This window comes from Saccostrea echinata, unplaced genomic scaffold (genome assembly GCF_033153115.1).
Source record: "Saccostrea echinata isolate AGI-Se365-2 ecotype Australia unplaced genomic scaffold, CSIRO_AGI_Sech_v1 ptg000008l, whole genome shotgun sequence".
NCBI lineage: Eukaryota > Metazoa > Mollusca > Bivalvia > Ostreida > Ostreidae > Saccostrea > Saccostrea echinata.
In genome coordinates, this window is record NW_026889757.1 from 11,821,310 (window position 1) to 11,893,398 (window position 72,089).

General features: G+C 33.6%; 4 protein-coding genes across 4 annotated transcripts; 2 read left to right on the forward strand and 2 right to left on the reverse strand.

Moving 5' to 3' along the window:
• The first annotated feature begins 18,210 nt into the window (after window positions 1-18,210).
• Window positions 18,211-19,565, forward strand: LOC133181439 (ankyrin repeat and SOCS box protein 8-like). Its single transcript, XM_061315948.1, has one exon. The coding sequence runs from the start codon at window positions 18,430-18,432 to the stop codon at window positions 19,192-19,194; it is 765 nt and encodes a 254-aa protein (XP_061171932.1). The 5' UTR covers window positions 18,211-18,429; the 3' UTR covers window positions 19,195-19,565.
• Window positions 19,566-20,526: 961 nt separating this feature from the next.
• LOC133181113 (protein FAM204A-like) lies at window positions 20,527-30,935 on the reverse strand. The gene is made up of 7 exons (XM_061315655.1): window positions 30,774-30,935; window positions 30,507-30,600; window positions 30,200-30,323; window positions 22,045-22,240; window positions 21,575-21,631; window positions 21,311-21,445; window positions 20,527-20,535 (listed from the first exon to the last, which is right to left on the reverse strand). Exons 1-7 carry the CDS (start codon window positions 30,933-30,935, stop codon window positions 20,527-20,529), a joined length of 777 nt encoding a protein of 258 aa, XP_061171639.1.
• A 533-nt stretch (window positions 30,936-31,468) lies between these two features.
• LOC133181114 (tRNA (34-2'-O)-methyltransferase regulator WDR6-like) lies at window positions 31,469-46,498 on the forward strand. Its single transcript, XM_061315656.1, has 23 exons — window positions 31,469-31,556; window positions 32,473-32,568; window positions 33,546-33,748; window positions 34,396-34,505; window positions 34,822-34,969; window positions 35,064-35,303; window positions 35,571-35,633; window positions 35,742-35,789; window positions 36,011-36,124; window positions 36,445-36,512; window positions 36,762-36,919; window positions 37,038-37,156; window positions 37,342-37,509; window positions 38,102-38,338; window positions 38,505-38,684; window positions 38,983-39,037; window positions 39,218-39,277; window positions 39,478-39,868; window positions 40,383-40,948; window positions 41,513-41,644; window positions 41,875-41,969; window positions 42,983-43,053; window positions 46,234-46,498. Exons 1-23 carry the CDS (start codon window positions 31,469-31,471, stop codon window positions 46,295-46,297), a joined length of 3,474 nt encoding a protein of 1,157 aa, XP_061171640.1. The 3' UTR covers window positions 46,298-46,498.
• A 664-nt stretch (window positions 46,499-47,162) lies between these two features.
• LOC133181440 (neuronal acetylcholine receptor subunit alpha-10-like) lies at window positions 47,163-57,138 on the reverse strand. The gene is made up of 7 exons (XM_061315949.1): window positions 56,995-57,138; window positions 53,450-53,494; window positions 51,623-51,732; window positions 50,794-51,260; window positions 50,441-50,527; window positions 48,514-48,632; window positions 47,163-47,914 (listed from the first exon to the last, which is right to left on the reverse strand). The coding sequence occupies exons 1-7, from the start codon at window positions 57,088-57,090 to the stop codon at window positions 47,564-47,566; spliced, it is 1,275 nt and encodes a 424-aa protein (XP_061171933.1). The 5' UTR covers window positions 57,091-57,138; the 3' UTR covers window positions 47,163-47,563.
• Between the last annotated feature and the right edge of the window lie 14,951 nt (window positions 57,139-72,089).

Sequence of the window (72,089 nt, forward strand, 5' to 3'; positions counted from 1 at the left end):
TACTGGTTTCATTATTGAAGACTTCAGCAGGTATGTGATACTAAATATTTCAAAAGTATTTAATAGAGTAAATAAAAATGTTTATTCAAACTTTTAACACATTCAAAGATAAATCCATATTTAATTCAATTCATATTTTTTTAAATTTAAACCTTTAATTAAATTCGGCGTCGTTTGGATCCATCATTTCTGGGAAAAATATATTGTGAACAGAAACTGTCTGTTGTCTGTTTTTTAGTTCCATTAGGTTTAAAAACAAATTAAGTATTTTCTGCAAAGTATTATTAATTCTGGGAAAGGGTGGTGCTGAAAATTCTAGTGAGGCAGTTGCCTCATTGTCACAATGGAGGCTACGCCCATGCTATTTGCCTACTTAATTGTATATTTCACGATTTTTCGCATATCATATTTTGTATATGAATAGGTATTATCGTATACATATGAAATAATTATTCTTCTAATTCTTTATGATCAAAACACATTGCCACTTTTTCAAGTTGTGTACAGACTAAGAATTTACGCCTACTCATGAGTAGGCGTAGATTTAAACTAAATTCTAAAATTCTTTTTCAGCAAAACACTTACCACTTTTTAAAGTTGTGAACAGACTAAGAACTTACGCCTACTCATGAGCAGGCGTAGATTTAAGCTGAGGTTTAGTCTAGACCTAAATATCCGCCTTTTTGTGAAACGAAACTTAGTCCGATTTCCGGGTTTATTCTCTGATTTAGTCCGGACTAAGCTTACGCCTAGACATAGGCCTTTTTGAGAAACGGGACCCTGATATTTTTAGAGGTCCGTGCTTGCTCTGCTCCCAATTTGTATTGTTCCAATTAATGGACTTCTGTGTTTGATTACTGTTTATTATCTTCATATTTCATCCCTTTGAATTCGCAAAAATGATACCGCAGACTCTGAGGCGTCTGTGTCAATTTTGAATATTTAACAAGAGAAAGACATTAATGGCAAGCTAACAACTAAACTTTGTGATAAACGTTAACTTCGTCAACTTCCCTTATTTATGTAACAATATACCATTATCACCTGCATATGGACTTTAGTCTCTCAATTGAATCGATATAAAAGAGCGTGTTCTACGCACAAACATACTAAAACGAGGCAAGCTTTTGACAAATAAGTTGATGATACAAGGATATCAACAGTCGTTTAAAGCCAACATTTCGCCTATTCTACGGTCGATACAATGACTTTCATTTCAAATACAATTATTGTTAAGACGGATGTTGACTGACGTTTTTCATACAAATTGTTAAGCCATTATTTTCACACTGTATTGATTTACGTTTGCCCGATCATGACAAGGAACACACGGGGGAAGTGACCGGTCGACAGGGGATGCTTATTCCTCTATGGCAACTGTTTTTAGAGGTCCGTTTTTGCTTTACTCACAATCTATTGTTTAATGGACTTTTGAGCTTTATTACTATTTATAATCTTTATATTTAATTTCTGAATACAACGTGATAAACTGTAAAAGTTTAACTAACTGCCAATTCTTCAAATAACAATAATGAACTAAAGGCTGTCATAAGACAGTAATGCCTGCACAAGGTGTTTGCCTCTAAATGCACACTTCTTCATATAAAGCACAAAGAATTCACTTTTTGCTTACATGAACAGAGTTCTGGGAAGGGGGCAAATGGGAAGGAGTTATCTCTGCATGTCTTAATTTTGAAAATTCCTAAAATTTGTGAATATTAACCCAATATCTGACTTAATTGTCATCATTATTTACTCTTCTTACCTACATGTACATGTTTATTGGTCAATAGATATAGACTTTTGGTCATATTCCTAGTTCTCCCTTGAATCAGGAATGATGATATAAATATTTTAAGAATGATTAAGAGTTGAACAGGTCTTGCTTCTTAGAAGTGATTAAACTCTGTGGTTAAATTAGCTAAACCTGTATAGCTTGATTTTGCTATTCAGAACACCTTGATAAGCTATTTATAATCATACTGTTTTCTAAAATGTGCAGATTTTTCATCATGGATAAAAGTCCTACTATGGTGACATGGTATACATTTTCAGCTTTAACTAATCTGGAAACAATGCATAAAAAAAATTAATTTTCAAATATTATAGCTCGATCTTTCCGAGCGCTTAAGATCACAAGTTTTGTTTTGCAAAAAGCTATAAACCTGGCGTATTTTCTTTCTCTCTTTCTACTTGGGCCAAATTTTAAATGGATTAATACAAGAAAAGTATTCTTTAATTGATCAACTTTTTTTTTAGGAATGTACTATGTAATTCATAGTGCAGCTAGAATGATATCCCTCCCAGATATGTATAAAAAAAAAAAAAAAAAAAAAAAAAAAAAAAAAAAAATAAGTATACTCACAATCTTGTCTTCGATCTACATCTAAATACAAAAGGACACAGCCACAGGTCTTTTTCATGGTTTGTTACAAATGTCACATGGAACTCCAATTACTCAAGAACATGTAAGTTCTTCACATAAATCCCTTAGAAAAGACATGACTATCTTCGGAGCGTGCAAAAATGAAAAAAAAAATATGTTTAATAATTTCAAAACAACTCACTGAGCCCTCACCTCTACAAGAGCCTCTACAAAAAGTTTTAACTTATGTGAAACTTCATCACATAGTGTTAATTCTAGTTTGTCCAAAGCATGACCTTCATGGGTAGGGTGGGGCCACAATAAGGGATCAAAGTTTTACATGGCAATGTACAGGAAAAACTCTTCTCAAGAACCACTTGGCAAGAAAAATTTAACTTGTGTGGAAACTTCATAACAGTGTAGAATGAATCAAATTTGTTCTTTAAAACCTCTATTCCTCCTATAGCATAGCTTTGACCCTGGATTTCATTAATACTTGTAGCACAAGTAGACTATACCAAGAATCTGTTTATCATTTTTTGACTTCCTTGAATACTATTGTCATGGTTAGTAAAATAAAAAGATATTTTTGTGAAATTAATTTCAATGACTTTGTATACAATCAGCTTTCAATAATGAATATAATTCAGTGCATGTTTATCAGTTTTTTTGATTTCCATGAATGATGTTGCATTGGTTACTGAAAGTAGAGTCGCCTGCGTGGCGCAGTGTTTAGAGCGTCTGCTCTAGAGTCGCGAAGTAAGGAGTTGATCCTTATGTCGCGGGTTCGAATCCCACTGTGGGACGTGGAGACCGGTTCTTCGGATGAGACCGTATAAACCGAGGTCCCGTGTCGCAGTAGGTGCTGGCACGATAAAGATCCCTCACTGCTCAATGGCCGTAAGTGCCGAGCATAGGACAAAATTTGCAGCTCTCCACCGGCAAGTGGTGGCGGTCTCCATATGAGTGAAAAATTCTCTTGAGGGACGTTAAACAACATACAAACAAACAAACAAACAAAAAGTAGATTAAAAATGCAGGAAAAAAATGTCATTTCTCGACCCCCATTTGACCCTTAGGGTGAAAATGAAAATTCCGAAACTTTATTGCACATCTACAGGACACAGCCAATCGTCTTTCAAAAGATGATTAGGCTGCTGTGTAAAATGTAAGATAAGTTCTGGGAACCAGGGACTTTTTGTATAATAACGTCATTTTTCGACCCATTTGCCCCCATGGTGAAAATGAAAATTCCGAAATCTCATTACATATCTACAGGACACCACCAATTATCTTCCAAAAAAAAAATTAGGCCTCTTCGTAAAATGTATCTTGAGGAATTTTGGGAACTAGGTTTTTGTAGAAAAAAAATTGTTTTGGCTCCAGTTTGCCCCTGTGGTAATATTTAAAATTCCAAAACTTTATTGCACATCTACAAGACACCACCTGTCATATTCCAAAGATTAATTGGTTACTGTTTAATATTAAAGGGGAGTTTGAGGAAGAATAAAATATATGGAGATAACGAACAGTATTCAAGGTCAAAAGTCCATTAAACAATACAAAATAGGAGCTGAGCAAACAAGAACTCCAAAACATCAAAGGTGGGATCAGGTGCCAATGAGGAGTAACAAAATGTGAGGAAGGACGGACCAGGATAACAACAATATACTTCCTTTAGAAAGTGCGGGTGTAATCAATGAAAATAAAAGGGGATACATACACCGTAAACATGTCTTCCCGTATTTTAGAAAGTGATTCATGCAAATGTTTGTTCAAATAAATCTTAATTTTTTTTCGCAGTATGATAGGAAATGATTGGATTGGAATTTAGATGGTGATTTGCTTTCAGGTATATATCCTTATAAATATGACCTTCAGAATTGACATTCCAGTAATGCATGTTTTACGAACACTTGAGCAGGACAAAATCTGTGGCCTTAATGATTTTTAACTCAGTTCCAGTGTAGAGGTAATGATACTTATAATCTTAGGTTTAATTACTTGATATTTTTCGAGTTGACGTATTTGTCCCTGTCAACACTGCTCTACATTCGAGAAGACGTAGTACTCTAACATATTTTATTGAATAATTAAATAAGGATTGGGAAACAGGCAAAGCCTATACACACCCTCTCCTTATATACTCAGTAATAGGTTAAGACAAAGGCAATAAGTAATAATACTTGTACATGATAATAAACATGCTAATAATAAAAAATAAAGATTCACAATAAAGTATTATTAATATAAATATATTGTATTAAAAAAAAAATAAATTAATAATAATAATAATAAAAAAAAACCAACTATTCATTTAACAGAGTATTTTGTATTACAGTGTTAAAGTACTTATTTTAGTTTCTTAGTAGATTTAATAAATTCATGTACATATAAAAATATTTTACAGTTTGTTTGATAAGAATATTGACATTTTCCTCTTACCAGAGTGTCGAGTTCAAAAATAACATCAATATCATTTAATTTTTTTTCAGTTAATTTCTTTCAACAATATATGATGAACATTTGATAAGTTAATGTTCAGTATCATAAGTATGAAATCCACATTTTTGACATGATTGAACATCTGATAAAAAAAATTTATTTTTTTAAATGTGCATTGAGATTGCTAGCATTGTTTCGCAACTGACAATGCAAGATAATAATTATTCTCTTTCCTATTACCAAAGTTAAAGTACCTACATGGTTTATTAGTTCCCCCCCCCCCAACTTTTAAGGTTTACTTTTTAAAAAGGTAGATAATGATGGAGAGTTTTTGACATCTTACTAAGACTGTTCCAAAGTTTTATAGTTGAGGGAATAAAACTATTATAGAATGACATTATTTTACAAACAGGTATACACAAGTTATTACATCCAGACCTTAGGCTGCATGCACGTTGAACTGGAAAAAAGGGTTGAATCAATTCATACGAATAATTAGGTGCACCATTAATTATTTTATACATCAACTGAAGTTTGTGTTCTTCTCTTCTAGGATATTATGGTTCCCATCCAAGTTCACCGTACAAACAAGTTCTGGAAAAATTAACTCTCAAGCCCAGTAATTATTCTGGCAGCTCCTATCTGATGATTTTTTTCAAGCTATTCTGTATTACATGTATACTCTGGGTACAATTATCCCTCACAGTATCTGTATATTCTAAAATTGGTCTTATGAAAGCAAAATAAATTTTTATTAGTGAATTTCTATCTATATATACTATGTTTCAATAACCTAAGTATATTCAAACTTTTACATGCCTAGTTGCATGATAGTACAGCGCTCAATGTAAATTATACCAAATTCTGTCAAATATAATACATAAAACTAGGAATTGTAACTAGCTCGTTTCAAAATCAAAACTTAATGACACATGTATAAACAGACCATAACTTATGGTATGCAAAATAGTTAACCTTTTGGAAATAAATACTAGCGTTTCCTATAGCAATGTAAAAAACACGGTGACATTTTGTGGTATTTCATCCCTGATCATGGCAAGTGATGGTAAAAATTAAGGTACATAAAAATACAGGTATACTGTATTTGTAACTTTTTTTAAAAAAGATGTGTATTATAATTTTAATTTGTTAGATGTTGTTCATCAACTAGATCTTCTGAATCAGATGATTTGATTTGTATAATTAACAAAGTGAAGTGGTTCGTCACTTTGTTAGATATGATTGAGAAAATGATTTTAGTTAACATTCTTTTGCTTAAGAGCCAAAGTTATGGCGATTCTAATAAGTACAGAATTAAAAAAAAACAGTCGTCAAGGAAAAAGTAATTTTTAAATTAAGCTACACAGACAACTCTTATTATAGAATTAAAACAATGATTGAGTATAAGAAATACACTGCTAACAGAAATTAATGGTTAAAATTATTAAACATATTTGGTCAGCAAGATTTCCAAAAATATTGTCGGATGTCACATGTGGTTTTTCGATGAAAGAGCTGAGTCAGACATTTCTTCATCCGTCTGCAAGAAACAATCGATTCTTTTATATATAATGAATACTTGACTGGCCTTGTGGGATTCCTGATCGGTGGCTAATGCGCTAACCTAGGTGCCAAAGCGAATTGTCAAATTTCACAAAGTTTACGAAAAGATGAGATACCTAAGAGACTAGAAAGCGACCGAGACCTCTTAAGCTGTCCTAACGATATAAAAGCTGAAAATTTCCTCGCAATGTTTTATTGAAATTGTCTTCTACAAGTTCCAGTAGTCAAAGTTATAAGATAAGCTACAGTGCCAACATATTTCTGTTAATAGTTTACACACATACTTTGTTACAGACCAAATACCATTAAAAGAAAGGAAATATGACTAATGGTTGCCGTTTGAAGGTGCTTTAGCTTAAGCTGGGAAAATTCCGTTCATAATTATCAGCTGTTACCTAGCATCGTTTTTGAAAGGGGCAGCCAGAGAAAATAAATTTCAACTTAACTGAAAAACTTTGCCGTCCAAACTCGTAAATACTAATTCGGGGGAGGGGGATAGGTTCCAACTTCTTTCAGTGCCAATTCTTTTTCATACACTACTACATTACCAATATTTGACTATACTGCCACAAAAAGTGGGGGTGGGTTGGGGGGCAACTGGCCTTTCAATGGGCTTGGGGTAAAAAGCTGAGTGGAGTGGAGTGGAGTGGAGTCTTGTGGAGTCATGGAGTGGAGTCTGTATCATAACAGTACAGACAGTTTGAGAACAAAACAATTTCTTTTGCATACAATCTCTCCCCTGCAATGTCATTTTGGCTTTGTGTAACATGAACGAAACAAGAAACAAAAGAAATCTGTGCAGCCAAAAAACTTTTGACCTTTAAATGTCAAACAGAAATGTTTTTTAAAACAAAGAATACATTAACAACATCTAAACTAAGCTCAGATATATGACCCTGCTCACCTATCCAAAACAGACAAATCTAGTAAGAGGTGTTGACAGCTTTATAATATCAAACAGATAGAGGGTAAACAACTGCTTTGCGGAAATGATGACAACAATTGAATTACAAGGGCACTTTTTTTGTGGTTTTAATTAATGTACTATTAAAGAGCAAGCTACCCTCTTTGTTGATATTTGAAGGTTACTATTTCTTCTCCTAATTTGATGTGTATTAATTTAACACACACATGTATCTCCCTTTTTCTGGTTAAATTAGGGAAAATGTTACAGAATCTAGGTGTATAGCCTACATGTATTTGTCAACTAGAAGTCTATCAAAGTTAAATGCCTAGGATTAATTATAAGACATAAAAAGGAAAATATTTATCGAAATATACTCAACAACTCGTTTTTTTTTTGTAAGTACACACTGTGCATTTTAAACAATGATGCATTATTTACTCTTAAAGTTTTTACCTTAATTTTGTTTCTTAGGGAGGGGGCTGTGTTATAAATTTCACCAATATTTGAACAAAGAAAAAGCCTATTTTAATTGATGTGATTCAAAACAGAAATTATATATATGATAAGTAATATAAAAACATTTTTAAAAAATATTACTGGTATTACATGTACATCCTTTCTGTTGAGTTATTGCTTTCTTTGTACTTTGCTGATCAATGTCTATCAACAAGTACTTGTATCACTGATGCAGATGTTTGATATAAACAATGGTGAAGACTTTTTGATAGAATTAATTTAACTGGAGTATGGGAACTTTAAAAGAATGTTGATCCCCATAATGATGTGCTGAAATATATTTGGTTCCTCATTTTTTTTTATAAAAACGACTCAAACAAGATGCTGTCAACATGATTCTTTTAATAAAATAACATGGTTTGCTACGATGGACAAAATTTTCAATTTTTTTTCTTATATATCATTACATTAATTTTTTTTTTAATTTTGATTTTGATGTTGCTGAGGCTGCAAATATTTTCCTCAGTGGGTAAATTAGATATCTTATTACTAGTATTATCCCCTCGCAACGGAGTTGGAGGGGATATAGTAACATGCTTTTGTGTGTGTGTGTGTGTTTGTGAGTGTGTTAGTTAGTGAGTGGTGTTAAACGGAAGTGACTTAAATTGCATCGGGACTGATGTCGAATGTTGTCTTGATTTAAAGATAAACTGCGAGGGGATGCTCCGCTTTGCGGTACCCTTGATTAACTTAAGTTTTATTTTCAAAAAATCCATACATTTACATTTTTGTTTTACAAGACTTATGAGTTACGACTAAGACCAAACATTTTAGATGATGTTATTTCTCATTTTGTGTAACTTTATACATATCTCCCTTTTTGTTGTGAGGGCAGGGGTGGTATCGGTAAATTGCAGGAAACACTACAGAAGCTTAGATGTAGCGTCATGGCAGTTGAAATTTAAAAAAAAATATTCTTGTCATTGAACACAATTCCCCCTCCTTTCCTCTCTCATTTCTGTATGCCCCAGCTATAGCTGATGTCTGTGATCACTGATTACACTCTTGGAAACTTCCTGATTTCAGAATAAATATGTTACAATTAGTCAGAAACTAGTTCATGTTGTATGAACCATATTGACAATGAAGCGAATGAATGAGTAAATGAAAAAAATCATGACCTTCAAATGTCAACTCATCAGTGGGAAAAGCTTTTTGTTTTGGGTAACAGAGACTAAGTGACCAACATCCACTCCCATCCCAACAGGCGAGAAGTATTGACAGATTTAATTACTGCACTAGAAATGCTTACTCATTTGTTGCTTGTAAAAACAAATTTGCTTTAAATTGAAGTGAACTAAATATAACTGGTTTTGCTTTTGTCAGAAAAAAAAGAATCTAAATTTACAGCTGGGCTTAGTTTACAATTTGGAATCTATATAAGAATTACAGTAAAAAATATAATCAGACATTTAATACACAATAAATTTTTTAAGTTCGACAGTACCGGGTCACATACATATGTACATGTACTTGTAACCAGAGACCTATATACTTTTGGTCCCTGTTGTAACCTAATAAAAATTTCATCATTATTCAGGAATGTCCTGGGTTATACTTTTAACAGCAAACATGGGCTGTAGTGAAAAAAGAATTTAACAAGGGCACCGCAAAGTGGAGCATCCCCTCCCAAAGAGCATATCTATAAATCAAGACAGCATTCGACATCTCTGCCGAAGCAAATTACACAAGGACAAACTTACATACAAGCGAGTTACTATATCCCCTCCAACTCCGTTGCGAGGGGATAATAGCTGATAAGACAGATAATTGAGACCTGATTCTTCAATGGATGATAAAATCTCTGGATATTTCAAACCATTGCCTTTTTGTAGGAAACTTCTGAGACATTCTTTGAAATAGGACAAATAATGTTAATAAGATTTCTTGGGTCTGTTTCACAAAAGAACTTATGACTAAGACCAAAATATAATTTTGAGATTAACTTTCTTTTTAACATTGATTTGAAAATGATTTTAATCCTTTTAAAATTATTTTAGATAGATATTTTTATACAAGCAATTTTTAACAGTCATTGATTTTGCAAGATAATATTATCATCTAAAGTGTTTGGTCTTAGTAATACATTCTTCTGTAAAACATACTCTTAGTAAATGTTGCAGGATTTTTTGAAAATAAAACTTATAGGTACCTCATATACCCACTAAGGTAAATATTGGCAGCCTCAGCAACATCAAAAACAAAATAAAATAAATTTAATGTAATGATATTAAAAAAAAAAAACATTGACAATTTTGTCCGTTGTAGCAAACCATGTAACTTATTTTAATAAATGAATGAAGTTGACAGCATCTTGCTTGAGTCGTCTTTATAAAACAATATTAATGAGTAACCAAATATATTTTAGCACATTATTATGGGGGTCGACATTCTTTTAAAGTTCTCATCCTCCAATTTTATTAATTATATTAATTCTGTCAGAAAGTCTTCATTTTTGTTTATAACAAACAGCTGCATTAGTGATGCTTGTACTGGTTGATAGACTGCATGTGAAACATTGATCAGCAAAGTACAAAGAAAGCAATAACTCAACTAGTAATCATATATATATAATTTCTGTTCTGAGTCACATTTATAAAATAAAAAGATTTTCTTTGTTCAAATATTGGTGAAACTAATTATAGGTAGGAATTAACACTTCTCCCTCCCCAAGAAACAAAGGTAAAAATTTTAAGAGTGAATAATGCATCATCATTTAAAATGGACAATGTGTACTTCAAAAAATTAAAAATAACTACATGAGCTGTTGAGTTTATTTCCATAAATATTTTCCTTTTGATATCTTATACTAGTAATTAATCCTTGACATTTAACTTTGATAGACCCAATTGACAAATACATGTAGGCTATACACCTAGATTCTGTAGCATTTCCCCCAATTTAACCAGAAAAAGGTATATGTGTATGCTAATATTAACAAATCAAGAGGAATGAGATACAGAAAAAAAATTGTGACCTTCAAATATCAACAAAGAGGGTTGAATGCACTTTAAAAGTAAAACCCTGGTAATTATATTATGTGCCTTTATAATTCAATTGTTGTCATCAGTTCTGCAGTGCAGTTGTTTACCCTCTATCTGTTTGATATTATAAAGCATTCAACACCTCTTACTAGGTTTGTCTGTTTTGGATAGGTGAGCAGGGTCATATATCTGAGCTTAGTTTAGATGTTGTTAATGTATTCTTTGTTTTAAAAAACATTTCTGTTTGACATTTAAAGGTCAAAAGTTTTTTGGCTGCACAGATTTCTTTTGTTCCTTGTATTATTCTTGCTACCCAAAGCCAAAATGACATTGCAGGGGAGAGATTGTATGCAAAAGAATTTGTTTTGTTCTCAAACTGTCTGTACTGTTATGATACAGACTCCACTCCATGACTCCACAAGACTCCACTCCACTCCACTCAGCTTTTTACCCCAAACCCTTTCAATGAACATTTTCAAAAGTAAAAAGGTATGTTTGGAAAAAGTCATATTGCATACCATAAGTTATCTTCCAGAACTTGTTTGTATGGTGAACTTATATCCTAGAAGAGAAAACTGCCGATCTTCTGAAATTGATTTTTTTCAACGAAATAGAATATTAAGTCATAATTTGGAATATGAAACGATGAAACATTTCTCAATTTGAACGTCTACGATTTTTCTGTTTTTGTGCCATTTTAAAGAGGATATGCCTACAGATATTATTTAGTGTACTGATTGTACAATGTAAATTACGAAGTATTTTGCCCTGCGCCTTATCAGATTTTCGCATTTTTTAAAACTCTAAATTTTTAATAAATCATGATATTTTTTTTTATACATTTCATTTGAATTTTTACTGAAACATTTCTAGCAAATTGGACATAATATGACGTTGAGTAAAGTTATGACAGTAATCCGCGATCTTTCCAATCAGCCCTCGTACTTGACTGTTTAATTTCCATTACGTACGCGCGCGCGCGCACACACACACACACACACACACAAACACACAGAGCGTTACTATATCTCCTCCAAATTCGTTGACAATAAACTGCTTGACCATGAATGTGCTTAAAAATTATAATTTTACATTTTCATACTTGTAAAAATCACGGAATGTCGGTACAATTGTTTCAGAACTGCTTATTTATAAATGAACCTGATAACATGGAGGTTGTTTTGTCCATGTTACTGTTTATCAAAAACTAAATTTCCTGTTTGAGGATTGTAATCGGAGAGACAGTTTAAACAAACAAGGGCCTCTGTATCAATACATCATTCAATTCTGAATCCAGACATTCAACAATTATTTCCATCGTCTGCATCACATATGCATTTAATCACAACATCATTACGTCTGGGATTTGAAGTTCGTAAAAACAACAATTCCACTTTTAAAAAATGCAGAAATTTTCTTTATAGAACAATTCTGACTGCATTCTTATTATGTCATGATAATATAATGTTTATTTTTCAGCTTTTATACTTGTTACGAAAAAAATATTGTAAAAACAAAAAAGAATTAACTGAATTTCCATTTGCTGAAAAGCACATGATGTATTTTATATCAGGTAATTTGGTTATTTTCCATTACTTTTGATGATCAATCTCTAAATATTACGTTGTGGCCACAGTTTTCTTCAAACTAATTCCTAAATGTAATCGATGTCATGGATGCCCTGGTTATATATTGTATGTTCCAGTCATCTAGTCTCTAAAGCTTGTGAAATAACACTTTGTATATCACATCCTTCTTATAAATGTGGCTTGCTTCTACTTCATACCGATACGAATTCAGAAATATAACATGAATATATACATGTAGTACCGTCATATAACCAATTGGACAATACAATTCTCTGCTCTTGAAAAAACAAACAAACAAACAAAAGCAAAAAAGCAAAACAAAAAACAAAAACCAACAAAAAAAAAATTTAAAAAAATCTTCTATTGTTCACATTTTACCACACTCTATACATCATAAGTTAGTGTTAAAAAAGTACAGGCTTTTTGAAATCATAGATAGCTGTTTTTTCTATAAAAATGGAACTCGTAGATATACTTACCTTGTCATTGGTCATTTACAAACTTATTTTGTTTAGAAGCACTCTGATTGTACACACAAGTACTCTGAAGTTGATATTAAAAAGATGCTTGAGTTTCTGATTGACAATATCTATACAGCTTTTGGGGATCAGGTCTTCCAACAATCTTGGAATTCGCATGGGTACCACCTGCACCCCTTGTTAGCAGACCTATTTTTTATTCATATGAAGCAGAATTTATTCAAAAACTTCTATATGAGAAGAAAACACTTCTTGTGGCCTTCAACTAGACATTTAGATATATTGACGACGTATTATCAATTAACAATTATAGTTACTTTCATTCATATGTCGACTCGATATATCCTAGTGAGCTTGAAATAAAATTAAAAGATACCACAGAGTCTGACACATCTGTTTCATATTTGGATATTTACCAGAAAAAGACTTTATGGTTACCTCACAACAAAGCTTTATGATAAATGTGATGACTTCATTTTTTCAATCGGCAACCTTCCTTATTTATGTAGCAATATACCTTTATCACCTGCATATGAGGTTTTTGTCTCTAAGTTGATTCGATACGCAAGAGCATGCTCTACGTATGAACAATTTCTAAAACGAGACATGCTATTGACAAACAAGTCGATGAAACAAGGATATCAACAGTCTCGTTTGAAGTTATCATTTCGCAAGTTTTATGGTCGATACAATGACCTTGTCAGCAAATACAACCTATCATTAAGTCAAAAACTGACTGACGTTTTTCATTCTGATTGATAGGTCTTTATTTACACATTAAATTGTCTACGGATTTTTCCGTTTTCCCGATCATGAACAAGGAGCATACGACGGGTGTGACCGGTCGTCAGGGGATGCCCACTCCTTCATGGCACCTGATTCCACCTCGGATGTTTTTGGAGGTCAGTGTTTGCTCTGTTCCCGATTTGTATTGTCTAAATGGACTTTGAGCTTGAATACTGTTTGTTTTCTCCATATTTCATATTTCTAAAACACTTAATCCATTCTGTCAAAGTGCAAAGTTCAGGTATTCCCTTTCGTATTTAACCCAACGTCCGGCATAATCTTCAACAGAATTCATAATAGAAATGAAGTTCTGTCGCAAATTGAAAGATCGGGGCTCGATCACAGTATTTAGGATCTTTTAAGACGATATTGTTTTTAAGACTTCATTTTCAACTATATTAACATCACCAGTAATGATGTGCCCAGTGGGAATGTAGTTGAAAGAAAAGGAAGAGAAAGAACACTTAAGAGCAATTTGTTTTAAGTGTTCAACATCTAGACACTGGAAGGTTAAGGATGGTCCAGTCTACAGAATTTAGTGATGTTTGATTTATTATATGTGAACTATGTGATGCGAAATCATACGAGGAATTTAGTAAATACATGTATTTATAATAGTGTTCTAAAATATTTTTAGACAGAAATGACCCAGTATTCCTACCGTTGTGTATTTTGGACCACAATCTTGGATTCTATGATGATTCCACCAGATGAAAAATAATAGTGAAACAGAGTGGACATTTATCTTATTAACTCTATAATTGAAAGAACTGAATAAAATTTATTGAATGTGAATTTAAAGTGAAGAAAAAATTGGAAAGTTGATTTAATGTATATATTAACGGAATTATTTTCTATGATATTGAAATCTCCCCACAATTTTTTTTAACACCCTCGTATTCTGCAGTTGAAGAATCTAAGTATGGACTTGCTTTAACTTTTTCAAATAGTCCATTCAAAAATTCCAAGGGGACCGAGTAAAGTTTAGTGCTAATGTTATGGAGACCTAATTGTGTATTGACGTAAGGCGAAAGTGAAGCAAAAGAGACATCATGTATATTTGGTCTATTGTGCGATCGATGTCCATGGCTAATAATTGTCCTCCATCGTCTAGTTGTATTGTTAAAATGTTCCATCACATTCACATTGGCACATTGTGGGATTGAAAAATTCGCTACATTATTTACTGATCCAATATTCTTTTCGTTGTTTTCACATAATTATATAACACTATTTAAACAAAGGGTATTAAGCCTGTATATAAACAGGCTCATCAAATGACCATAAATTCATTGATCGACATTTCACACTGACGTCATACTCGTAAGTAGTGTTCGATATGGTCGAAGTGATCGACGTGTTCGACACATTCACTTTAAACCGTTGAGGTTTGAAAAAAATCAATCAATAATATCATTGAATTAAACTTTATTTCTTATAAATCAGTAACAAATGTAAATATAAATACCCTCGGGCTTTATGGGACTAGATCACATGACCAACCAGTGTTTACCTTCCGATAAAAGTTTTAAAAAAGGATACCTTATTTCTTAAATAAAACTGAAAAGAAATAAAACAAAAATCGATTCAAATCATCTAAACAAAAATTTACAAAATGTGTTTAGGATATGCAGAAGCAAGGGAAAAGTTAATTGGTACTTAATAAAGATGAAAGTAGAAATAAATGAAAGTATCTATAACCTCGAGCATTTTTCAGTGAAAAGGTAATTATATACTAGTGCCTCATTAAGGCGATGTTGGCAGCTGTACAATCTCTTGGTTTCACTCATTCTGACCAACTTCTCCCCAATTCTACTTCCTCCACCATCACCACCCATCACCACTTGTTCTGCTCCAAATTTGTAATGTTTCAATTGACGTTTAAGCTTGATTACTGTTAACAGTGAGCTAACAATCCAGGGGAGAATATGCCATCTATCATCGGAAAACCTATAAAGGGTTTGACGAAACACTTGGAGATAAAGCCAACATTCAACAACAAGTAAGAGAAAGGATGAAGAACATAGACAAAACAGGATTACCAGGGAAATTCAAGGCATGGATTTACCAACATGGCCTCTTACCACGCTTAGCCTGGCCATTGATGCTGAAATTGGAGAGAATCATCAATAACCACCTCAGGAAATGGTTTGGTGTTCCACCAAGCTTTACATCAATTGGCTTGTATAGCGGATCAGCCAAACTACAACTTCCTTTGACATCAATAGTAGAAAAATTTAAGGCCAGCAAAGCAAGGCTTTCATGACTTTAAAGGGCTCAAGAGATGATAAGGTCCGACTATCTGGAGTAGAAGTACGGACAGGGCAGAAATGGTCAGCAACAAAGGCAGTAGAGGAGGTGGAGAGCAGATTACGACACAAAGACATTATAGGAACGCTGGATGTGGGGAGACAAGGTTTAGGGACACCCAAAAGCAGTTTTTGGGAGAATGCTGACACAACGGAGAGACGTAGCATGGTCAGAAAAAGATCCGAGCCAGAAAAGAAGAAAACCGACAAGCTAAGACAGTGGAAATGGGAGTCCAGGGGGATTGGACAAGATGGGAAAAAGACCAACGGACACTACATCCTGGGCAGACATCTGGAAATACCCGCAGTTCCAATTACAGTTTCTACTACGCTCAGTGTACGATCTGCTACCAACACCAGCCAATCTCCACAGATGGAATCTCATAGAAACACCAGAGTGCCCCCTTTGTGGAAAAAGAGGAACCCTACAGCACATTCTATCCTCCTGCCAGGTGGCATTACCACAGGGAAAATACACATGGCGTCATAATGAGGTTCTAAAAGAGATGGCAGACACTACAGAGAAAGAGCGAAAGAATAAAAGCAAACAGACAACAGTGAAACATACACAGATCTGCTTTGTAAAAGAAGGTGAAACATCGAAGAAGAGAGAAGAGCTAGAAGACCTCCGGAATACTTAACCAGGCAGATGATTTGAAGCTGGCTGTAGATCCAGGTCAGAAAGTGACATTCCCAGAGATAATTCCAACTAATCTCCTGATATGGTACGGTGGTCATCAAGTACAAAGAAGATCATTGTCATAGAGCTCACAGTTCCCTGTGAAGAAAGATGCGATGAAGCCCATGAAAAGAAGGCAAAATATGACCCATTGCTGGCAGAATATAGGGAGAAAGGATAGCAGACCTGGAACTATCCAGTAGAGGTTGGATGTAGAGGCTTCCCAGCACAGTCAGTTTGGAGGATGTTCTCTGGATTAATTAGGGGTGACAGGGAGAAGCAGGAGCTAAAACAGCAATCCAAAAGATGGCCCAAGCAGCAGAAAGATCATCATGCTGGGTTTGGATAAAGAGATAGACTAGTAGCTGGACACCCACCACCAACGCGCAGTGACTGATCATCACTGTGGACCCCCCCCCCCCCACTCCTGAGCTAAGGGTCGAAACACACAATGAGGGATGGCCTTGGCTGAGGACGTTGATGGTCCAGCAGCAGTATCATCACAGCTGTATGTAAGTAAAAAATATTTGTTCTCTTCACATTTCATTAATTAAGGTAAAAATATAATATAGTACAAAATAATTTTCATGATCAAATTATTTTCTAAATTTCTAAAACTTTTTACCATTTTATAACAACTTGTAAATCCATAAATAGTTGGTCATATATTGAAATAGAAATTTACTCACGGACACGTAATAAGCGTGTTTATTTATAAGGAGCAGCTAGACCTCTATAAAATATTGTAAAAGCACATATATTCATGATATTCGTGGGGTTAAATTTTCGTGGTTTCGGAAAATATATGGGTTTGTTGGGATTTGATTTCGTGGATGAAGGATTGATGAGTAGAAGTATATGTGACAAAATACATTTCATGGTGGAAAATTCGTGGGTCTCTTCATAACTCAAAGACAAAGAAAATTAACCTCCACGAAAATTAAGTGATTTCACAGTTTAAAAAACTGATGCCTTCTGATGGAATACACACAGGTTAGGGCAAATTAAGTTGGTCATATATTGAAATTTATAATCATCTTCTTTACTCCTGATTCTAAGAGATATCAATATTTTGGTAAATTCGGTTCTAATAAAATAATAAATTAAGTACATCGATCTTTTCTTTTTTATTTATTTATTTATCTATCTATTAATTTTTGTTTTAGACCTAATTCTTTTCATTTCATTTTTCCTTTCTTTTTGTAGTTTACAGCACGCTGATGGAATAGATGTAACGGTACCAGGCTAATAAATTTTCTTCTTTGGTTTACTGATCATGTTTGACGTAAATATGGGGGAGGGGGATCTTGACAATAAATTAAGTCGTCTTTTACAGCACCGTGCTAGTACTTGTTCCTGTATACTTTTATCACAAATAAAATATGTTTTTCAAGTGAAGCAATATTTTCTACACCTCAAAGCCAGGATTAAAAATTTTAAACTAAAAATGATGAATGAATCTCCAGAGCGGCCATTTACGTGAAACGTTAAGATCGAAATTTTACAGATCAAATTGTCCACAATGCTGAAACCGGATGTAGAACTATTTTGGTAAATAAAATATCGTCATGTAAATATTATACCTCCCATATCGGATATGATATCAGATATTGTGACAAAGACAACTACGTCTAAACATTTTTCTGTTTCAAAGGATTTTTTCTAATCCGTTTTTCTTTGCTCTTTGGATTCTATATAAAGGATGACTGTGTAAATGGTGATCTATACTGTATAACAGTGCCAACATTTTGTAAATTTATTGTGTTGTTTTCAAGTTCCAAAAATTGTGTAGCAGTACTGTAGGAGAATGGATCTCTTAAATCTGATTAAAAAGAAATCATCTCCTCTTAAAAAATTAGAACTAGCTGTCCTGGAGAACAATGTCAAGGAGCTAAAAGAAGTCTTAGAAAGTGGGGTGGACCCAAACACTGAGATACAGTCACAGGGAGGAAACTGCGCCCTGCATATGGCGGCTCACAATGGATACTTTCTCTGTGTGGAGACTTTGTTGAAATACAATGCAGATCCCGAGAAGACTAATCATTTCAACCTAACACCACTTTACATTGCTCTCAGAAGAAATCAGGCCAGATGTGCAGAAATTCTCTTGCGAGTCAACAAATTGATGATGAGCATTGACCCAGTATGGATGCAGATGAACAATGCAGTAAATGTGTGGAACGGCTCTAATGATACAATGATTTCTGTGTTAATAAAGGCCACTCCAGATTTAGAAAGATGTAGAAACAACCTGAAAAGTAATTTATTTTTCTTGTGTAAAAGCAAAAATATGTATGGAAGTCTACGCACCATGGCTATAAGTGGTTACCGGTTCAGCCAGGATGAGAAACAATATTTCTTGAACTCACCTGTTGAAAGTGATAAAAATTTTCATGCCTGGTTGAACAACTTTAACAAACAACCACAGAGACTTATGCATTATTGTCGATTAAAGATTCGCCGTAGTTTTCTTGGAAATTGTAATGTGTATTATGGAGTTGAGAAATTACCTGTGCCAAAACTTCTGAAAGACTACATTGTCATCAAGGATATTAATGAAATTGATCTTTAAAAAATGAATTGAAATTTACTTTTACCTGTACAATCAACTAGTCAGATCTTTGATCATGTCCTAAATGAGAACTCATTATGGAGCACAAAGCAAATCTCAGATATATCAATTTTGTATTCATACAAGTTATTCTAATAATTTATGCAAGGAACATGCAGGCAAAATTGGATTCTGTACACTTTACACTCTAGATTAGTCTAGAAGGTTTACTTTTGCCCAACAAAAATACATGTAGCATTAACATGATTAATACACACACAATTTCAGTACCGGGTATATTAATTCATTTGAAAAATACACGAAGAATTGTAGTACCTACGTAAATTGTCTGTAGTGTACATTTTTAACAATACAGAAAATATGATTTTCAGTAAGTGTTGCCTTGGTGGATATTAAATATATATATATAATTATATGTGTATTAAATGTCTCTGCTTTTTCATATCAAAATCTAAACCTAAGGTTTTGTCTTTCATATTTGAGTCAAGAACATTATCATTTTATAAACAATAAATTAACCTTTATTATTTAGATACATTATGAACTTTTGAAGTTATAACCAATAAACTTATACATGTTATATTTTTAGTTATATACATGTACATGTATGTAGTTGTTAACATTTGGTGTAATTTATCACTGGAGCTGGATGAATAAGTTACATATCATTTTGTCAATAAAGAAAATTAAAAACAAATCTGAACTTGTTCTTCAATATCTTGTTGGATGGATGCATATCTAAGGAATGTGAAACTTGGCCAACTTGGGCTATAGTGGGACAGCAATAGGGTAGCTAAGATTTATGTTACTTGGAGATACACTTGTATTCTAGTATATGTATGTAATCTTCTGCAAGAAGCTTAAACAAGACTGCAATTTGTAAATCTGTCATCAAACCCAATTTACTGAAGTCCTAGACTTGATCGTAACTTGATGGTTACAACATGGGCTGAATACGTCTACAGTCTCTACACAGAAGAGAAAGGGGACTAAAGTGAGCACTGTACACGCTACACTGTCTGCCATCCTCTCATTTTTTTTAACTGTTGCACATGCTTATAGTGCTACAAAATATAACTGCAAGATTTGTATATACATGTAGCAGGTTTTTCTTGGCAGGTGTAAAATTTGGTTTTGCTTGCTCAAAGATATGCCAATAATTTTCATTATTTTAGTGGAGTATATTTTAGCGGAGACATGGTTTTATGACTTTGCCAAAAAACATTTTAAAAAAATGAATATTTTAGTGCACTCCTACTAAAATGCTAAAATAAGCCAAAATTAACACCCCTCTAAAATATCCCGCTAAATTAATAAAATGATAATAGGTCTTCAACTGCTCTAAAATAGAAAAATAAAATTTAAGCATCAATATAATTTTATTGAAAGAATAAAAAACATGAACATCACATATGAGGTAAACTGAGGTCCAACTACATCGCAGATTTTGTTTCCCATCTTTGTTTATGCTCAAAACTGAAAATAAAAAAAGAATTGTACATCGGTGAACAAAGATTACAGAGCTCACCTCAGCAAATGTTATCTTTAAATAAGGCAAAGTCCCACAATAATCAAATTATCTAGTAGCGTGCAAAGCCATTTTTTATCATATTTATCTAAAGGCATCCTCACATTAGTGTATATTAAAGTTTGTTCAAATCATGACCCCTGAGGGTAGGGCAGGTCCACAACAGGGGATCAAACGGCTTTGCTGTTCGTGAGAAGATTTTTTAAGATTTTTCCTACATATTCCTATGTAAAAATTTTCCCCTGCCCCCTGTTGTTGAATCTACAATATGTAATGAAGCTTTGAACACAAGTTTCATCTTTTCTGGCCCAGTGGTTCCTGAGAGAATTCAAAAATGAGAAAAGTTTACAGACAACACACGACAGACAGATGCCGGACACTCTTCGATCAGGAAAGCTCACTTGAACCTTCTGCTCAGGTGAGCTAAAAATGAAGAAATTTTGTCATAATGATAAACATTCTGTCAAATACAATCGTTTTTCTTTTTATATTAAATAAAAAAATTTAATCCCCCCCACCAAAAAAAAAAATTAATAATGTGATACTTTAAACTGCAGAATATGATATTCTTTGCATGTTTGCATTTACTAGACAGTGTGTTGTTTTATATTGCTGAAACACTTCATTCTTATTTACATGCAATTTTTCTTTGCATTTTAAGCTACTGACATACCCCCATGGTAATTTCTTTTTCTTTTTTTCTTTGTTTGACTCTTTCTTCTCCTGTGTAAAGAAACATACATTACATTATATTTAATGGAAAGTAAAGTAAAACCCTGCTAAACAATCTTCCTATAAAATCAGATGAGGTACATTTTAAATTTGATTAAAATCTGAAATGACAGTTTATACCTCTAATTGCTGACTAAATTTTTTTGCATCAATAGCATCTGCAATCTTTTTTCCAAACTGCAATAAAAGAAAAGTTGAAGACATTTCCATTTTACTACACATATAGCAGGCCTTTCAAAATCTGCTGGAACATGGTACTTTTACTCGGCTGAAATCATGACTAAACCGGCCAAAATATTTGATGGGAGAAAAATTCAATAACATATTCAATTGAAATTGCTTTCACAAGGCATCTCCTATTTTTGTAAAAGATTACCAAATGTTTCTAATCTTTTTGAAAGCCCTGCATATAAAATTAAATGTACAAAATTAAATAAACATGCAATTCTTATTTTTTTCTTTTCACAGAAAAGATGAGAGGAATGAATTGTACATCTTGGCTTGCTAAGATAATCACCTATGCCTTTTTTGAGACATGTAAGTGTAAATTGAAACCTCAAGAAAGTTTTGAAGTTCAGGTGGTTCAATACCTCTCTGGTTGACATATAATCACTAAGTTCCTCAGCTGTTTTAAAGTCGCCTTCTTTAATGGATTCATCAATTTTTTGTTCTAATGAACACTTAGGTCCATATTTTCCAGGATCTGTGCTTTTAAGATGGTCATTAACATTCAGAAATCCTTTAATGCTCTTCCATTCACTGTTCTGCGGTTCATCTTTTTGTTCTCTGTTATAATTAAGATTACAAAATAAACTGTATGGTTTTCAAATATATAAAATATGAAAAAAAATCATTGCATGTCCCTACATAGTTATAGGTATATACTCTTAGAGAATCACTAAAATGTTAACTCGATCCACTTATGAAGACCATTTAGCATGATTGTTTCAACTGACTTCCCCTGCAAGAGGTACATGTACATGTAAATTCATTCCTGCTAGCGCTTCTTCAATTAAATCTTACTAAGTTTGCTTCCCTTTATAAGTGAACTTTATATGTTTGAAACTCTTTTTTTTTTTATGTAATTAATGTCAGCAATGCTACACATGCAGATCCATGAATCTGTGGAAGTATAAGGGGAAGGGAGATTGGAGGGGGCGGGGTCTTTCCATCACACAATCATTTAGGCAGTTTCACAACTCATACCCACCCTAACAACACCGGGCGCATGCCTGTGTTCATATAAGGGGTGCAAAAATCCTGTATTATATAGCAAATATATAATAAATACCATTCCTGTATAAAAAGGAAAAATAAATGGAATGGAAATATAATGTTAAATATATATCAAACTAGAAGCTAGGGTAAGACTACTAAAAAATAGATGAGTTTTGTCTTTTCATTACTGATCGTTACACTAGCTGGCATGAACTTATTAGCTAATTTTGTATTATTTCAGCTGAATTTATGAAGCTTGGTATGGATATTATTGAACATGCTGAAGAGAAAGTAGATAGTGACATTGAACAATGTTCAGTTGTAGTTCAAACTGTTTCACAACACACTTCAGAGATTGAAGGTGACATACTGTATTTTGGTTTACGAAGACGAAGAAACTCGCCATAACAATGCAATTTGATTTGTCATCTTATCACATGTATTAACTTATTTGATTCACAAATTAAACATTATATAACTTTGTTATTCTTCGTTTTGTATATAACATTAATTTATGCAAGTCTTCATATGTTTTTTAAAGGATGGCGATCTTGAAAAATAATTTCCCGATCTCGAAACATTGCTGTAATTAGAGCTACAGGTTCTAAATGTTTTGAATAAAAAACGAAAATATCTTAAAAGCCTTATACCTTAGAACAAATTAATGTTCGATAGTAATTGAAAAGCATATAAGGAATTAATTTTTTCAGCATTTTTCGTAATTAAGCTGCATTTGTCGTTGATAACTCCGTAAATAGTGTGCATATTCTCATCTCTCTATCACCGAATTGTCGCCTATGACGTCAGAGCAGTATTTCGGCGAAATCCGACTGAAATATGCATATTGCCGTATTTGAATTTCAACTCTCCATATCTCTTAAAATATGCTTTCAACAACGTTTATTGTATTCAGTATTTTAATAAATAAGGTTATAGATAATATTTTTCATAAAATTACGATTTTTGAAAGATCATGCGATAAGTCCTTTAAGGTAGCATGTTGCTATCTATACTCATCCATCACTGTCCCTCATATTTTGGTCGTGTACATTTGATCATTTTAAACTTCTTCTGTGAAATGACTGAATTAAAATTTCAATCAGGCCAAAAAAAAAAATAATAGTCTTGTTTCCTGCTACCCGACCTACCCTATTTTTTTGCACCTGACCCTAAAGTTTTTTTTTAGTTTTGGAAAAAAATCAGGAATTTCGTGTTCCAAAACTGAAAAAATGTATATTCAAGTGGTATTTCATGAAATTCTATGTTTTAAATATAGACTTTCTTAAACTACCACTTGAGTTGTGCATCGAAAGACATGAAATTTAATTTTAAAAGATAATATTGACCTGATATGTTTAATTTGGTTTTGTTTTAGTTTATATCCAAAAAATACTGTTGGGAAAAAATAAAATAAAATAAAAAAATAAAATAATTTTCCTACCTACCTACCCTATTTTTTTCAGGCTGGTAGCAGGAAACAAGACTATTATTTTTTTTGGCCTCAATATAGTATCTATGGGCAAAATGGAAGGGGAACAAAAATAGTGAAATAGTGAATTGCATGGTCTCTTCCTGTCTTGAGATATTTGCAACTCATATTGAAAATGCATTACACTATTTAAATCTACTTGAAGTTCTAATTTGAAACTTATAAGTGGAACTCAAATTTGGAACACAAATTGGACCTTCAATTTCAAATCAAGCAAATTTCATGAAGTGAGCAATACTGTCTTAAAGGAGCATTAAGTAAGAACACAGCATGAAAATGTGGGAGCCCTATAGGATACACATTGTATGTCTGTCTGTCTGTCCATCAATACTTTTGTTGTGATGCAATAAATCTGTTTTAACATTAACTATACTTTCAAATTTTGTACAGAAGTACCTTACTTTTTGAGAAAAACACATGTTTGGCTGAATGTTTATTCATCTTGACAGAATGACTGAAACACTTTGCATCATATTTCAAATTTTACACAAAAAGAGTTGACCATAAAAGGAAGATATCTATGCATTCATTTTGTGATCCATTTGTCCATCTAATTTAGACATGTTTTTCATACAATTATACATAACACCAGCAGTTAATGGAGTCAATATATTACTAATGATTATTTAATTTATTTTCAGAAAATCCTGCTATTGTTCATGAAGAAGAAAGTCCTTTGCATGGTGTGTCAGGTAGATATCAAAGTGTATATGTACTACTCAAATTACAGTATAAAGTAACTGTGAATTTGTTAAGATATTTAAAGCAAATTTGCAATACACATAACTTTCCCTGAGGTACAAGTTTTCAGATGAATCAAATTTTAGATATAAATATGAAAAATTATGTCATTTCAATGCTCCAAAATCTGAGATCTTAAACAAGAAGCCTATGGGTCACATCGCTCACCTGAGCACTGTGGCTAGGAAACAAAAAATCAGTTCAGTATTGAAAAGCTTAAATGCATAAGTGATCCCAACCTACCCCAAGAGGGGGGATGATTTGAACAAACTGGAATGTACACTATCTAAGGATGATTACATATTTCTTTGATAACTGTTGCTTTTTTCCTATAAGTTTGAACTTTCATTGTGGTCCCACCCTACCCCTGGGGGTCATGATTTGAACAATCTGAATCTACACTACCTGAGGATGCTTCCATATAAAAATGACCAATCATGGCTTTGTTGTTCTTCTTGAGAAGAAGATATTTGAAGATTTTTCCTATATATTCCTATGTAAAACTTTGATCGTCCATTGTGGCCCCACCCTTCCCCTGGGGGTTAAACCTGAATCCCTTTCACCCAAGGATACTTTGCGGTAAGTTTGGTTGAAATTGGCCCAGTGGTTCTGGAGAAGAAGATGAAATTGTGAAAAGTTAATGATGATAATGACAGGCAACAGACAAATTTCGATCAAAAAAGCTCACTTGAGCCTTCGGCCCAGGTGAACTAAAAATCTCTATAAACTATGTTATTATATAACTAATAAATAGTGTGATTATAGTCAGAATTATGTGGCCTCCAATATTTACAATGTCTATTATTAAAACTTTTTTTTCAGAACAATCCAGTCAAAATTCAGAGTTTTCTCTGAGTCAGTCATCCCAAGGAACTGTAAGTGACGAATGGAGACCACCCACATACAATCAAGAGAAACTAAACAGGAGTATGGAGATACTGTCGGATGGTAAATTTACACCCCTACGTTTCACCCTGAATGCATCATTAGATGACATACAGCAGCCTACAAAAGACTACTTGACACAGAAAGCTAATGAAGTTGTTCAGTATGCATTTCAGTGCATTGCACCTTGTCAAGAAAATGCTTTAATGCATTTGTTATATCAGAAATATTACAAGTCAGAGGAGAAAAGGATAGAAACTGATGCATTAACAGAAGCCTTAATAAAAGCATATAATCAGGCTGATGGACACCAGAGTCAAGTACAGATACTATCATTATTTGTGAACAACTTCTCGAAAACTGAACTTTGTAAATTAGTGCCTGGTTTAACAAAGTACAAAATAGATTGTGCCAGAAAATATGCATCAACAAATGGTCCTGGTCAAATTATTAATCAGCCAAAAATTAAAAGGGTCAGACTTTCCAAATGTCGAATTCAGCATTTTGTTGAGTTTTTGTGCAGTCCTTCAATTTGTCAAGTGGTCGGATATGGTTCAAAGACACTTCATTTATCATCTGGATTACAAATCAAAATTCCAAAAATGATTAGAATGATGATTGCCTCAAGAATTATCCATGCATATGAAATGTTCTGTGAAGACAATGAGATAATGGCACCTTCAAGGGCAACATTGTTCAAGATTATAAAGGTGTGCTCTGCATCGCAGAAAAAATCTTTGAAAGGACTGGACAGTTATACTGCAGATGGAATGGAAGCAGTGGAGTTGCTACAGAAAATGCTGCATAAACTACAAGAAAATGGCCTTTCAAGAGACATAACAAAGAACTTGATAGAAAAGTTATCAGACATGAATCAACATCTTAAATTTGATCTGAAGATGCATGTCACACAATCCAGTACTTGTATTGACCATTGTTCAACATATGCCCTATCAGATGAGAAAAACTCAGATTTCAAGGAAATTTGTGATCATCATCATACTGAGATCTGCATAAAATGTAGTAGTATTGCAACAGTTATTGATGAAATTTCAAGTTGTATATCAGCAGCAAATTTATCGAGTGACTTGCAGAGAGAATTGGAGCATGATTTTGGAACAGTCAAGAAAGAATATACAAGAATGGAAAGCCCATATAACACAAGCTGTAAACCAGGATAGCAGTAAATGCAAGATCATAGAAAACTTGAAGAGTAACCAAGCACTGTTGATTGTGGATTGGGCCATGAAATTCTTGCCGCAAAGTTTCCGTGAATCACAGCAAAACTCAGGTTTGGAAAACAGGGCATAAGCTGGCATGTTACATGTGCAATATTCCTTAAACATCCCAGTGGTAATGCAGACAATCAGGAAAACAAATTCAGCCTGGTATCATTTGTACATGTACTACAAGGAGGAAATCAAGGATGGTTCTCAGTTGCATGTATTCTCAAAGACAGCTTAGAAAAACTGAAATGTCTCAACCCCCATCTCTCAGAGGTGTATTTAAAATCTGACAATGCAGGATGTTACCACAGCATGCCATTGATGTCTTACATTTGGAGGAATTATGACTTTCTACAGCTCAAAATAAGAGAATACAATTTCAGTGAGGTCCAAAGTGGCAAAGACCTGTGCGATTCAAGAACTGGAACATGCAGAATGCACATTTTGAAGTATGCTAATGAAGGTAACAATGTGGAAAGTGCAAATCAACTGAAAACAGCATTGGAAAGTCACGGAGGAGTTAAAAATACATTCATTACATTGATTGATATCAGCACAGACAATCAGCCTGTTTTGTCAGGAACTATCAGAAACATCAAAATCAGTCAGATGAAAAATTTTGTGTTTGAGGAAGAAGGCATCAGAGTGTTTAGAGCCTATGGTATTGGTCAAGGACACTTGATTCCAAGGAGCACACTGGAGAAAATATCTCAGAATCTTGCCTTTGACGAGACCAAAATGAAGGTAAAATAATGATCACTTCAGACTGTGCATCATAATTCCTTTAGACCTTTGAACTTGTGTATTATGGTCTATACAGTATAATTATATATTCAATAATTTTTTTTAAGGTCATAGAAGATTCCACGATTATACCAGTATGTACACAAACAGGACTGTTGAAGCTTCCATTTGCATCTCAACGTTCTGATGAAGAGGACAATGACAATGGAGATCTTACCTGCACTGAACCTGGCTGTATAAGATCATTCAGAAAACCATCAACATTAGAAAAACATTTGGCTGTAGGAAATCATTCTTACCATAAGGTCAATAGTTGTACAGATATAGCCATGGAATTGTGGGCAGAAAAATGTAATGAATCTTTATGTTACAACCAGTCTCACTCCGTGCAGGCTTCCAGTGTAAGTTCTGAGAGTCAAACATCACAGCTGAAAACAGGACGGGCTTTAAAGTCGGACAGAAAATTTGTAAGATTCTCAATGGCTGTAAAACAGTTTGTGAAAATGTTTTTGATGAGGGTGAAATAACTGGTAAAAAAGCAAACCCTGTGTCTGTCTCTTTACAAATTCTTAATGAACGAGATGAAAATGGCAGTCATGTATTCAGTCCAAATGATTGGATTACAGCCCAACAAGTCCGCAGTCTTTTTGCAGAGTTCCAAATAAAACTGCTAAAAGAAAGCTCCGACAGAGAGGAAAGACCAAAATTAGAACTTACAGTCAAATCTGAGGAGGATGAAGATTTGAATGATGTCCTAAAAGATCTGGATGCCATGGAAGCATATGACATGGTGAATTCTGTAACAGATATGTGTCAGTTGTGATTTAAATCTTTATAGTAACTCTGTCACAGTCCATTCCTATTTGTTGCAGTGAGCTTCATAATCTGTGATTACCTATGTTTATTGATACATGTTGCTTAAAACCTAAGAATGTACTTCATTTGCTTTACAGTATATATGTTATTCTAGACTTGGAAGACATTTTTATTTGCACAAATATTTTATGTATCTGTCATGCATGCCCCTTGATTAAGATCAAGGCATAAATTTGTGTAATATTATTTTACTGAAGACAATTATGTACAAGAAGCCTTTAAAGTAATTTCAGATAAAGTTTGAAAGTGTATCATGATTTAGAACTAGCCATGCTGATGAATTCGATAAGACTTAAAATTAACTTATATGTACATTGTAGCATAAGTAGATCATAATTTATTTTTTTTTCTATAAAGGTATTGAAAGTATTTTTTTTTTTCAAAATGTTCAGTAATTGTACAAAACTTTTAGTGGAAATATTAAAAAAAAAGGGAGACAACTCTTAATATTTTTAAGACAAAGATTTAATTAAAAACTTCAGACTTATACATCATTTACTTTACAGTATATGTTAATATTCTACACTTAGACATTATTATTTGCTCAAATATCTTATGCAGCTTTAAAAAGTATAAGACATGCTTACCTCTTGATTAATATCAGGGCATAAATTTGTGTAATATTGTTTTAATGAAGACACGTTTGTACAAGAAGCCTTTAAAGTAATTTCAGATAAAGTTTGAAAGAGTCTTAACTTTTTATGCATGATTTAGAACTAGCCGTGCTGATGAATTCGATAAGACTTAAAATTAACTAATATATATACATGTACATTGTAGCACAATGTAGCACATAATTTTTTTATCCAGATATGGAAAGCCTTTTTTTTTTTTCAAAATGTTCAGTAATTGTACAAAAATTTAGTGGAATTATTTATTTATTTAGCAGTTGCATGATATATATTCTATGAAAGTATGAAACAAAGGGAGATTACTCTGTTAAAAATTTGTTATTTTTCTGAAAAAATGCTACAATTTCAAAAATTCACTGTGTCAACAATAATCAAAACCCGATTATCCTCTTGTATGAAATGATTATTAAGTTCACAATCTTTACCTTAAACCATAACATTTTAAATTTTAAGTGTCCAAACCCAATTTTAAAATATCTTGAATATCAGCCTTTTTGGAGTATTTTTCGATGACTTTTATATCAAGAGTTATTTCCCTTGTTTTAAAATAAAATACTGATTTTTAAGAAAGAAAAAATATGTTCAAAATTAAATAAATAATACATATTTTCTTTCATTCTAATTTTTGTTGTCTCAATTTTTTAGTAAACACAAGAATATGGTAGTTGAAAATAGCAGTTTTTCAAAAAAATGCAAACACAGCATTATGATGAAATTGGTGCATTATGGGATACCCCCTTGGTGGGCCCCAATGATGAAAATTTTGAGAAAACTTTTCTCTTGTGATGATACGCTATTTTGCAGGAGTCTTTTGTGTAAATTTCATTCAAGTGAGTTACACCTCATGTATGACCCCCTGCCTGGCTTTCTCATAGAACCACTGATAAAACACCTGGAACTTATTGTATTATACATGTATATACCGATTTCATACTTTTCACATGCAGGGTGCTTTCTCTTTCTTGAGGAACATGGATCATCCTTCACAGCTGGTCCAAACTTCACATCATGTTGACGTAGAATATCTTTGTCTCTCTCATCTGTTATCTCTGTTTGAACTAGTGACAGTAATAAAACCAGCAATAAACAAAAATTTAAACTTACTTACTAAGAACATTTAAATTGTACAGAGCAATCTTAAAGGAAAAGCATTATCAATACAAATAATAATAAGGTCTAATCAATTTGTGTAATTAAAATATTAAATGGATTTCTCATTTGTAATTATGTAAAGCAAACACTTTTCTGCATTAAATTCTTCTGTAGATGTTTTATTCTTTTCTCTGCTGATCTCTTGGTAACTTCATCAGTCTTTTTCTCCAAAGTCTTAAATTTCTGAAAGTACATGTACATGTAACCATCATTCTGTTAAAATTAAAAAAAAAATAGTAATGCTTATTCTTATATTTTAAATCTTTTCAGATGTATTTCAAATGTAATTGTAAAGAAACACCATAAAAGAAATGATACACATTGAGATATTTGAAGGTTTGGGGGTTTAAACTTACATTCCAAAGATCCGATCTGACATTCTTTGGCTTATTTGCTGCATTTGCGGCAGGTTCAGTTTCCTCGTTTTTTGATCCCTTATTCTCTTCGGCATTTATCTCATTTAAGCTTTTTGTTTCTTTGTTCAAACCAGAGGTTATAGGTGGGACACGACTATACATTCTCACTATATTCAATGTTTCAATGTTTGTTTACAAATTCTACTTTCAGTTTTACAGGAAGTCTAGGTAGTTTATGTGCTTTGCAACTCTTTTCTCTCTGTATCCATAAAAATATTATTTAGATCTTTACTTTATAAAGCTTAATCCAAAAAGTTTTAATTCAAAGGTTGTCAAATAATTGTTTTAAAATTTAGATAGAGAAAAATGTTTGTTTTTATATATAATAGAAATATCCGGAAATTTATTTGTCGTATTTTAGCATTTGTAAAATTGTCATAATCATTTTAGTGTTTTAGCAACACGTGAAAACACTCTCAACTTCAAATGTGTGTGTGTTTGTTTTAGATAAAATAAAGAAGAAATTATGGTAATTTTTTTCGATCGGTCAGATGTACTGGGTAAAACAAAGCACACATCTCTGGATGCCTAGATAAGTAAAATGATACCCGGTTGACAAGTGCAAGCTGTCTGCCATTCAACTTGCTCAGTTGCTGCAATATTAGCGGAGGACTTTTCAGCTTTCAGTTGAGATCATGGAGCACATATCAGCTATTCGGTGCGATTTCATGACAGGTCCAGTGACCGCTTTGCACATTATTGCAGACAACTTTGTTTTGGCAGGTATATATTGTAGGCTTATTCCCTACTCACATCTTCAGGTCCAGCACAATCTCTTGATTAAACTATATAGCTTGAAATAGCTATATAGCTTTAATAAGCTATTCAAAAAAAGGAGACGCAATTTGATAAGTAATTTTTACATGCGTTATTTTCAGAAGAGTTCAAGGTTGAATATTATCACTGCACCAAGGTGTGATTTTCTGTGCATGCTGAGAAAATAACACATTTTAGAAAAAAAGTGATAAAATAGCTTCATCAAGCTATTCTGAATAGCTTGATGAAGCTATATAGCTAAATCAAGCTATATAGCTAAATCAGAAGATTGTGCCGGACTTGATCTTTATGAATCATTATATTCTGGTAATTCAAACATTTTAATATTAAAAAGTACTGAAAAATTCAATCTGCATGTTGTTTGGAAATTTTTAGCTTAATTTTTGGGAAAAAAGTCAATTTTCAACTCATACACGGTCCTTTTACCAGACCTGGATGCAGTGATAATTAAGCATTGACAGTGCATTTAAAACTAAAGCTTGTCCTCATAAAATCAGGATACATTATACTCGACGAGACCTTGCTAAGGAAAATTGATTATATGAAGTGTTCTGGTGATACTGGTCCTCTTCACTTGCCCAAAGGCACATGCCTTACCTGGAAATTGACCTGCCCTACTACAAAAAAAATCTGCCCCAAACTTCAGGTAATGGTACTAGTCAGCCCCTGTGTGAAAATGGGAAATACATATACTTGATATGCATGCTCATCATCACCCGACTAGATACCCTCTAGCTATCCATCAAGACCTAAGTCCGTTGAATTTAGAAAGGGTTCAAGGAAATATTCAGAAAGACAGAGCTAGAGTGTAAAAGAAGGAGAAAGGGATTTAAGATTTACACTGTTATTTTATTTTTAATAGGAATAGGAAGCTATCTTCACACCTTCGATATTTCTCTACAGAGAAGTATATCCTGTGACTTGGTGTTGCCATGTCGTTGTATTCATGGAATCAGAGGTAAATAGATTGTACTTACTGGTTGAGAATTCTGAAATGAATGCATTCCACTTGTCTCATTAGAATTTAGGATAGATATGTGGTATTTGATTTACCTATAGTTGTACATGTACTAGATAACTAGCTGCAGAACTGTAGCTCTCTGCTTGAGAAATAAATAAATAGAACAAATAGAACGATCTTTTTAATTTTAGTTAGTCTAAACTTATAAAAAAAAATATGCCATATATGACTTTACGTATTAAAAGAATAAGTCATTGGGACTTCCAATTCACTTTGACGTATCCATGGTATTCAAGATATCAGTGTTCGAGATACTGAAATTCAATTTTACTTGTAAATTTACTACCAACATGTTTGTTTTTAAATACATGTACAGTTGTACATAGACATAGAAGGGCCAGGGCACATTTTATACTTATCATTAAATATAGGATACAATTTGATAAAATGCTGAAAGTTTCATTCATAAAAATTATTCATTTTAATTGAAATTACCATTTTCTAATCTCCATACATAATTCATACTTATAGTAATTAAAAGTTGATTTCTAAACTAAAAATGCTGATCACTTAATTAAAGTTAGACCCCAGGTATTCTGACATTTGAAAATCACTTGATCTGTATTACGTAGATGTTAATTTGGGTTTTACATAGTCAGGATATAATTTTGCCATGCCTTTGAATGAGAATTCATTGGTGTCATAAAGGCTGTTTAGTTTTTTTTTTTTTTTTTTTTGGGGGGGGGGGGGTAGGGGGTAAGGGGGGAGGGAATGGTATGCATTTAGTACATTTGAATTATAATTTAATTTTAATGATTGCTACTTAGCAGGTGTTATTTGTTGAAAAATAAAACTGACCCATGGAAGTGAGGTGTATGCAAATCTATTGAAGATATATCTTCCAGGTAGATATACATGTAACTGGAATGATTTCAAACATGTTAATTAATATATATTGTTTCTACCTTTTCTAGCATTCAAAGGTAAGACAGAGTTGCCTACCCTGGCTGTGTTTGGTGAAAAGAGCATTACCATGATAGACCTTCATCTACCAGCAAAGAAAACACAGAGCAGTGCAGTTGATGATGAAACTGCTAACAATGCTTTCAGTGTGACATCAAAAGCAGGCCTGACAGAATTTGAAGACTGGATTTGGGATGCATTGTCTTTAGACAAAGTTAGTCAACTAAAATTTCGAAATAATCCCATGTATATAACATTTCTGTGTGATTACTGTATGATGAACTTTTGCAACATTTCTATGCTTATGTTTTATAAATATGGTTCAAGTGATCATGGACCCCTAGGGACAGAAGACACTGCTTTGTATTGCACTCCTGATTTTTTCATAACCTTGGGATTTTTTTTTTTTAATTTTGAACCTCTTGGTGACAAATTAGGTCTTCATTTTTAGCATGTTTGGTAAAATCATTGAAGATTAATTTTGTGAAATTATGAAGTAAAATATTTACCCAGTATCTAGCAGACAGGAAATCTGTGACCTATGATTATTATACCCACAAGGTCAACAACCAGAGCCATGTTGTCTTCCTCTGATTTTTTTCATCAATCCATTTTTCTGTTTAGATTTTTAAACTTGATTAACATAATGAATATTATTAAATGATTTAGATAATAACTTTCAAAATGAAGGGATATGGAGACTTACTCAGTGTTAATGTTTGCTCAAGTAATAGGTCAAATATTCATGCAAGGTCAAGGTCATAAACCTATGTCAAAGGTAAGGGGATGTTTTCATCCTACACCACAGTTTTCACCCTATTTCATGATTATGACTTGTTCTTTATCATGTTTATTAAATAGGAGAACAGTGATAATTTGGCCTTGGCATTAGGACATAACACTGTAATCCGGTGGGACTGGAAACAGAGACTGATAGTGGAGAAGGTCACCTGTGTAGAAAACTGTATATTGTATCCTTATCCATTGCATGTAAACACAGTGCGTGTTCTCTACCTCTTTAGTTTCCATGGATTTTTATTAAATGGTATATAAAATTGTAAATTATTTATAAAAGTTACAGTAAAATTGCTAATAAAGAAGTCATGAGAACATGAAATTTTAGTTACTTGAAACAAAGATTCTCTGTATCTATATAAAAGGGTTAAGATGTGAAAAATAGGGAAAATATGTAACTTTTTTTATCACCATGATTTCTTTATATCCTAATTCTTATGAGTTTAATACTATACATGCATTTACACAATGTGCCTTATCTTATGTATTAAGATATTGTGCTAAGTTCATCAATTCAAATTGGGAGCACCTTATTTTGGCTGCTGGAACTGTTTTCAATGAAATACTGTTGTGGGCCCCAAAAGGTCAGAAGTCAGAGTCTGGACATGTGACAGTCTTAAAAAGTTTAAAAGGACACAAGGTTTGTTCTTAAAATATGCATAAAAGACCTGTATAGCACTTTATGTTTCAGTTTATTAATTTTGGTGTAAAATCTTTAATTTTTTTTCCTTCAGGGTGTTATTTTCTCTGTGGAGTATATCCACCAGAAACAGATGATGTGCTCTGCTTCAGATGATCGCAGCATTCGACTCTGGCAATTCAAATTTGAGAACTCTTCTGCTCCTGGTGAGGTTGAGACTCCCCTGGAATTATGGGAAAACAGCAGTTGTTCTTGTGTAGGGGTGTTGTATGGTCACTCAGCCAGAGTGTGGGATGTCAGACTACTGTCCTCAACTCTGGTCAGTGTTGGAGAGGTAGGGACATTTTTATTTCTCGGAAATTTTTTATCACATTAAGTAATCAAGTTGTTTGTTGATTTTTTTCCATAAATTTGTTTTGTTTTATTGAATATGCAAAACATTCAGATTTGGAAATATAATAAAAATGTTTGCCTTTTCAAGACAAGTGTCAGACTTAAAGTCATATACATTGTATCAGTATAAGACAAGTACATTGTAACTGGAAATCATATAATCTGAAATAGCATTTTTTCAATACTACTACAGTATAATTAATTATAGGACTCAACTTGCTGTGTTTGGAATTACAAAGGAGATATTCTTCAGAAGTTTAAAGGTCATAAGGTAATGTTCTATGTATATTGTATTACATATTGTTTTAGAATAGCTTTTCAGTGTTAATACCTTTGATAAATGTGTGTTTTTTGCTGAAAATATTTAGATTAATTGCAGGGTAAAAGTATATGGAGTTTAACTGTGGATGACAAGGAAAGATTTGTGGTATGACTCTGTCTATGATTTAAGTTGTTCATTCTCTCTATCAATCTCAGCTCAAGGAATTCATAAGCTTTTTATTGATAAATATATCTATCAGTAGAACAGAGTATGCATTTCATTATGAAGGCATAATTATTTAAAAAAGACATTTAAAAACTTTATAATAAATTTGCTATTCTTGAGAATTTACAGTTAGAGTTTCATTTGATCATTCTTTTGTGTAGGTGACTGGAGGAGGTGATGCAAGTATTCGTCTCTGGTTTTTGTCATCAAGGTCAGAGAGGTCAAATTACAGAACTCACTCTCTCCAGCTTCCACATATGCTATCTGGAGGAAAGGTATATCCTCAAGGGGGATAACTGTGGAAACCTCTCTAACTGAAAAAATATTAAGTTTTAAACACAATGAAGAATTATTTAATTTTTCAATGTCATCTGCAAAGGAAAGATGGGTCACTGCAACCATGCAATTAAGATGTTTTTAAAAACCCTAGTCAAGAACAGGACTTTACATGTAAATACATGTAATCATGAAGCTTTGTCTACTGTCCTATCTACTTGTGCATGTAACATCTATATAGATAAATTTTTTGAAAATCATGTTTGCAGAAATATTATGCTTTGTAGGAGTTGTTGGTTTTTTTTTTAATCAATTTTAGGAAGATGACTACCCCCGCTCAGTTGGTCTGCTAAATCACAACGAGATTATCGTCATTACTAATGAAGGGTAAGCTGCTGTGCTTTATCACATTGTAAAGTCCAAGTATATACTTGGTGTTTAGTAATTATAAATAAGTTTGCAAAACAAAGGGATGAGTTTACTGAAAAAAATGTTATAAATACATGTAACATGAATCTGTAATGTCTAATATTGAGTGACATATACTCCTTGTAAAATTTTTATAAGCACATACTTTATAAAGTCTCTTGATTTTTTTTTTTTTTTTTAGCTTTTTTTTTGTAAATTTCATGATAGGTATTTGTACTTGTATCATGTTGAGGAGGAAAGATGGCAGACACTACAAGATGATTCAGAATTCAGGTCTTACACAGTGATGTCTGTAGCTCCTACCAAACATAAATGTGTTGCACTGGGAAATATCCATGGAACACTCAGGATTTTTACATGTAGGGGTGTGTGCAGTGTCAAATTCATTCTTTGAATTACATGTACAACTACTTTGTTGTAGTCTTTAAAAGCCAAAGTGATCTAGTTGTAAGAAATGTAAACTTTGTTAACATTCTACTGTAGATGCTTCACGTAAGTCAGATTGGAGCTACAAGGACTGGAAGATATGTGATGGTAAAATAATGAGTGTCCATTGGTTGTCTGGTACCCAGCTCCTCACCACAGGTCTAGATGGAGAAATCGTAAATACACAGCATTTACAATTAATCAATATAATTTCACTTAGAAATTTAAGATCTGAAAAAATTTTACCATCTGAAAAGTTCTGGAAATTTCTTATGATTTGATATTAAATATTGAAGTCCTGCAATGTGAAGATTAATTTGTCATAACTAGATATATGTATTTGTGTTTTTAAATATTTCAGAAACTATGGAACTTTGAAGTTGTGTCCATGATTCTGGAGTGTTGTGGTCAGTACACTCTTCCTATGTGTAAACAGAGGTGGGTGTCAGCTGCTACAGTAGGTCACGGATCACTGATCTGCGGGGATAGAGGGGGTACCATCCATTTGTTTCAGCTGGGTAGTGAATGGGTAAGTTACAGTAATTATAAGCCAGAACCCTTGGTCATTACTGTCAGTTTTATAAAAGTAATGCATTACATTACAATTACTTGTAATTGAAATATGGTTTCATTACATATTACATCCCATTATTTTGAGCAAATGCAATGATTACTATGCATTATCATTACACATTACCACTACTCCAGGTCTTAGCCAGAAGATCAAAGTAATGTGCATGAATTGAAAGTGTCTTTTTTTCATCTGTCTATCTATCTAAGTCAGAAATTACATCCCCAGCTCAGACTGCAAATGAAGTTGAAGAAGGTGGTTGGGATAGAATGGGAAGCCAGGGAGTGGTGCCCTGGCATTGGGTCGGGGTTATACTGGAATCACCCAGTCTGTCTGTCTATTTCTGTTTACATAAGGAATTTAGATCTCTTTCCAGCTTATCTCAAATGTCATGGTCAAATTCAGTTAACAATCAAACAATATGTACAAAAATCATTGCTTGCTTTGATTGGATTTGATGCATGGCTGTTATGAAGAATAAATTTGCATTCAATTTTGAATAAATTGTTCTATATTTAATGATTTTAAGTCTATTTCATTATTTGTACAGAAGAGTCCATCCCAAAGTTTCCCAAAAATTCATGGTAAAACCGGAGTGTCAAGCATTTGTTTCTATGGAGATAATGTTTACACAACAGGAAGAGATGGTTGCTATAGAGTTTTCAGCCATGATGTTGGTCACTTGGCCTTATTAAACAGCTACCGTGTGTACAAGGGCTTTGAGTGGATTGACAGACTTCAGATAGAGGAAGAAGGAGCTGAATTTTTTGTCTTTGGATTTCAGTCTGTAAGTGATTTTAATTCATGTAATATATTGAACTTTTACTTGTGAATATAATACTAACTTTCTTATAAGATACAGTTAAATAATTTGTCCAAAATTATTTTCTGGGTGTAAGATTGTATCACTTTTTCCATGATGTGCATGCATGTATATTGGAAGTATATTGTAGAGTGACTTTGTGTTATGGAGTGTAAACAGCAATCAGAAGCTCATACAGATTCCTTGTGGTGGAGGTCATAGGTCATGGGACTGCAAAACCAAGGGAGACAACTTCAGATTTGTTTACCAGAAAACAAGGGAAGTGGTTGTATGTGACACCAAACTCCAACAGAATCAAGTGAAGCTCAAGGTTCTCTAAAAATATACACCTCTTCATTTATTTTTGCATATGTGTAATCATGAAAATTATATTCATTACTTGTACATGTAAAACTAGGTTAATTTGTACATGAATATCCTTAATTGTGAAGAATTGTAAGACTAGTTACTGTATATAAAAAGTTTTCCAACATTTGATTTCATTGAAGAATATAATTGTTAAAGTCAGGAAAAGCTTAGATTTTAATTATTTATTATAAAGTGTATACTGCACAAAAGGTTGGGATTTTTGAAATAATAAATTTAGATCTGTTTTTTTTCTACTGCAGAGTGCTCTTCATGGAAGGGAGGTAACTTGTGTTAGATTCTTTGATGTGAGAGAGGGTAAGTTTATATGTAAACTTGTCTACTACATGTAGTAATAATGTTTACCCTAAACATAGTCAAAAGATTTGCTGTAAAACTTGTGAAGCTGATCTTCATTGTAAATCAGATTGTAACATTTCAGTAAAGTGACATTTACAATGTAAATTACAATAAATTATGAATGTTCTTTTTAAACAGATGGATGTATTATTGTGACTGGAAGTGAAGATACAAGTGTTCAGATATCAACTTTAAAATGTATCCTTTTAAAAAATTATCGAAAGATTTGAATTTTCCTATACATTTGCTAAAAGACGTGCACTTTTTATGTCTCTGAATTAATGAAGTGAACTGAAAAGTTGTGAGCAGAGGTAATTTATTTTCCGTTGATAATTTGAATATCATTGTTTCTTTTTTCAAACATTACTGAAAATATATGATTCTTAATTTTTTGCAAGATAACAATTATTCAGTGAAAGAAATATCTTGCATAGAATACCTGAATGAACATATATCTAGTGTACGGGCCCTCAGTTTATGCCCCTCCTCCAAACAGTCACATGACCAGAAATCCATGTTAATGTTTTCTGCTGGTGGTAGAGCTCAGTTGTTGGTATGGAGATTGACAGTAGAAAACTCCACCTCCTTAGTAACTGAGAATCTGTGCAGCTTTATGATTGGTCTGGTCAAAAGAAAAGGAAGAACCAGGATGTGGAAATTACAGCAGATAAATCTGAATCCAGAGACTAGGTTTATGGACCTAAGTAGTGTTCAACTCACCAGAGTGTGGACAGAATTTCCAGATCATTTACATATCTTAGCTTCTGCCTGCTCAGATGCTTTTGTTAGGTAAACTCTTAATTTTGAGGAATGCATTGGTGCTACAAATTAATAATTCATAGAAAGTTTTTAAACATTCTTCATTCACAAACTGAAATAAAGTATGTGCTTAGGAAATGAACATGAACATGTATCTGCTTGAAGTTACTGAAATACCACAGAAGTAATTTGCTGAATCCCATCATGCCAGACCCCAAGATGCTGTCAAAAAAAAACCCAATTCCTGAAAATACAGATTCTAGTATACCAGGAAGATAATTTAGTTAACCCTTAAAGGGAAATGTTCTGTATAAATTTCTCCGTGTTAAAATTGATTTTGTAAATTTCTCTGTATAGCACTTTTCTGCATTTTTTTTTAAGGAATTTCTACTTGATCTTTGCCTATTACATGTACCTTATCACAATCAATGACCATTTCGGGATTAGTATGATGAAACACCAGAGAGAGAGAGAGAGGGAGAGGAAGTTAAAAACTTGCACTTTCTTCAAATGTTTGACTTGGAATTCTTTTTCATATTTTCAGGTTTTACATTTTTGATGAAGAAAAGAGAGAACTTTTTCTTCTCATAGAATCTGTCTTTCATGAACACTGTGTATTAAAAGTGTGCACTCTAACAAGAAAGAGCAAAACAGACTCTGAACTATACATACTGTCTGCCGCAACCGATGGTCAGATAGCATTCTGGAAAATAAACAAAGAAAATATCTCCCTCATTGTTAAAAAACATGTGGAACCAAGTCCAGAAAAAGTAAATATAGAAAAGACTTTCTCTTCCATAGAGAATGATACAGTATACCAAATCAGTAATAATCTCAGGGAGCAATGTGACATTGTAAAGTCTGTGATGTCTACCTCTAAAACATGTAATAGTGAGGATGAACAAAGAGCAAGCAGTGACTTGCAGTACTCTCAGGACATTGATTATAGTTCTGGAAACTCTATTGATGCTGGTCACATACAGGAAGATTTTACAGGGTCTTTGGAGACAGATTCAGTAGAGAAAGAGGACATGGAAAAAATGAGGCCTGCTTTTGTCCTGAGCCACCATCAGTCAGGTGTTAATGGAATGGACTGGCTCCATTATAAAGGTAACTCACAAAGAGAAATTACAGATATCATATTATGAACTGAAAAAAACATAAAATTATAATCAATTATTGTAAATTCCTAAATATATGCGTGTAATTTATTATTGCATAATTTAGTGAGAAGCACTACTACTTGGGAAATAAAATTACTTTTATTTTTTTTTGAAATACTTGTAAATTCTCTTGATAAACGGTCAACTCGTGAATTGATGTTTGTACGATTTGATGTCTATGAGTCATTTTGTGAAATTAGGTAGTCACATAAAATAAAGAATCTACAGTGCTCTTTTGAAGTAAAAACAGCCTTTTAGGCATGCAAACCAGTGATTTTTAGATTGAATAAATACCCAGTTTACTTGTAGGTGAACATAAAGCATTTGTGTGGAATATTTCATTTATTATTTCTCTGCATACATAACTTGTGCATACCTGTATATCATATATTACAATCATAGCAAAATTCATTTTAGGATAAATGATGCCAGACTCTACATGTTTGCAAAAAATAGTATGCAAGTAAGATGATGGATGTGTATGCAATATTGCTTCACTTTTTTTATACAGATGATGACTTCCTGATAGCTACTGGTGGTGATGACAATGCTCTTTTTATTTCATTGGTTCATTTTGATGATGATGTCATCAGAGTCAAGGCCAAAGGGTTTTGTTTATGTGCTCATGCAACTGAAATAACAGGTATATGATGAAGCCTACCATAACAGAAGATATTACACAGGTGCAGGCTGTGCATAGGCACTAAGACCATACATATATAAATCAAAAAACTGATTTAAAAATAACCATGTTCAAGATGTTAAAACCAATTTTATATCTAACTTGTCCCAGCCTAGGGTTACTCTGTAATTCAATTGAATTTTCATTCAATTTCTTCCCAAAGGTATGATTTTCAATATTAAAAATTTTAGGTGTAAAGTTTCTGTCACCCAGTAAGCTGTTGTCAGTGTCCATTGATCAGAGGCTTATACTATGGGATATCAGGATTACAAATGATGATATACAGGTACGTGTATATAGTAAATTCTTTACCCCCCCCCCCCCCCAAAGCAGGGGCCATTTATCTATGTCTTTCTGTTTGTCTAGGTGTTCCTCTGTGTCTTACTGTAATTCTGTATGTAACACTTTCGTTTCTGGGTGATTCTCAGAGTGCTAATTGCTTAAGCTTTTTCAATAAAACTTAAAATCGTAACTCCACATGATGTAAAGAAGATCTGTATTGATTTTAAGGTGAGAAATTCATGTACTGCATAGAATGGTTTCCAGATGATAACTTAAGTCCTCTTAAACTTTTATCTTTACTCTCCTTGACCCCTTTTGATATTGGGACCCAAAGGTCAAGGTCACAAAATCATATTTCATAAAATTTCTTTAGTTCTCTGTGAGATTTTCAAACTTATATATTTACTCTCCATAACTTAAAAAAAAATTCCACTCATCAAGGTCAGAAATTCCTAATACATGTATATCAAATAAAAAATTTCCTGACGATAATTTTAGTTTTCTTTTAGATTTTGCTATGAAATTTTATATATTAATTCTGCATGACATCAAAAAGATCCCCCAAAAGATTTTGAGGTCAAAAGGTCAAAGTTAAAGGTCATATTTCCATTTGTTTCACATATTTTTTCCCAGATGATAACTTTACTTCTGTTTTAGCTTTTGCAATGAATCTTATTTTTATGACTCTCTCAAACTTATGAAAGACCTCAATCCATTTTGAGGCCAAAAAGTGAAAAGTCAGTCATTCTTTTTTTTCTCTATCTGCATCTTCATTATTTTAGGTCTTCCACTCACTTATTTTGTTCTTAAGTGCAAGACATAAATCCCTGAATTAACTTACTTTGCTCAAAGAATCAAATTTCTGAAATTTAAATCTTATCCAATATTGCATTGAAATTGTTTTTGTCAAGTTTGTACAATATTTGCATATTTTTTAGGTTTAAAATTCTATTTCATGTTGGTGTCTACATAATATTATTTTTTAATTTTCATTGACTTGTTTAACTTTAACTCCAGGTACAGCAACTTAGTTGTAAGTTTGTGTGTGTGGCTGATATATCAAACATAGATGTCTGGAAAGTTGACAAGTAAGTAAAAACAAATGTTTTAAAATTTAGTTCAGAAATTATTACACATTGTCTAGATCACACATGATGACTCTCCTAAGAATGAGAAGTAGTTAAGATTCCATCAAGGTACAATTGTTAATTCTTAAACTTAATGCATTCCCATGTAGTGTTGATTCAAGTTTTTTCAGCATTCCCATGTAGTGTTGATTCAAGTTTGTTCAAATTGTGGCTTCTGGAGCAAAGATGGGGACCAAAATAGGAGGGGGGGGGGGCAAAATATAAAAGAAAAAAATCTTTTAAAATATGTCAAAGAGAATCAGGAACAAAATGCAGTTATGATTTATATGCAAGCATCTTAGTGAAGTGTATTTTTAGGTCACCTGAGTCACTCAGGTGACCTATTGCTACCCGTTTTCGTCCGTCAGCATGCGTTGTCCGTCGTGCGTTAACTTTTGAACGTTTTAAACTTCTTCTCCAGAACCGCTAAACCAATTTCAACCAAATTTGGTATATAGCATCTATGGGTGAAGGGGAACAAAAATTTTCAATTTCATGGTCCCTGCCCCCCTGGGGCCTGAGGGGTGGGGCTAAAACCACCAAAATTAATGCAATCTTTAAAAAACTTCTTCTTTACTCCTGGACATCAAGCAGTCAAACTGTTGGCATGATTGTAATAAGCATTGAACCCTCTACCAAAATTGTGAAATTCATGGCCCCAGGGTCAGGGGTTCTGGTGCTAGGGTGGGGCTATATAGATCATATAGTGAAAGTGCACTATTTCTTTGAAAATCTTCTTCTCTGCTCCTGGGTACAATGTATCAAATAAACAAATAAAGTACATAGTTATGAAGGGCAAGAGTGCCTCTTCCAAAATTGTGAATTTCATGGTCCCAGGGTCAGGGGTTCTGGTGTTAGGGCGGTGCTCTATTGATTATATAGTGAAAATGCATTAATTCTTTGAAAATCTTCTTCTCTGTTCCTGGGTATTAAATAAACTAACCAAGTATATAGTTATGATGAGCAAGAGTGCCTCTTCCAAAATTGTGAATTTCATGGCCCCAGGGTCAGGAGTTCTGGTGTTAGGGTGGGGCTCTATTGATTATATAGTGAAAATGCATTAATTCTTTGAAAATCTTCTTCTCTGCTCCTGGGTATTAAATAAAGTAACTAAGTACATACATGTAGTTATGATGAGCAAGAGTGCCTCTTCCAAAATTGTGAAATTCATGGCCCCAGGGTCAGGGGTTCTGGTGTTAGGGCGGGGCTCTATTGACTATATAGTGAAAATGCATTAATTCTTTGAAAATCTTCTTTTCTGCTCCTGGGTATTAAATTAAGTAACTAAGAACAAAGTTATGATGAGCAAGTGCGCCTCTTCCAAAATTGTGAATTTCATGGCCCCAGGGTCAGGGGTTCTGGTGTTAGGGTGGGGCTCTATTGATTATATAGTGAAAATACATTAATTCTTTGAAAATCTTCTTCTCTGCTCCTGGGTATTAAATAAACTAACTAAGAACATAGATATGATGAGCATGGCTGCCTTTTCAGAAATTGTGAATTTCATGGCCCCAGGGTCAGGGGTTCAGGTATTAGAGTGGGGCTCTATTGATTATTTGCATTAATTCTTTGAAAATCTTCTTCTCTGTTCCTGGGTATTAAATAAACTAACTTAGTGCATAGTTATGATGAGCGTGGTTGCCTTTTCCAAAATGTGAATTCCATGGCCCCTGGGTCGGGGTGTTGGTATCAGGGTGGGGCACAATTGATATATATATAGTGAAAATGCATTATTTCTTTGAAAATCTTCTCTCTCCTGGATATTAAATAAACTAAGTACATAGTTATGATGAGCATGGCTGCCTCCTCAGAAATTGTGAATTTCGTGGCCCCTGGGTAAAGGGTTCTGCTGTTAGGGTGGGGCTCTATTGATTATATAGGGAAAATGCATAAATTCTTTCAAAATCTTCTTCTCTGCTCCTGGGTGTTATTCAAATAAAGAAAGTGCATGGTTATGATTAGAAGAATGCCTCTTCCAAAATTGTGAAAATCATGGCCCCTGGGTCAGGGTTCTGGTGAAGGGGGGGGGGGGGGGGGGCGGGCTCTATTGATTTTATAGTGAAAATGCATAATTTCTTTCAAAATATTTTTTCTACTACTGGTAATAAAGCAAAGTTCTTCTTCCAGAATTGTGAGTTCATGGCTCCTGGGTAAGATGTTCTGGTGTAAGGGGGGGGGGGGGGGGGGGCTTTATTTATTTAATTATATAGTGAACATGCATTTCTTTGAAAATCTTCTATGCTTCTGGGCATATTCGAGGCAAACAGAGTAAAAGTTTTAGTATGCAAGGGTATTTTTATCAGAGACCAATGTGAGAAGTAGTAATTTGGGATTAAAAATAGACATTTTGTTAATAGTCTGCATGGTAATAGTGTTAAATGGGGGACAGATAGATGCTATACCAATTATTCTGTTGATGCTTATCATACTATTTTTCTTGCTTTTGGGCAACATTTAAAGCTTCATTTATCAGTTTATGGATCCTCTAAATTGTTGTATTGTACTCAGGTGACCGTTAAGGCCATTGGGCCTCTTTTTTTCAAATCATAGCCCCTAGTAGTGGGTAAAAATTTTAAGTTTTGAAAATAGGCAAACACTTTTTAATTAGTTCAGTTAAGTAATATCAATAAGCATTTCCATGTTGTGTCATTTCTGTTCAAATTATAGTTCCTCTGTAAGGATTGGACAATAGTAGGGAGGTAGAGGTGGAATCAAAATATTACTTCAGAACTTATTGGGAAAAAAACAACTTTTTTTTCAAAAACAGCAGGTCCACCAGTATTAATTGCAATAAGCATCCTCATGTTATGTAGATTCTTTTTTAATGATGCTATGAGGGACTGGTGGGACCACAATGTAGTTAAAAAGGTTTTCATCGATCAACACAAACTGTCATGTAAGTCTCCATAAGAAGTTCAAGGTATAGTTATAAACATGATGTCAAACCAAAGTAATCTGTAAATTCACCAAATTTTAAATGTTGAATTCATGGTCTTTAGTTTGCTGAATACAATGGAGGGTTTCATTCTACTACATATTTATCTGTCAGAAAGAGAATGGATCCAAGGTGAGCATTGTGGCCTATGGGTCTCTCATTAAAGCTTTTTAAAAAATTGTTTAATAGTTAATTATTTCTTACAGGAATAGATTTACTGTTGTGGTATCTGGCCAGGGATTAGCGACATTTGATGTACAGTGTGCATAGTATGAGTATGTACCTGTAGTGGGACAGTAAATACTGTAACATTTTCTTTTAAAGGATGACTGAAATGTTTAGTTATATAAATAGTTCATTATATCCAGTTAACTGTAATTATCATTTTCTTGTGCTTAGAAAGAAGAAAAAGAGTTCATAGTAAGCATGAATTCAAACTTTATTATTTTACACTGTATGTGAGTTTTTTAATTGCCTATACATAGAAACTTTGTTAAAATATGATTTTTATCATAAAGAAAAAGCACATGCTGAAATTTGTGATTTAATTAAAGGTATACATTATTTTCTTTTCAGCATAAAATGCTGGAAATATTGAAGTATATTAAATAAATTTTACTCTCTATGAAATTTTTTCCACATTGGACAAGACTGATTTAAAAGCATAAAATGTGACTTAAAATAGGAACTTAAAATAAAGACAACCCCCTCCCCCCCCCCCCCCCATGATAATGTTTACTGTATTACCTAGTTAAAGTACCTCATAAATTTTGCTATATACCTGATAGTAAAAGTGCTCCCAGGGGATGATTTTCTGCATAATTAACATGGTCATTCTCCAGGGCACAGATAGTCACCAAGCAACCCCTCCCCCATATATGGTATCAGTCGAAAACAATAAAAACATCTTATTGAGAAATAAGGGTTACATTATCAATATCATATTAGAATACAAAAATAGGGAAAATGTGTGTCAACCCCAGATTTAAAACAAAAATGGAAAGGGGGGGGGGGGGGGGGGGCAGCTCCCAAGTGCCTGTGTGCTGCAATAGACAGAAGATCAAACAAATCACAGAAATAGTGTGTTGTTACATGCAGCTTTTAATTACTTTCTAACATTAGTTTTTATGGATACAGTATTACAATTACATGTGTATTTTTTTAGTTAATTATTATAAGATATTGTAACAGTCGATTGAGTGAAACTGTTAAAAAAATCGATCTACAATAATGTTTCACATACGGAAAATATATTGTGTTTAGTTCTTTATGATATACGTATTTGGATTCAAGATAGGCACCAAGAGCTTTGACTGACGGACAAAATATGACGTATCACCTTTTGGTTGAAGGCACGCATATTGCATCAATTCCATTCCGTGAAATTTATCGGACTCTCCGTGCTAACAGGTGCTGAGACGTCACATTCTGTCAACTATGCAGGGCGCGAGTTTATAAATCCAGTAGAACTGTACTGTATCACTGTTTACAAATATAAAATGTTAGTGTAACTTTAAAAAAAATGCATTCTTGTCATTATTTCAACCAGATGGAAGACGTAATTGACCACATTAATAAACTAAACACAGTCACAACACAGAGAAAACCAAGAATTCGATCCACCAATCTCCCGATCTCTCGCCAGTCTTGTGTAATCCTAGCAGAAGCCTCCTCGGAGATCATCTTGTCGGAGATTGTGCGAATGGACTCCGATAAATCCCTCATCGTATCGTTATTGGACACTGTGTGCATTTCAGGGGCATCATGTGAAGGTTCATGTATCCCCTGGTCCTCTAAAAGACCCCCACCTCCGTTAGAATACCTGATGGACTTTCCATATTGCCCAAGACAAAGTATCCTCCTCAAGCAAGTATCATTCAAGGCAAGCTTTAAATAAAATTTTGTACATTTTTGTACATTACATATACATGTATGTTTGCAAATTAAAAAAAAAAAAAACAAGCATTCTGAGAGTATTGCATTAGCAATACTAGTTCCCTACCGGCAAATGTAATCTGGTTTCCGTTAAATAATTCCGTCAAAAATCAATGAAGCGGAACGAAATGCAAACTTGATCTGTAACACTTCAAGGTAAAGTCACATAACAAAAATCAGCTCAATATCTGCAAGCGTTTAGAAAAAAATTGAGGAAAACCCTGAAAAATTGAAAAGGTCCTAATTGCGTCAAAAATCACTGAAGCAGAACGAAATGCAAACTTGATCTGTAACTCATCAAGATACACTCACATACCAAAAATTAGCTCAATATCTGCAAGCGTTTAGAAAAAAGTGCGGAAAACCAAGTGGGACAAACTGACAGACGGACAGACAGACAGACGGACGGACAGACTCAGAGGAAACCAATAGTCCCCTCCGGTTTCACCAGTAGGGGACTAAAAATTGCAAATTAAAAAGAAAAGAAATCAGTTAAGGAAAGAGTATTTTCTTAAGAAGAACGGTGCACCAACTTTTCTTGCAAAACTTACTCTTTGTAACCAAGCTGGTACGCGTTTTCTTCTTCCACTGTCATCACATAGCGAGATAATGAATATGGACAGCAGGAGACTTATTGATGTTAAAATCAAAATAATCAAGTGGAAAATGGCTGAAATAAATAAAAATTTTGATAGTTATGTACATGCATTGTGGCAACGCACTTTGAAAAAATTACGCACTTTGAAAAAATTTTTCAAAGTGCGTTAATTTTGGGACAAAATCAACGCACTTTGAAAATTTTTTTCAAAGTGCGGTAAATTTGGGACCAAATCAACGCACTTTGAAATTTTTTTTCAAAGTGCGTTAAGAGTGTACATCAAATTTTTTAACCATGTACACACTTAACGCACTTTGAAAAAATATGTATAAAACAAAAATGTTGGACTTAAATTTTAATAATAGACAACATTATTATCTCCTCGCAACGTTTGAGGGGATATAGTAACGCGATTGTGTGTTAGTGCGTGTGTTAGTTTTTCCTGTGCGAAACGGAAGTGACGCAATTTGCATCGGGATCGATGTCAAATGCTGCCTTGATTTATAGAATATGCTTTTGGGGAAGGAATGCTCCGCTTTGCGGTGCCCTTGTTTTGTTGTATTTCTTTCTAAAAACTGATGAATTGATCAATCCTCATCGACAACGAAGAAAAAACAGGTTGAAGATCCCTCAGCTCAACTCTTTATCATTCCTACCCAGATATATTTATTTACATAACTCGTACATCTAAAGGTCATATTTGAAGAAAAAAATAGAACCTTCTAAATACAGTAAAAAAGCACTGTATAAGGAAGTCTTTAGTTAATCGAAATTTAGTTCTTTTAAAACTGAAAGTCTATTTATGTTCATTTTCAGGAAAATCAAATTAGCTCAAACTCCTAGGTCAAGGTTAAAAGTTCAGATATGTTTTTACCCAAAGCAAGGTCACAAGAAATACGCATGTGGGACATGAAAGTCAAAGCTCCGCCCAATCAAAAGTTATGGACAAGGTTAAAGTTTTTTGCGGATAAACAGACAAACATCTAGACAGACAGACGGACGGACAGGGAAATTGTTATATACCAGAATCTTAGATTTTTTTTTTAAATTTGATATATATCTAGCCTTATTATGATATCAAAAATTTAAGAGTTCCAGTCGAATGAGTATTGTGGCTAATGTTTTATTTTATTACTATCAAATTAATCAGTCTAGCGTATGTTCATATTGAATATAATAGATATATATATATAGAGAGAGAGAGAGAGAAAGAGAGATAGAAAGAGAGAGAGAGAAAGAGAATTTTCATGGTAGAGAAAAATCATAATTGCTCCTTTTTCCCAAAGAAAAATGCCATACTTTAAATCACATATCGACCCCTTCATCCACTGAACTTATTACAGAATGGATTAAATAAAAAAGGAACGAAGTTATGCAATCATTTCTAAAAGACCTTTTTCCCTTTTATAACATTTACGAGAACTGTCGGGAAGAAAACAACACCTAAAAATCTTTAAAACGTCTATATCTCAGATCCTGAAGTGACATCATCACTGAAAAAGTATTAAACCAGGTTCAAATAATTATTTATCATACCTAAAATTTGCAAGAATATTGACCAAGCCGTGCAATTTTTTTTCAAAGTGCGTTAATATGGTCGATATTAACGCACTTTGAAAAAAAAAGTAAAATTTTTCAAAGTGCGTTAACGTGGTCCCAAAATTAACGCACTTTGAAAAAAATTTTCAAAGTGCGTAATTTTTCAAAGTGCGTTGTAACAATGCATATTTTAAATTTTTAAAGTTTATTAAGGTATAATTTGATCTTTCTTATCCAGAACATATTTCAAGAATATTAAGCGCTTTAACTTTAGGAATGAATCGGGTTTTACCTTTTAAAAGGGGCTTGGGCAAAAACCTTCATAGAATTTCATAACTTACCAAGGTTCGGAACTGTAGTGTGATCAAATGTATTTGTCTCAACGAAGACCAAAACGATCAATGACTCAAAAATCATAAGTCCAAGACCTGCAAAATAGAAGTTATTTCAAACGTATAACACCTAATATTAGGTAAACACTTTTTAACTTGAATTCATTTTCATGGTACTACAGACTAATTGGTATACAAGTAAATAGTTTATCACGGTCATAGTTTAATATTTAGACAAAGACATTAAGCCCTAAAAGAGTAAATTCATGCGGTGAAACATAATATTACAGCCTTGATTTTAGCCTTGATATTGTCCAAAAGTGCAAGTACAATGCGGCAATCAAAATTGCTTCACTTCTTACCAAATGTAATTTTCTGAGCGGAATGTGAAGGTATAGCAAAGAGAAACGGAACCAGGAAACAGGCAATAATGGAGGGCCAGGTGATGACGTAACGATAAAAGCTGGTCTTTCTCATCGTCGTTATCGTCACCACAAACCTCTGATACTCCTCCGGACAGCAAGAATACTTCCTACTGTTGATGGAGGCCGTTGCTTTTAAGATTTTCCACTGAAAATCGAGGTAATTTTCTACATTGATTTCCAACTTTTTTGTCGTATTATAGTAATGACCATACAGTCCTAATCTCATTTCAAGTGAATTGTGAGTCCACGGAACAAAAGTTAAAGAGCATGTCTGGGTATCATATGGGAACAGCGCTAGGTCCATTGAGCAGTAAGTGGACAATGTTTTGTGGGGCACGTAGATGGCAGTGCCGTCATAGCTGATGTATACGGAAGCTTCAGATGACCAAGATGGCCCCGGCGCACTGTAAATAAGTAAGTGACAGATTGGAATTGCTGATATTTCATATTCAATGGGAGTACAATGTGAATAGGGAATAAACCTAGGTTCTAAATTGTGGTCGGTACCCGATGGTTGTGTGGAATTTTATTACCGTTTTTCAAACCTTTAACTCAGCAGATATATTTTGAACTTACTGTAGAAATACAAATATACGCGAGCAGACAGACTCGCGTTATCACGCGAAAAAAAACGCGAATAAAAAGTGATTTACAGTATTATTTATCATGTATTTACATGTAGTAACTGTCTATGCTGTGCATATGCACCCATGCTCTGAATCACATACGAAGAATTAATAACTGTAAGTATTTATCAACCACTTACAAGTTTTCAATTTCTATATCTGGATGCCAAACACTGTTGTATGGAAATCTTATGGATTTAATGCCTCCATATTCTGTAGTGTTCCAAGTCAAACGAGGATCTTTCCAGATCTAGAAATGAAATGAACTTCTTACATATATCAGTCTTTGTTTGAAGAAGGGACGGAATTTGTACATGCATTCAAAATTGATGTATTTACTACATGCATTGTTACAACGCACTTTGAAAAATTACGCACTTTGAAAATTTTTTTTCAAAGTGCGTTAATTTTGGGACCACGTTAACGCACTTTGAAAATTTTTACTTTTTTTTCAAAGTGCGTTAATATCGACCATATTAACGCACTTTGAAAAAAAAATTGCACGGCTTGGTCAATATTCTTGCAAATTTTAGGTATGATAAATAATTATTTGAACCTGGTTTAATACTTTTTCAGTGATGATGTCACTTCAGGATCTGAGATATAGACGTTTTAAAGATTTTTAGGTGTTGTTTTCTTCCCGACAGTTCTCGTAAATGTTATAAAAGGGAAAAAGGTCTTTTAGAAATGATTGCATAACTTCGTTCCTTTTTTATTTAATCCATTCTGTAATAAGTTCAGTGGATGAAGGGGTCGATATGTGATTTAAAGTATGGCATTTTTCTTTGGGAAAAAGGAGCAATTATGATTTTTCTCTACCATGAAAATTCTCTTTCTCTCTCTCTCTTTCTATCTCTCTTTCTCTCTCTCTCTCTCTATATATATATCTATTATATTCAATATGAACATACGCTAGACTGATTAATTTGATAGTAATAAAATAAAACATTAGCCACAATACTCATTCGACTGGAACTCTTAAATTTTTGATATCATAATAAGGCTAGATATATATCAAATTAAAAAAAAAATCTAAGATTCTGGTATATAACAATTTCCCTGTCCGTCCGTCTGTCTGTCTAGATGTTTGTCTGTTTATCCGCAAAAAACTTTAACCTTGTCCATAACTTTTGATTGGGCGGAGCTTTGACTTTCATGTCCCACATGCGTATTTCTTGTGACCTTGCTTTTGGTAAAAACATATCTGAACTTTTAACCTTGACCTAGGAGTTTGAGCTAATTTGATTTTCCTGAAAATGAACATAAATAGACTTTCAGTTTTAAAAGAACTAAATTTCGATTAACTAAAGACTTCTTTATACAGTGCTTTTTTACTGTATTTAGAAGGTTCTATTTTTTTCTTCAAATATGACCTTTAGATGTACGAGTTATGTAAATAAATATATCTGGGTAGGAATGATAAAGAGTTGAGCTGAGGGATCTTCAACCTGTTTTTTCTTCGTTGTCGATGAGGATTGATCAATTCATCAGTTTTTAGAAAGAAATACAACAAAACAAGGGCACCGCAAAGCGGAGCATTCCTTCCCCAAAAGCATATTCTATAAATCAAGGCAGCATTTGACATCGATCCCGATGCAAATTGCGTCACTTCCGTTTCGCACAGGAAAAACTAACACACGCACTAACACACAATCGCGTTACTATATCCCCTCAAACGTTGCGAGGAGATAATAATGTTGTCTATTATTAAAATTTAAGTCCAACATTTTTGTTTTATACATATTTTTTCAAAGTGCGTTAAGTGTGTACATGGTTAAAAATTATGATGTACACTCTTAACGCACTTTGAAAAAAAATTTCAAAGTGCGTTGATTTGGTCCCAAATTTACCGCACTTTGAAAAAATTTTTCAAAGTGCGTTGATTTTGTCCCAAAATTAACGCACTTTGAAAATTTTTTTCAAAGTGCGTAATTTTTTCAAAGTGCGTTGCCACATTCTAAGCTTACCTGTTGGAACATAAAAGTGGTGGTAATCGTTTCCTTTGCTGCATCCTAGAGATGTAAGAAAAATACTATGGTTTCACCAATGTAAAGGACAAGCATGTTTATGGAAAAAAAGGTTTCTTTTCGAAAGGTTTACTCGACTATTAATTCATTAAAATCAAACTTGCTTGACTAGATCCCCCCTCCCCACCCCACCCCACCTTTAAATGAGAGGGCATCCTCCGCCAACCCGTGTTTTATAAAGAAACATGCATGTTAATTATAATACCTTCCTACCGTCACTGAGGAATCGCTCCTGACAGGTATTTAGTGACTGTTCATGCTATCCAGAATCAACGGGAAATAGGTATACATATACGTGTACTTCGATTTCTACAAAGCGTATTTTGCGTAAAATAGCTATTTAGCAAATGAAATAAACCGGCGAAAAACAAAACTTAGGGAGCCGACTGGAGTTTTATTGTGTAAAATCTGCAAAAGAAAAACTCTTCAGTAACTTACACTAACTTTAGTATTATCGCCTGTGTGGCGCAGTAGTTGGAACACTTGCTCTAGAGTCGCATAGTAAGGAGTTGATCCTTAATCGCTGGTTCGAATCCATTGTGTGACGTGGAGACCAGTCCTTTTCGGATGAGACCATACAATCCGACGTCCCATGTCGCAGTAGGTGCTGACACGAAAAAGACCCTCACTGCTCAAAGGCCGTAAGTGCCAAGAACAGATCTAAATTTGCAACCCTCCAACGGCAAGTGAAAGATATGTCTCCTGGATCAGGGGTTCCGGTTGGGGAGGGAGGAGCTCTAATGATTATTTAGTGAAAAATGCATTTAATTTAATGCTTTGAAAATCGTCTACTCTGCCCCTTGGTATTAAGCAAACAAACTAAATGCATAGTAATGATCAGGAAGGGTGCCCCTTCCAAAATTGCGAATTTTATGTATATATATTTACATTTGCTGTGTTTTTCTACTAAGCCAACTGTGAAATTGATTTGAAAGTCATTATAGGATTAAACGTTCTTTTTTCAGAATATATCGATGTGTAAACTCATGCCTTTGTACTCACAAACTGGATAAAAAGGCGAAGCACATTCATGTAAAGTTTGTGAGTACAAAGACATGAGTTTACACATCGATAAATTCTGAAAAAAAGAACGTTTAATTCTTATAATTCTAATCACGAAGTTTTAAAGTTATTTCAGTCTCTTTGAAGCCTCCATACAATCTGGTATTTCTGTACAGCGTAGGAATACTTTATGCCGCGATGTGGAAATGAATCGCAATCGAGATGAACGTCGATAAAGTTCAACTTAAATTGTCAAAACATTTTATAAAATAAGCTTATAAAAACTCTTCGAATATTGTTTAAGTCAACAAATATCGTAAATACAAGTAAACTTCAAAATAATTCGTCCTTGACCATGTTGACAATATATCGACATACGCTCTAAAACGAAAGTAGCAGACCGACAACAACCAAAGACGGGACAGAATATAGGATGTAGAAAAATGAATTTGATGCTAGTAAGGCAACACTTTCTACCATCGGCTCATACATTCACCTCTGTCGTTGGCTCGCGTATATCACAGTGTTAAGCACAAGAAATAGTGCGTTTGTTTTAATTCATTATAAATAATTCCCTGCGCTAATGTTTGTTTTTAAGGTAGATATTTCCTAAATAGATATAGAACTACTAGTATAATTTGAAATAATCCTTGGAATATCATGTTTTCTACTTAATGTCAAAAATTTTGACGCGAGCCCATTGCTGAGGTGTCTGAGAGAGGAACGAACGACAACTCTGCATAGGAGATTGGTAAGGCAAGAGTCTAAGGTACGTTTCTCTTTCCTATCACAGCGCTACCGAGAACTGAGCTGATTTGTTTTGTAGGCCTATTAGGAACGTCATGAATATAACTTCAGAGATTTAAAATTCACACTGGTGATCATAAACATAATATTCCAGTCTGTCAGTCCTGTATGTCCTCAGTTTTGTTTTTATTTAATTTCAAGTTTCTGTAATTGTTTAGCTAAAACACAGAATAGAAGTAACGATTTGTTTAATTTTTTTTTTTACAATAAAAGCTAGGTCAAGAAAGTATAGTTCTGATTGAGAATTTATCGATGTGTAATCTTTTTCTTGAATTTGCTCTCGTCCAATCAAAACACAGGAAATCAATAAATAAAATTAAGATTGGAATTATTTTCGTGTATACTCACGCGTAGAAATATGCACGGAGAAACTCGCGCTAAAGTGGCGTCACAATGAGATACAGAGACGTTAATGAAAATGTCACGATATAGGGCAGCGAATAATTCAAACATTGAATGCTATTGAACATGTAAAATGTAAATATAAGGAATGTTTTAAAGCTTAGTTTGAATTATTGGTGTGTAAATCACACAGACTTGCACGTAGGCATATTTTTCATGAAGCGCTAGCGCGCTTCATGAAATATGCCTACGGGACAAGTCTGTGTGATTTACACACCAATAACTCACACAAAACTTAAAAACATTCCATAAATATAGAAACAAAACAGAAATGAATGTTTGGTTTAAACAAGGAAATGTTTGGTTTAAACAAAGAAAGCATGCCCAAAGTCGGATTCTTGCCTGGGATAATAAATTTTTAACCCATAGTATAATAATTACACATGGTATATCTAACTCTCAATTACACCCCTCCGCAAAATCCCAGTCATTTACGCTTTCAGAGAAAACAGAGACAAACTGTTTATTACCATTCTCTTCTACAATAAGTCAACGATTTATCTATACAACCATGTATGCCATGCTTATTTTAATTTTCATTTATCTCTGTAAACAGCGTCAAAACTCTGTTCGTCGATTGGAAAATTCGTCTCATACCACTGCTCGCAGACTGGAAAATTCGCCTCACACTATAAAGTGGTACGTACTTATCTCTAGCGGAATAGGTTCATGGATTTTGATTGGCTAAAAAGAACTATGTTTTTAAAATTACATCGGTAAAATATTTTTTTTCATGGAAAATAAAACATAAAGAAATCTGATTTATTTGCTGGAATATATTTAAACACAGCTGGAATTGTATTTTTAAACCCATTAATATTTAAAGTTTGCTCTCTGTCCGAGATTAGTACATATCACTTCATGTTTTGACGCTGTTTACGGAGATAAGTGCATGTCATACATGGTTGTGTAGATAAATTATCGAAGAATGTAATGGTGATAAACGGTTTACCAGTACATTTTCTGTGTATTACTTTTGAATAATATTGAAATGATTTTTTTTGCCTAAAATTAAAATTGTCCAACAGACTTTGATTTTAAACATGTCTTTTTAATACCAGAAATAAAATTTTTGTATCAAAGAAAGATTTTCTGATACCAGAGAATATATATATATATATATATATATATATATATATATATATATATATATATATATATATATATATATATATATATATATTCTCTGGTATCAGAATTTTTTTCTGCAAATACATATAAAAGAAAGGAAAAAATGGTGCCTTATATAGTTCAATCTGTATACATGTACTTACTAGTTCATCAACTCTAATTAGGTCGTACATGAGTTGAACATGGATTGGTGTACTGAGATCTGTGGTTGGTCGAACTGCTGTGAGGTAGTTTTTCATGAGATCATTATGTAGTCTTTGTTCATGGGCAAAAATGTCTGAAAAGTAAATTTAAATGTTTATAATGTTAATAAACATGTAATAACATATGGTAACAGCATTCATCAAAGTTGAATTAATTAATCCGGAATTGTGTATCCTGATCTAATGTATTAGTGAAACAAGTTAAGATTGAAATCGGTCTGAACCTATGGTAGAAATTATTTATAGCATTTTGGGGAAAAAATAGATGATTATTGTGTTTTTGCAACCTTTGCAACACCGCCCATGGAAATCAAATACCTACAAGCTAATTCAGAGAATTTGTGTCCCCCGCTTAGGGGAAAAAAGAAGAGCATGCGTAGTTCGGCCTCGGGGGCGGGAGGGGGGGTCGGACCCCCCCCCTTGATTTGTAGAATTATTAAATGTATACATGCAAATTGAAGGAAATAAAAAATGCCGGTATGGATATAAAGATTTGATTGCTTATTCTTTAATGTGTGTATAGAGGATTCTTTTTGTATATAGAATATTTATCACAGTATAATAATTTTTTTATGAGTTTGTACAAGCCAGACGTCATAACTTTTTCATTTCACATGCTGCACCCCTACTAATGTTATTGTGATTTAAATTCAAGACACGTGGTGTAGGTTGACCCATTCTAAGGTTATAGGGTAGAACAGGTTTTATAAATAAAATTGGCAGTAACAAGGAAATTGCTGTAATCTGTTTCTTTCAAAAACATGTCCTAAAAAAATGTGTTTCCAGAATTTTCTGAAAGATTTTTAAGATTTTAAACAGAACAATCTACTTTTAAGTAAATGATCATAAAAGGGAAGATTAATTTTAATTACTAAAATTAATCTTCCCTTTTATGATCATTTACGGCGAAAATTGGAACTTTAAAAGTAGATTGTTCTGTTTAAAATCTTAAAAATCTTTCAGAAAATTCTGGAAACACATTTTTTCAGCGCTTTGATTGAGTCTCAAAATATTCACTCATCAGTCAAACAGGAAAGTTTATATTTTTTTCACTGTTTTGCCTAATGATAAAAATTGACCAAGTATGTTTTAATTAGACAGTACATCAAGCATTACATTGTATTGTAGGACAGTTATATTTTTATTTAAAAGCAAAATTAATTAACTTGCAATTAAAGAACTTCACTCGACAGTCCAATTTTCCTCGGGATGTTTCGCACATATCCATATCAGTCTTTCAAAAAAAAAAAATCAACAAAAGTGTTCTTTGATGAGAACTTCGCTCTAAGTACTGTTATCAGAATATATTCTGTTTATCCTTCCCGGTGCTTATCTGCATCACTCCCAAAATTTACACTCATCAGTCAAACACGAGATTTCTCTCTTTTTCAATCTTTCATATACCCAAACTAGGCATTGCATAAAATAATAAACAGCAATGAAAAAAAAAATTGTCGAAAAATCCTTCGACATTATTACTGCATTGTTAATTTAGATTCGTATGAAAGAGAACAATCATATAAGAAAATGTGAATGAAAATATTCCATCCAGTCTTTTTTTTTTCAAAAAAAAAAAAATATATTAGAAAATATGTTAATTGACACCTTATTTTCAATACCATAATGTAAAACAAAAATGGACTTCATTGATTGACATTGCATTGTAGTGCAGTGCAATAAAATGCAGTTAAATTCTTATTATGGTAAACAGTATAAATTCCCTTGCAAACAAAAAAAATCTCTAGTCTAGTCTAGGCTCTCTAGTCTGTTTTTGAAACCTTTTTTTTCAAAGCATAAAATGGAAAAAAAAAAGTGTGTGTATTCAATCAGTTTTTAAATTCAATTAAGAGAAAAAACAATGACTAAGTTAATTTTGATTGTACCATTTGGCAGGCATCACAATGTATCGCATTATATTGCAGCAGAGTGCAGTATGTTGCAATTCCACTGGTATTTATACAAGCACAATTATTTTAGTTGTCAATGTATTAGAAATATTCCCCACCATCCACCCTGCAAAGACAGCTTTTATATACAATTTGTCCTTGTGATCGAATGTTTATTTGGAAATTTGCATAATGTAAGTTTTGTTTCAATGTTCGATAACTCAAATTATGTCCCTTTGAACAACGTAGACAAAACGATCATTGATTTCTGCTTTATATTATGTAAATGTTTAAGCAATGCTAACGAGTAACAGGCTTGTATACTATATACACTTAACAAAACTTCTAAGTGTTCACTCTAATAAATGCATTTATTAAAAAAGTACATGATGGAATATTATGATATTTTCAAATTATTATAACCAATAGGTCTTCTCAACAATTCTCGAAAGAAAATCACTTATCACCGATGAAAACCAATGTCCCGTGACGAAGCTTAAAGCTTACATGAATTCTTAAAAACACAACATTTGCATCAATGTACGACTTGTTTTATACCAAGTGGCCGTATTCCGCCATATTTCTTTCAGATACCTTGTCTTATTGTAACGATATATACCCCAGTGCCCTCGTTACACTTGAGTGAATTTTTGGTTTGGCTATCGAGGTGTGCACATCTCCGATAGTAAAGTATTTGGGAACACATGAATTGATGAAAACATTTTAAAACCATAACAGATAAAAACAGTCATAAAGATATTTATGAATAATTATCGTTTTGAATAATATACTTTTGTAATTGCAAGTTTGGAAGAAAAACCATAGTTGCGCGTGTTTTTTTTTAAAAGCATACCAGTATATGCATACTAAACTTGAAAATAATTCACAGTAAAACTCGTACAAACAATTTGCAATAATCTATTGTAAAAACGGAACAAACAACCAACCAGCGTATTCTGGTATTTGCCATGCATGCCCACATGCATTCAAATACAATTGATGCATATCGAGAGAACACGTCGAACGCGTGTAAACTTATTCATACCTGGAAATAGACCACTGTACCCATTCAAAGATGTGCACATGCCGAGTGATTTACACCTTGTATTCCATTTATTGAAATATGCATCACAAAAAAGTAATAAACTCCATAAAACTCAACAGTAAACACGTTGTCACTTCATCGTACAGCCTAGCACTCAAATACACTTAGTCCGTGCTGATCAGATTTTGGTCAGGGAAAATATCAAAAGTGAAAAAGGGAATTAGTACAGTGCTACCTTGGTATATTGCCCTCTGTTATAATGCCACCCTCGCTTATTGCCAAGAATTCTCGAAGAACGGATTCCCCCCTTTTGTTAATACACCCGTTATATTGGAATCCGGGATGTTTCGCGCCGATTCTGTTTCGCACTGAGATGGTTCGCGCCTGGATGATTCGCGCCGATTTAGGTGCGAAACATCTCACGATTTATTTTAAATATTCAATGACATTTTTATCCATTTTAAAAAATTGTTTATCAATTATAAGATATACATATATAGATGTTGTGTGTTCAAATGCATGACTTAATAATACATGTATGCACTGCCAAAGATTACGGATCGTGTTCATCAAATATTCCATGAGGATTTAATTGTAATTAGTTGTAGATCGAAAGGTGAGAATTTATTAATGGACGTGTTGGTAGTCAAACCAGCAATAATTACTTAATTAGATGGCGGTATTATAATTAGCATGGTGTTAAAATAATACATAATTATACATACATAATTATATGCTATGTATACTTCAAACACAGACATAAATAATTATGTCTCTGCTACAAATATAATCTTCTTGAATTAAAAAAAAATGTTTCAAAAAATATCAAAATTTACACCATATAACATGTTTAAAATCTAAAATTTTGTTAAACGAACTTCAGTAGGCTAGCACATATTTGTACAACAATGTGGGGCGAACCATCTCAGCGCGAAACGGAATTGGTGCGAAACATCGTAGCGCGAACCATGCTTAGGTGCGAAACATCCCGTTACCTTATATTGCCACCCCTGCTTATTGCCATCCGCCACTGGTTTTGGGAAACAAAAGGTCAAATTATATAAGGAAAACCCTCGAGAACAACGCCAATTACCTAGAGCGGGTCGGTAATTTGGACAACACACCCGTGCTTTGACAGTGGTTACGGTGGAGCGTAACGGGCTGGACAAGGAATTCAGCTAAATTAAAAATAATTGGTGAATAAAACTCAAAATTAGCAATGTCTTTGACGTGTTTTTCTAAGATAGAAGAATTATTTCATCACAGTAATGGAAATGTCAGGCAAGAGAAAGCGTACAAATTTGGATTACGAGAAAAAAAATTGATTGATCAACATTCGATCTACATGTATTTGATTGTAAATCGCCGATTATTGCTTATCATGGATAATGCACCAAACCATAATAAATGCAAATATTCATTTGTGTCCCCTTAGATTAAGAAGCCATTCTATTGATCAAAAGGAAATCCCACCTCTATTTTTAGACTACTATAATTCCGCACGTGAAAATATAAAGGCATCTGTTACCCCTGAATTTTTCATAAATTGTTGGGCACAGATTGGGTTGATTGATAAATATCAAAACAGAATCGGAAGAGAAGCACACAGGTACCAGCAAACATAAGAATGCATGTTTATTACAACAGGTTGACGTACTCTGACACGTGACTTGCCATTCGTCATGACACTTTACCAACCGAACTTTTTAACTGATTCAGAAATTCTTGAGACGGTGAAAAAAATATACTTTCGATTCAGATGAGATTAATAATAATTCTCAAAACTTTTTTAATACCGAGAGGCTTAGCGGCTACTGACATCTTTGTTATCAGGTTATTAAATTCTTAGAGCATGGCGAAAGAGCAGGGAATTGACAGGTATTCAATATTCTGACATTTTGTTTCTTTTCAGTAAAAATATTGTAAACCAAAAAAATAATGACCTCTTTTTCAAAAAGAAACGAGAGCTTCCCTTATATGTATGTGCACAAGCATGACATTAACAGACTGTAACTGAAATGAATTACGTAAAGTAACTATTTTTTTGCTTTGATTACCCACTGAATTGTAATTTATGCCAGAATTTGTTATATTGCCACCCTCGCTATAATGCCAAAATCTGCCTTGGACAAAAGCTGGCAATATACCGAGGTAGCACTGTATTTGCGCGACTGGGTAAAAAAAAAGAAATCACTTTTAAAAAGTTTGATTGCTGATTATCTAAAAACTTAACTGGGTAATTTGGTGTACGAAAATGATTTAGAACACGACATGAAACCATCTAACCAGAACACAAATTAACAAATATACACACACGTGGAGCGGGGGGGGGGGGGGTACCCCCTTTTCTGAGAGTGTCTTTCAGTTCAGGCACGTAGCATCTAAAAAATAATTGACACTTTACCTGAAAAAAAACCTTTGACAAGCAAAAAAAAAAAAAAAAAAAAAAAATAATAATAATAATAATATGAATAAATTAAAATAAAAAAAAAAATCTCCAAAATCCCCTTTTGTGGTGGTGATGGGGGGTTGGGCAACTTTTTCGACGATTTGACTATAGTGCAACAAAAAGTGGAGGGGGTCAGCCTTTTAATGTGTATTTCATACTAAACAGGGTGCTCAGAAAAAAGTGGGAGGGGGCACCCCCCAACCACGCGTTCTACAGGCCTGTCTTTTACGGTTGACTTTGTAAGGATTTTTATCATTTTAAGACTAGCTTCCCCCCCCCCCCCCCCCCCAGTCTCATCCAACATTATTGTACATTTTACTCAAATATTTTTCTGCAGAAATTAAAATGATAGTATGAATGGAATCTGTCCCGCCTCTGACTACGGAATTTTTTAATGCTTGTTTTCCTTCTTCACTTCCCCCAATTTTTAAGTGCCTTAACTTTTTCTTTTGCTTGTCGATCATTTTACTGTCCCCCTCTCCCCCTCGCATACACACATTCTGAGAAACGGTGCTACGTGCCTGTTTTATATGCATGTAACGGAAGCCTTTCCTGATTGGAGAATTTCCGCAGGCAGTCTAAAATTTGGTACTATTCAATTTCTAAGACTTGTCTTTTGAGAAAATCTTAAAAGATAGTTTAAGGATTACTTGAAACCCTAACCGCAAGATTATGGATAAATTTATTTTCTGCATTTTCAATACAAGTATTCTCTCTCTCTCTCTCTCTCTCTCTCTCTCTCTCTCTCTCTCTCTCTCTCTCATGTGTAAGCATCCATACATGTAGAGCAATAATGCATATAAAATCCGATGTAGTAAAAATAATGGGAAATGCTATAGTCTTTACAAAGGCAGATCAAGGAATTTTCTGGGGCAGGGTGGATCAAACCTGCTGAAAAAAAAATGAAAAAAAACTACACCCAAACGAAAGGGGAACTAAACAATTGAGAAAACTATATTTCACGGGAATTGAAACATGTGGACCCTTCTCATGTACTTTCCCGAGGAAACGAAGTCAGTTTTTTTGTTTCTTTATACCTATTAGAAGCTCTCGAGAGAGGGTTCCTACCAGAAATTTTCGGACCAAAAAAAAAGAAGAAGATAATCTATATCAAAAATTAAAAAAAAAAAAAAAAAAAAATTCCGGGGGGGGGGGGGGCACTCTCAGGGGCACTTGTTTTCCTTTCCTATAAACTTTATTAATTATAAAATAATTAATGAAATAATACACATGCACGCAAATATATTTTGATAATTCAGTCACATTACAAAATTTCTTTAAATATCTAGAACGTGTAAATATGTGTTATTGTTAAAAAAAAACATTTGATGTAATGTAATAATTAGTACTGTTGCATCGCCTCGTGATATCTTTTGCAATGCGAGAATTGTTGATTCTCCCCACTTTGCATTTGGGTACACGGTAGAACTATTTCAATTATCAAATATTACTTTCATATATACTAATAGTGTAAGACTTACTACTTCAATGTATATAAAAACATGTACTGTAGATTATGTTATATACACATAATTATGTCTGTGCTTTTAGGTAATTGTATCAATCGTGCTTGTAATTTGTGACGCCTAAAAGGGCCCTGATTTGAAAATAATCTGTCTACAGAAACAAATTGTTCAGTGTGTGTTAATTTAAGATATATTAATTTTATATCTAAAGTAGTTGAAGCCAGTTCATTTTACGTGACGTATTTGATCAAGAAAAATCCGATCGTTTTCCGACGATTGTTTAAAATATATTGAAAAATGTATTCTATATATTCCATCCCCCCTTTCATTTTCTTTAAAAGATGTAAGATCCGTATCAAGAATGCATGTATGTTTATGTCATAAATTTGATGTAATGAAGCCACATTCATGAACGTTTTATTTGCGTGACTATATTGTCTCTAATCAGGCAAATACCAGTGTCATTTCCACCTTCGACATTTTCCCTGACCAAAAATGCTGATCGGCAGGGACCACGTGAGTTCAAGTGCTAATGACAATGTGTTTACCGTTGAGTTACAAATGGAGTTATTTCTTCTGTGATGCATATTTCAATAAAAGGAAAATAGGAAGTAATTCTTTCGACATGTGCACATCCCTGTAGCGATAGCAGTATTTCAGGTAAATGGGTTTAAAGTGTAGCGTTCGACGCGTTCTCTCGGCATGCATGCATGCATGTGTAACTTGAATGCGTAAGTTGCATAGTATGTGCTTATACCGTTTAGCATGCATAAAGCTCAAAGTACAGTGTCATTTGCAAAAAAATGCATGTGGTAGCCTTTTCGTCTTTATTGTTCAAATATATATGTATATCAAACATGCATTTGTCGTTTTGATTTTCATGCATTGCATCTTAATTATTCAAAATTTATATACTCCTTTCCAGTTTTCTATGAAATTCCTAGTTTTGGTAGGATTGTTAGATTTATGGCATGTTCTAAAACTGCTTTATCGGAGATGTATACAGGCCTACATATTTTCGGTCAGTTCATGGCGTGTTCCAAAACTTTGCTATCGGAGATGTGTACATGTCGACAGCCAGGCTAGAAAATCACTCAAGTGTAACAAAGGCATCAGGGTTTATATAGCCGGTAAAATAAGTGAGCGAATCTGAAAGAAATATGGCGGAAAAGGGAGTACGGGAATGAAATAAGTCGTACAAGGATGAAAATATCACATATTTAAGAGTTCATGTCAGCTTTAATTAAAAACAATAAATCTGTACTTTGCGACATGTGCTTTGTGTAATCAGCTTCTTTTTGTGATCATTATCAATTTTTAACAACTGGTTTAACTAAAAAACACAAAACATGGGCAAAATGACCATTGAGGAAGGAGGGAGAGCTGTTGGAATGTTGATATATGGATCATCCTTATGACACATTTTACTAACTTTTATATCACTGTTTATTCGTCCTTGATATTACTTTTAAAAATTTACAACCAGTATAAAAATCCATTTAAACACATTTTCTATAGGTTATGTCTCATTTTTATCGCCAACTTATCCCAGTTTGAAAGCTTTGGACAAAATTTAACCAGATCGGAAGTCATCTGGATCTTCGTCTTAGGCCAAGGTTTCGCGTCAAAACCAGGTTAAAAGATTGTTACATGGTCCTGAACTACTTTAGAAACATTTAAAGCAGCAACTTCAATGGTAAGAAATTGGCAACAAATTGGTGCTCATGGCAGTCCAATATCATCTCAAACAGTCTGAATCATCCTTAAAGAGGTACACTTACTTGCGTAACGCCCAAGGAGGGTCTAAGTGTTGACAAAAAGGCATCTGTGTGATGCACTGGCCTGCCAACTACCCGGATCTAAATCCCATTGAACACATTTGAGACCTTCAAAAGGAATGTCCAAGCCCCTCCCCCCTCCACACAATTTCAACGGTTTAGAAAGACCCATGCAGTAAGTGTGGCAGCAGATAGGTCAGCCTCCTATTCAAGGGTACATGGTATCCATGAGAAAAGGATGTCTTGTAATAAATTGAACGAGTGGTGGTCTTACTCCATAGAGATTATTTTATGTGAATTTTCATTTTGAGGGTACATCATGTCCTTGACACTTTGCTTTAAAGTCTGACGAGATACTTACATTAAATTTACGCAACATCGAACTGAAATATGCATCATCAACCATGAATTAAAGAAATTATTTATTGTATGCATTTGTTCTTTATAACTTAAAAAATGTTAGGTGAACACTTAGAAGTTTGGTTCAGTGTATAAGACGTTAGAGAGACACTCACGAATGACCATGTGTTAAAGTCAGAGTAAATAACGGTTACGGGTAATGTCGCGTGTAAAGGACTTAGTGTGAGCTTATCTCACTAAACAAGTACTCTTAAGCAGTATTGAAAAAGCGTCTTTGATTGTTCTACAAAGTCATCGGCGCTTTGTTTGAGTCTCAAAATATTCACTCATCAGTCAAACAGGAAAGTATATATTTTTTCACTGTTTTGCCTAATAACAAAAATTGACCAAGTATGTTTTAATTAGACAGTACATCAAGCATTACATTGTATTGTAGGACAGTTATATTTTTATTTAAAAGCAAAATTAATTAACTTGCAACTAAAGAACTTCACTCGACAGTCCAATTTTCCTCGGGATGTTTCGCATATATCCATATCAGTCTTTCAATAAAAAAAAACAACAAAAAACAGCAAAAGTAACTGTTCTTTGATGAGAACTTAGCTCTAAGTACTGTTATCAGAATATATTCTGTTTATCCTTCCTGGTGCTTATCTGCATCACTCTCAAAATTTACACTCATCAGGCAAACACGAGATTTCTCTCTTTTTCAATCTTTTGTATACCCAAACTAGGCGTTGCATAAAATAATAAACAGCAATGAAAAAAATTGTCGAAAAATCCTTCGACATTATTACTGCATTGTTAATTTAGATTCGTATGAAAGAGAACAATCATATAAGAAAATGTGAATGAAAATACTCCATCCAGTCTTTTTTTTCAAAACTATTTTTAAAATAAAAATATATTAGAAAATATGTTAATTTACACCTGATTTTCAATACCATAATGTAAAACAAAAATGGACTTTATTTTATTGATTGACATTGCATTGCAGTGCAGTGCAATAATATGCGGTTAAATTCTTATTATGGTAAACAGTATAAATTCTCTTGTAAACAAAAAAATGCACTCATCAGTCAAAAAGGAGTGTTCATTTCTTTCGGATCTTTTGCGTATTCTCAAACTAGTCATTCGATTAAAAAAAAAAAAAAAAAAAAAAAAAAGAAAAAAAAAAAAAAAAAAAAAAAAACAGTAACACGTAAGTTTGCGAAAATCCTTCGACTTAATTTCTGATTGTTAATTTTGATTCATATCAAAGAAAACAAATATTAAAGAATATGAGAATAAAAGAAATGCTCTCTAGTCTGTTTTTGAAACCTTTATTTCAAAGCATAAAATGAAAAAAGTGTGCGTATTCAATCAGTTTTTAAATTCAATTAAGAAAAAAAAATTGTCTAAGTTAATTTTGATTGGACAATTTGGCAGCCATCACAATGTATCGCATTGTATTGCAGCAGAGTGCAGTATGGTGCAACTCTACTTGTATTTAAACAAGCACAATTATTTTACTTGTCAATGTATTAGAAATATTCCCCCACCATCCACCCTCCAAAAACAGCTTTTATATACAATTTGTCCTTGTGATTGAATGTTTATTTGGAAATTTGCATAATGTAAGTTTTGTTTCAAAGTTCGATAACTCAAATTATGTCCCTTTGAACAACGTAGACAAAACGATCATTGATTTCTGCTTTATATTATGTAAATGTTTAAACAATGCTAACGAGTAACAGGCTTGTGTACTATATATAAGACGTTAGAGAGACATTCACAAATGACTATTTGTTAAAGTCAAAGTAAATAACGATAGCCTTAGCAGTGTTACTTTTTTCAAAATTGTGCGATGCACTGGTAGAAAAAATGTGACAAACCTTTGTTTACCTTATATGGCTTTTGTTATTAACGCGCACAGAGAATCTTACCACCCACAATTGACCAATCATTGCATGAATAGCAACGTTAACTTGACATATATGTTTACATTTCACTTCGAACACGTGGTTCAACTCAATCTACAACGAAGCGCATTGAAGTGGTAAAATTTTTCGTTTGAGTAGAAAGTTTGAGTGTTTCTTATCGCACGTCAATTGCTACACTGTACAAAAATATATGATAACGATACGCGTACGATGTTTGACTCGCAGTGCCAATACAATTTTAGAAAGTGGTTATCTGTACAACTATTAAAACATGAATTAATTGATATTAAAAATTTCATTTGTAATTAAAGTGAAGTGTGAAAAAATGGCTTGTATTTTTCATTCGTGTGTCCATCGAGATCTAGAAGATAATTGATTGCGCAGGCCAAACAATGGACCCTAATTAGAGTAAATTAACGGTTAAGCATTAAAAACTGAAAATCGGTACATAATTTGGATGTTCATTTGATATATAATTTTTTATATTTATCTTAATGAATACAATGATCTTGCTGTGGCGCTAAAATTTTGACTGTGGCGGAACTATGACGCTGTTTTTTTTTAACTGTGGCGCTAGGGAATTTAACGGTGGCGGAGTCGCCACGTTAGACGGGCCCATGGAGAACCCTGCTACAGAATGACACGCCTATTTCTTTAGAAATGAGAAAGAAATATTCGTCGTAATGCTTTAGGTAACCCCACTCTCTGCGACTAGTAACATGAATTACACTGAATAGGAGATTTTATAAAGTTAGAAGAGAGAGAGTTAGAGACCCCGATTTTGTATATAACGCGTATTGCTGCGAACATATACATAATTATGAATTTATCCTGTTTATTGGAGTTACCAAAACACATGTATCGGTCGAACACGTGTTTACTTGGTGTTTATGTATAGACTGTCAATTTGATTGGCTATTATATTTATCGAATACCTGTCTACAGGTATTCGAATGAACCATTTGAGCGTTGTTTTTACTTTCTAAAGAAATAGGCGTGTCATTATATGACAATCAACGTTCTAAACAGGCCGAGGATCTACCTTATATGGATATTGTCATTGCACACAGCGGTGCTTACACAGCTAAAGAAAGCTCAAAACGTCCCATTCAAACAGAGAATTTTACCACTTTAATGCGCTTTATTGTATAATCCATTTTAAATGGATTGCAAAAAAAAAAAAAAAAAAAAAAAAAAAAAAAAAAAAAAACTGTATATGAAAAAATACAAAGAGTAGAAACTATGAAAGATGCCACGGCCGTTTGTTAGCTAGAAAATGCGTGTGAAAAATGTACTCTGTGCCACGTTCAGAACACTAGCGCTTCAATGTTAAGGAAAACGAGCAGCATCCCTTAGGTATTTAAACAGTTAAATGGACAACAAAGTTTTTTAGGTCACCTGAGTCACTCAGGTAACCTATTGCTATCTGTTTTCGTCCGTCGTCGTGCGTCGTCCGTCGTGCGTTAACTTTTGAACATTTTTAACTTCTTCTCTAGAACCGCTCAACCAATTTCAACCAAATTTGGTATATAGCATCTATAGGTGAAGGGGAACAAAAATTGTGGATATCATGGTCCCTGCCCCCCATGGGGCCTGAGGGGTGGGGCTAAAACCACCAAAATTAATGCAATCTTTAAAAATCTTCTTCTTTACTCCTGGACATCAAGCAGTCAAACTGTTGGCATCATTGTAAGAAGCATTGAGCCCTCTACCAAAATTGTGAAATTCATGGCCCCAGGGTCAGGGGTTCTGGCCCCAGGGTGGGGCTATATAGATTATATAGTGAAAATGCATTGATTCTTTGAAAATCTTCTTCTCTGCTCCTGGGTATTAAATAAAAGAACTAAGTACATAGTTATGATGAGCAAGAGTGCCTCTTCCAAAATTGTGAAATTCATGGCCCCAGGGTCAGGGGTTCTGGTGTTAGGGCGGGGCTCTATAGATTATATAGTGAAAATGCATTAATTCTTTGAAAATCTTCTTCTCTGCTCCTGGGTATTAAATAAAAGAACTAAGTACATAGTTATGATGAGCAAGAGTGCCTCTTCCAAAATTGTGAAATTCATGGCCCCAGGGTCAGGGGTTCTGGTGTTAGGGCGGGGCTCTATAGATTATATAGTGAAAATGCATTAATTCTTTGAAAATCTTCTTCTCTGCTCCTGGGTATTAAATAAAGGAACTAAGTACATAGCTATGATGAGCAAGAGTGCCTCTTCCAAAATTGTGAAATTCATGGCCCCAGGGTCAGGGGTTCTGGTGTTAGGGCGGGGCTCTATAGATTATATAGTGAAAATGCATTAATTCTTTGAAAATCTTCTTCTCTGCTCCTGGGTATTAAATAAAGTTACTAAGTACATAGTTATGATGAGCAAGAGTGCCTCTTCCAAAATTGTGAAATTCATGGCCCCAGGGTCAGGGGTTCTGGTGTTAGGGCGGGGCTCTATAGATTATATAGTGAAAATGCATTAATTCTTTGAAAATCTTCTTCTCTGCTCCTGGGTATTAAATAAAGGAACTAAGTACATAGCTATGATGAGCAAGAGTGCCTCTTCCAAAATTGTGAAATTCATGGCCCCAGGGTCAGGGGTTCTGGTGTTAGGGTGGGGCTCTATAGATTATATAGTGAAAATGCATTAATTCTTTGAAAATCTTCTTCTCTGCTCCTGGGTATTAAATAAAAGAACTAAGTACATAGTTATGATGAGCAAGAGTGCCTCTTCCAAAATTGTGAAATTCATGGCCCCAGGGTCAGGGTTTCTGGTGTTAGGGCGGGGCTCTATAGATTATATAGTGAAAATGCATTAATTCTTTGAAAATCTTCTTCTCTGCTCCTGGGTATTAAATAAAGTTACTAAGTACATAGTTATGATGAGCAAGAGTGCCTCTTCCAAAATTGTGAAATTCATGGCCCCAGGGTCAGGGTTTCTGGTGTTAGGGCGGGGCTCTATTGATTATATAGTGAAAATGGATTGATTCTTTGAAAATCTTCTTCTCTGCTACTGGAGACTATTTAAACAAACTAAGTGCATGGTTATGATGCATAAGGATGCCTTTTCAAAAACTGTGAAATTCATGGCCCCAGGGTCAGGGGTTCTGGTGTTAGGGTGGGGCTCTATTGATTATATAGTGAAAATGCATTGATTCTTTGAAAATCTTCTTCTCTGCTACTGGAGATTATTTAAACAAACTAAGTGCATGATTATGATAGACAAGGATGCCTCTTCCAAAATTTTTAAATATATGGTCTCAGTTTTTTGGGGTTCTTGAGGAAGGGGGGGGGGGGGGAGCTCTATTGATTATATAGTGAAAAAGCATTAATTCTATTAATTAATCATTAATTAATCCTGTCTGCTCCTTAGTGTTGAGCTGATAAATAAATTGCTTAGCTATGATGAAAATGGGAGCTTTGAACAGAATTTTTAAATCGTGTGGTCCTAGGGTCAGGGGTTCTGGCATAACGAGGGGGGGGGGGGGGGCTTTTGATAATATAGTGGAAAAGTGTTAATTCTTTGAAGTCCATAGTTATGATGATGAGGGTAACTCTTCCTAATTTGTAAATTTCTTGACCCTTGGTCTTGGGTTCTGGTGTTAGGGTAAGGCTCTGTTGAATCTGTAGTGAAAATACATTGTACCTGTGAAATTCTTCTCTGCTTCTGGGCATATCGGAAGCAAACTGAGTAAAAGTTTAAATGATATGAATAAGTGTATTTCTACCAGATTTTTAAACATCTGGACCATTCGTCTAAGCATTCTGGTCCTGGGCAGGGCTCTATTAATTTGTATTCTACTGAGAGAAGTTATTCCCCTTTTCCATTCACCTTTGATAATTAATCACTGTAAATAATGTATTTGAAAGGTTAATAGAATAAGATAATTATGCAAGAATGCTTATCGTATAATTAAAAAAGTACTGTCTTAGTTTTAATAATCAGGTAGACCTGTAAGTAATAGATAAATAAAAATGAGACAAAAATAACTTATCTTATTAAAAGTTCTTCAAAGACCATAAGAGAGGTCAATGCTAGAGGTCTTAATATGGATTTAAAAATAGTACAGAAGCACTAATAGTTTGTCAATAGTCTGCATGGTGATAGTGTTAAGTGGGGGACAGATTAGAACTTAATTTATG

Excerpts from the sequence above, each read along its gene's own strand:
- LOC133181440 (XM_061315949.1), bottom strand. The coding sequence starts at position 57,090 with ATGAAAAACTACCTCACAGCAGTTCGACCAACCACAGATCTCAGTACA. Across the intron at positions 51,261-51,622 it reads GATATAGAAATTGAAAACTT|TGCGCCGGGGCCATCTTGGT; the intron begins GTAAGTGGTTGA and ends ACTTATTTACAG. Across the intron at positions 47,915-48,513 it reads TACCAGCTTGGTTACAAAGA|CTTGCCTTGAATGATACTTG; the intron begins GTAAGTTTTGCA and ends TTTTATTTAAAG.
- LOC133181439 (XM_061315948.1), top strand. The coding sequence starts at position 18,430 with ATGGATCTCTTAAATCTGATTAAAAAGAAATCATCTCCTCTTAAAAAA.
- LOC133181113 (XM_061315655.1), bottom strand. The coding sequence starts at position 30,935 with ATGTATAGTCGTGTCCCACCTATAACCTCTGGTTTGAACAAAGAAACA. Across the intron at positions 21,632-22,044 it reads ATTATATGTCAACCAGAGAG|TTTGGAAAAAAGATTGCAGA; the intron begins GTATTGAACCAC and ends CTTTTATTGCAG. Across the intron at positions 21,446-21,574 it reads AATTTAGTCAGCAATTAGAG|GAGAAGAAAGAGTCAAACAA; the intron begins GTATAAACTGTC and ends TTCTTTACACAG.
- LOC133181114 (XM_061315656.1), top strand. The coding sequence starts at position 31,469 with ATGGAGCACATATCAGCTATTCGGTGCGATTTCATGACAGGTCCAGTG. Across the intron at positions 35,790-36,010 it reads ATGACAAGGAAAGATTTGTG|GTGACTGGAGGAGGTGATGC; the intron begins GTATGACTCTGT and ends TCTTTTGTGTAG. Across the intron at positions 41,970-42,982 it reads TTACAAATGATGATATACAG|GTACAGCAACTTAGTTGTAA; the intron begins GTACGTGTATAT and ends CTTTAACTCCAG.